Below are 71,487 nucleotides of genomic sequence, written 5' to 3' on the forward strand. Positions count from 1 at the left end.
CCGGCTGGCTAGTAGAAAGTATCTATGCACAGAGTGTGACCGCAAGTCCTCACAAGTCACTCTTTTGCCCGGGAAGAAGCTGGTTCGTTCCCGGACCAGCGCTGCTTCTGAATAAGCTATTCAGGTTGTCGACGGGGGTCCAACTGTAGGCTGCCATTGATCAAGCAGAGCATTCACGTTGGTAGAATTCTGAGTACGTACGGGATCCTCGGCCTCGCGCTTAGAACAAAGTCCAAGTCCCAGTGCAGACAACAGCAGTTGTCACGTGATTGTCTCTGAGGATGCGCGAAAATGGCCAAGGAGAGCCCCGATCTGAGCTTCCAAGTCCCAGTGCAGACAACAGCAGTTGTCACGTGATTGTCTCTGAGGATGCGCGGAAATGGCCAAGGAGAGCCCCGATCTGAGCTTGCGCTCCCTTTTTGACCAAGACACAGATGTGTGCTGATTGGTTGAGAGTTTGGCGGGCATTGGAGACCCACGTGGTGTTACCACGCCCTGCCAATCCCTGATTGGTTGATCAAGGTGAGATATGAGTCACTTACTCCTGACACTTAGGAATACAGTCCAGATGTCCATTCAGCACTCCCTAGACAGATAGGCGCCAATGGATGACCATTGATCATGATAGTTAGGCTTAGCTAAGTGCATCTCCGTTTAAGAGCTGTACCTTATCAAAAGAAAACATCTTAAATCAGCCTGCATGAATACTTTCTCAGTGACTGCACCACAGAGAGGGAGAGTGAGATGGGGCCTCATTTAGGAAAGCTCAGCAATGCTTAACTCTGTCTTATTAACAAGCATTGCCGCTACAGCTGTAAACTTATTTGGTGAGCATGGACCTCTGAGAAGGAGTCTGAATCCATCAAGAAGACAGGAATTCTAATATCGCACTGCCGTCTTGTGTACAAAATATTTGTTCAGCTCTAACGTCTGTGTGCGTTGACAAGGCATCTCAAAAGGACGTATTAAATAAGAAAATTATCCTTTCTGTTACCATTCCTGCGGTTGGAGCGTTGTTTCACCCTTTTACGTTCTACAATATTTACAGACAAGGTTTTATCACTGGAGTTGTGAACAAGTGTGCATCAGTCCATGAAAATCATCAGTACTGCTGTTTTACTATGCATAGTTTAATCAAGAGCACTTAAAAGATGCAAAAGATGGATTGTGTTCTGTGAGCACCTGCACATCTCTAAGTCACTTCCACAACCTTCTATGTCGGGGATGTTCAGATGCAGCCATTCAAAATGGGTGAGGTATTTCGCGGCATACCGCGACACGCCCACCGGGGTATCACGCGGTTCACGTGTGTCACGTGACTAACTATCCGGCGTCGCCTTGTAAAACCGCCAGGGGGAGCTTAACGTCTCATGTACAGCATTTGAGCCTTTAATTTTGAACTGTGTATTACAGCATGTTAATCATCAGTCATTAAAATGTTGGTATATTTTATGAAAGCAAGATTGCTCAGTTGGACAAAAGTACACAACCTACCTTTATCAGAAATATTTATGCATCAAAGCCTTTACTGAAGATATTACTAATAGTATTAATAATGGATGACTTTGGACAAGCTGTATACTCAAAGTATAATTTCTTTAGCACATTTGTACAAGCACTTGGAATCTGTCCAAGCCATACTTTGTCAGGCATTTTGTTTTACTTCAACGGGCATAAAAACTTCCTTGCTTTTAACAGGGCGTTTCATAATTTCTAACTACGAAAATGATTTAAAATGCGACACCTATCATGAAAAGAAAAAAATACACACCAGTATTCCATTTCTCCCTAAACATTGTAAGCTTCGAAGTCTTTAACTAACGTGATACCGGAGTCAACAAGAATACTTTTAGAATTTGATTAAAAGGGAATATAATATGGAATCGCGTATCTCAAGAATTTAATAACGGTATGATTATATCCGTGTACTGCGGCAGGGCTGTGTAGGGCTGTATCGCCTGCCTGTTCATGCAAGCTGTCTTGTAGCCTACTGGTCTAGGTGCGTGACTACCAACTAGCAGGTTGTGTGTTCGAATCCAGCTGGTGCTGGCCCTTCCAGTTTTATTTATTTATTTTTTAATCGCGTAACATAAACATATTACCGTATGCAAACTGTACTGTATACAATATGTATATGTATATTTAATGTCTTAACTGTGCCCGTTTAAGTATTGAATATTCATATCTAATTTTACCACTGAAGGGAAATCTTAACATAAACATACAGTATATGGCTGGTCTCGGTACTTTAAAGAAAAAAATACACACCAGTATTCCATTTCTCCCTAAACATTGTAAGCTTCGAAGTCTTTAACTAACGTGATACCGGAGTCAACAAGCATACTTTTAGAATTTGATTAAAAGGGAATATAATATGGAATCGCGTATCTCAAGAAATTAATAACGATATAATTATATTCATGTTGCAAAAGAACTGCAACGGACATAAAAACTCCCTTGCATGGTTTCATTACGACCAGAATCGGTCTTGAGATATTTTTAACTTGATTTACAGTATTTGAGAGGTATGTCTTAACACCGATACTACAGTGCTTAAGTACTGCTCACGTATATGTTTCTAGGTTTATATTATGCATTTCATACGGTCAAATTACTTTTGAGCAACTAATAAGAAGCGCGAAACGGTATGCGTTTTACTTTTGTTTTGTGCTGGAACCCGTGGATTGATTAGAGATATCAAGTACATACAAGTCATTTTTTAAATGTTGTAGTTCGTCTTGAAAAAATGTTACGAGTACATCATCTATCAACAATCACACAGGTTCTGTTTCCATATTGCGGATTTTGGTTAGGTATTATCAAATCCAGTGGCGCTGTGTGTTACTTTACTGAGTCCTATGTCACATGGTCTGTGATTGAAACCTGTAAAACCGGTTTAATTCGTCACAGCCAGCACTCTTCAGGTGTGAGGGTCTTCTGCTCAGAATGAAACGCTAAAATGTTTGTGTATATTCTAATGGTAGTGGGGGCAGGGTGTGTGGGAACAGGTTTGGTTGAAATTGCATTGGAGATCTATGTTCTTCACACCTGAAACATTTTCTCTGAAAGCATTTTCTTCGCAGTTTAACCGATCTTGCTACAGCATGTTACAGTTTACTATTATTAACCATATTAATTTTAAGTGCTTAATGTAAAATCTTGTGAAAATATATTTTCATTGTTCAAATATACATTAAGTCTGACTATCATATAATAAGTTAAATACAAAACTAAAGAAAAAATAGGGTTAAATATAATTCAAAATATTTTGCTAACAATGTTAACTGTTTATGAATAATAAAATGTATTAACTAAGGAGTAGGATGGCACAGTTGTTAGTATGTTTTTTGTTTTGTTTCTTTTTCATAAATACAACAGTAGTACCTGATGTCTCAGTGGCTTTCAAAATTAAATTATGCATGCAAACCTGTGAACTAGAAAGATAACTAAGATATCCATCCATTATATTCCATAATATCCATGAAATATATGGCGCCAGGGCACCTCACCGTGTCAGGCCACCAGTGTGTCACACATATTTCAGCGCCATATACGCGATTAAAAAATAAATAAATAAAACTGGAAGGTCCAGCACCAGCTGGATTTAAACACACAACCTTCAAGCTGGTAGTCACGCACCTAGACCAGTAGGCTACAAGACAGCTCGCATGAACAGGCAGGCGATACAGCCCTACACAGCCCTGCCGCAGTACACGGCTATAATCATACCGTTATTAAATTCTTGAGATACGCGATTCCATATTATATTCCCTTTTAATCAAATTCTAAAAGTATGCTTGTTGACTCCAGTATCACGTTAGTTAAAGACTTCGAAGCTTACAATGTTTAGGGAGAAATGGAATACTGGTGTGTATTTTTTTCTTTAAAGTACCAAGACCAGCCATGTACTGTATGTTTATGTTCCAAAATTAATATCGTTTATGGCCTTCACACGCGTTACAGTATGCTCCTATTCTTTTTATGCTCAGCTACTAAGATTTCCCTTCAGTGGTAAAATTCAATATCTACAACGGGCACAGTAAAGACGTTTACAGTAAGTCTTTCTACGACAGACCAACGGACCACGAGTGCCCCTGTCGGTCAACCAATCATGCACCGCGGTACCCCGTGTCATCTTTCCTGCGGTACGTGTCTGTACCGCTCACTTTGAATGGCTGCATCTGTACACACATAGACACCGCATCCACTCTTAGGTACAGATACACTATAACTAACACTAATGCAGATACTGCCAATATTACAACACTAACACTATCATCAAACCCTATCATTGTTACTAACACTGACAAAAACAACTACTAGACTAATAATATGTATAATAACAGTAATACTGTCATGAAACCTAACATGATGATGAGTGTTAATACTCTGACACTAACAGTATAATTATCACTAAATTTAACATGAAAACTAGCATTAAAACTAAATTTAAAAGTATCTATCATCACAACGTCACATGTATACTTGTATTATTAGTAAAACTACCAGATATACTCTCACTAATATTAACATGAATACTAGCATTAATACTGAAACTATCAGTAATGTCATGATCATTAATACTCTTATAGACACTACACACAGTCTATTTCCCTGCACTATTTCACTCTTGCTTCCTTCCAATAAGGACGGAGCTGCGGGAGAAAGGGCGTTATAGATGATCGCTGTGAAGAGCTGCTGCTGTGCTTTGACATCTGAGCTCTGTGGAAAACGATCTCAATACAATTCTGAAAAACGCGACTCCCAGAACGCCAGCCGAACAAGTCTCCACAGCCGAAGCTGTATCTGCTAGGCGGCGCAGTTGTCGTGCACAAAGAAGGCTTTGAAAAGCATCAAAAGCATGTCATTCCGAGTTGGTCGTTTGTGTTTTCCGTTCAGATGTGAAATACCGGGAGACAGAGAGCGATGTCTTCCTCGTTAGAGACCGTGGTTTGATTCCCCGACAGCGAGTTGCTCTCCTTCTACCTCCTTATAGAAAGGACTGCCTTTCACTTCTTTGCATTTTCTTTCACAGCGTCGTGCACCTTTTAATCACTTTCAGAGCCTGTGCACAGCACACGACTCGACATCAGGATGCGCATTGAAGTGACAGCAGGAAGCTTTGCGACATGCACTGTGCAGATCCCATAGATCCCCACACTAGGAATCCCCAAACAGTGAGCGTGGGCACTGTGTTTCCACCCGGTTTTGAACCAGCGACCTTTCGCGTGTGAGGCAAACGTGAGAACCACTACACAACGGAAACGATGGGAAACCATGCACAGTGACCCAGCGCTGAGCTTCGCCAATGCTATTCAGCTGCTTCCAGTGCCTTCGTTGGAGTGCGCTGATTGACCGTGCTCACCAGAGACCAGCATGCCTGTCATGGACGGAGCAGGAAAGGCTGCGCCACATTCTACAGCCCTCTCCACGCAATCGACGCAATCGGGCTACTGAAGTGGAGAAAATCTCCTCTCCAGAAAGTGCAAATATCATCTTGGAGAGTATAAATTCTATTGCCGAAGGTCAACACTATCTACCAGAGTCACCCCTCCCACCTCCTGCAGGTTTCCGAGCTGCAGTGATGATCACTTCGGCTCACAAGCGAGAGGTCCTCGGTTGGAAACACGCGCCCCTTCTTCTTGTACGTTTTGCACATGATCGAGTGGTTTTAGTGTGGCTCCTTCGTACACGGTGCTGATCTTTTGGAAAGCAGGAGGCAAAACTGACACATTCCCATACCGGGAAATGAACCTGGCCCGCCTGGGTGAAAACCAGGAATCCTAACCACTAGCCCATATGGGAGCATGCAGCCTTCTTCCGTGTGTCATGCAAGCAAACTGTAATTGCTGTTTGCACTTAGAGTGTCGAAGGGTCGATGTATACTGGGGCTCAGTTGAAATGCAACATCAGGACTTTTCCGACTCCTGTCACACGAAGAGAGCACAGCCTTTTCTGCCCTGCACGTGTGTATTGGTAACTCGCCGTGATTGTATAGTGGTCAGTACTTTGCGTTGTGGCTGCTACAACCCCGGTTCGAATCCGTGTCACGGCAGAATAGGGGTGTCTGCTTTTACTACTTGCACAAATGAAGGCAAAAAAAAGCCTATCGATGTGAACAAACGGCGGAGTACTGCCTGAGTGGATCGTTGATGAACGACAGAGGCCACTCTGACCTCTTCTCGGTTTTCTTCAATGACTTACTAAGGATCTTCTTCACATTTGCCCATGCAGGGGAAGCCAGTTACACCAAAGCAAATGCAGGAAAGTGCATTTCAAGCAGAGACCAGTGCATTTCAAGGAGGGACCTGTTTACACCGAGAGTGGTCGGAGTATGGAACAATGCGCCAAATGCTGTTGCTGTATACGATTCTTGATGAGATCTTGGGCTCACTAAGCAGGTAATGACAGGTACCGCTCGCTCCCAATGCTCGCTCGAAGACAGCCTTTTCCATCGGCCAGGGCCCCTGGCACTTTACTGTCATTCCCATTCCCTCCGTGCTAGCCTATCCCGATCCGTGGTTACCGTATATCCTGGATACCGATGCAAGTGACTTGGGGGTGGGCGTGGTGCTGGCACAGGAGGGGCCAGATGGGAGCGGGTAGTTGCCTACTACAGTCGGGCTTTGAATAAGGCTGAACGGAACTACTGCGTGACCCGTCGCGAGCTTCAGGCCATACCTATTCGGGACCCGATTCCTGTTGAGGACCGACCATGCGTCCCTCACCTGGCTGCTCCACTTTAAGGAGCCGGAGGCGCAGATGGTGCGATGGATAGAGGTCCTGCAGGAGTATGACTTCACTGTTGTGCACCGTGCTGGATCTCGCCATCTCAATGCCGGCATTCTCTCGCGGCACCCCTGTGAGGTTGCGGACTGCCACTACTGCGCCCGGTGGGAGCAGTGTGAGGGAGCCGTCTGCACAGTGACGGAGGCGAGCACCTCGGCCACAGCCCTGGAGGGGCTGCTGGGGGTGGGCATGTCAGACCTGGCACAGCAACAGGCAGCTGATCCTGACGTGGGGCCGGTGCTCCGCTGGAAGGCAGCAGGAGCGCGGCCTGTGCGAGAGGAGCTCCCCCAGCACCCAAAGTCCGTCAAGGCCCTCTGCGTCCTGTAGGAGGCCTTGGAGGTAAAGGACGGGGTGCTGCGCCGGGGGTGGCAGGTACCCTCCAGTGGCGAGATATGGTGGCAGCTGGTGGTGCCACAGTCGCTCCGCGTGGCTGTGCTCAGAGTGGTGCATGGCCAGCCGGGCATGGGGGATTTCGGCTGTAAAAAAACCCTGCAGCGTCTCCGAGGCCATTTTTATTGGGGTCTTTGCCACCGGGACGTGGGGCGGTATTGCCAAACGTGTGCGGTGTGCGTGGCGCAGAAAGGTCCCCTCGAGTGCTCTCGGGCCCCCCTCCAACAACACCAGGTGGGGGCTCCTATGGAGCGGGTGGGGGTGGATGTTTTGGGCCTGTTTCCGCGCACCGAGGCCAGAAACCACTATATCCTGGTAGCAATGGACTATTTCACGAAGTGGCCGGAGGCCTATGCCCTCCTGGACCAGAGTGCCCCCACGGTGGCCGATGCACTACTGGAGGGGATGTTTGCCAGGGTGGGGGTGCCGGAGGAGTTACACAGTGACCAGGGGCGTAACTTCAAGTCCCAGGTCTTCGCCAGAGTGTGCCAGCGCCTGGGGATCTCTAAGACTCAGACCATCCCGCTGCATCCCCAGAGCGACGGGTCTGTGGAGCGGTTTAATCGGACGCTCCCCACCCAGCTGGCCTCCCTGGTGTCCTGTCACCAACGGGACTGGGACCGCCACCTCCCCCTCGAGCTCTGGGCTTATCGGACCACAGTCCAGGAATCTACCGGGTGTACCCTGGCCTCACTCATGCTGGGCCGGGAAATGCAAACCCTGGTGGACCTGGTCTTCGGCCCGCCGCCCGGAGACGAGTCGGCACCACCAGCTGGACCGGACTACGACCGGACAGCTTAACCCGGACCCATCTGACTCAGGCGGGAGTCCGGCAGAAGCGGCACTACGACCTGCTCTGCAGGGGGCCTGCCTTCCTGCCCTGGGACTTGGTTTGGGTGTACAGCCCGCACCGCCGCAAAGGCCTCAGACCTAAGCTGGCGCCTTTGTGGGAGGGGGCCGCTGAGGTCCTCAGGGTGGTAGGCAAGGACTGCTACCAGGGGAGAGTGGTGGTTCTGCACCGAGACCGCCTGGTCCCCTACTGGGACCGGGAGGAGGAGCCCCGCGGGGAGGCTCCGGAGGAGCAGCCAGGGCCGGAGCCGACCGACAATGGGGTGACCGCGGGCCGCCGGCAACCACCGCTTCGTAACAGCTGCTCACGCAGAGTTCCACAGCCTTTAGCCTAGTATGAGTATAGCCTGAGGGGGGTGTTCGATGTCGGCGGGACGCCAGACGCTTCCGGTGGGGACAGTGTAACCCCCCTGGCCCGGTGGTGAGGAGGAAGTGCACCTAGGCACTCATGGTACCGTGGAGCAGGTTGGGAGTTGTAGCCGGGGAGAGTGAGGGTCAGCTCGATGACCAGCAGCTGACTCTGCATATGTGAATAGTGTTATAGTAGTTTTAGTGTCCTTTGTAGCCTTATAAGTGTATAGCCTGTTGTTAAGTAATTACCACCCTAAATATGTGAACGTGTTCCATCAGTCTCCTCATGTGTGTGTATGTCCTGTGTTTGGTTTTGTGTGGTTTCGATAAAAGAATAAAGGGAATAAAGGGTTTCCTGAGGGAACCTGAAAACAGTACAGTATTATAGCATGAACCCCTGACGATTTTCTTGATACGTTTTATGTGCTCGTTTGTATTGTATGTATTTTTGTTGTTCAAATTAAAAGTAAAAGACACAACTTTCCGGATGCGGCTGCTGTAAAAATAAAATGACATCAAGGGTGCTGTACGCAGAGGTCTGAAACCTGCTCCACAGAAGATCTTTATCCAGAGGTGTTAAAGAAGTCAAGATCTCGCCATGAGAGGGGAAGCATCTCAGAAAAAGCAGGTGCAGTCGGTTCCACTGTCATAACGCCACTAATTCGGGCGACAAGAGCAAAACCCACCTGGCTTCCTCCGGGCAAGTAATGAGACAAAGAAACAGCACACAGCGGGTAGTGTGGCTGAGCGGTCTAAGGCACTGGAGTAAAGCTCCAGTCTCTTCTGGGGGCGTGGGTTTGAATCCCACTGCTGCCAGGTGCTTCTGTCGAGACCCCCTTTCAGCTGGCTTCAGACGAAAGGGAGGGAACTGCTTTTTGGCAGTCTCTCGAGAAACTAAGCAAAGTGTTTAAAGATACTTTCTCAGCTTGACATCAAGGCACAAAACAAAAACCTTCTTACGTCCTCTCAACCCAAAAGCGCTTTGTCACTTTTTGCATTATGCAGGGAACGACGTCTGCCCAGATCACTTTTGTGTCAATGCAAATCGTAGTGTGCCCTCCGTTTTAATGTTGGCTGTGCTGGCGTGCTGCTTCTGTCTGTGAAACTTGAATGTTCTGCTTCTTCACACCAAATCATCGGCGGGGGTTGAGCTTGTTAAATCTTTGCGCATAGCGCTCCTTTGGAAGTACTTTGTCCAAGTTCAAAAGCGATCGTGGGATTTACTTCATGCGTGCCAAAAAGCATGCCTCGCACGACAGATTTAAATGGGGAATGGAGCCTGCTTCTTGCTGTTTTTCCTGTGGTTGCAGTTACAAAGTTGATCGTGCTTTCACATTCTGTTAACAGTATTCACTGGCTGAGCTTTATCAGTTGGTTCGTAAAGGAATCTCTGCTTCGGTTCCAGAAAAGTCATCTGTGGTGTGTTTTTTTCCGTGCCCATGGCAGTCTTTTAAAGCTGGTAGTAGTGGCGGCGAAGTTAATTTTTTATCCTCTTTAAAAGAATAAGGACGGGCTGGGGCGAACTCCATTTACCACTCTTTCAGCTAACCGCCGAACTCCCGAACTGATTACACTGCAGAGCCACAGGCGCCTCGCTTTTCTCCATTCTCTGGGTCAGGGTGAAAAAAAACTTGCTGGTATTAGCTGGCCTGCTGGGAGCACCTCTTCTTCACTGATAAGCAAGATTTGTGTTTCATCTTTCTCAAGCTGTATAGATTTCTTTCAAAACAAGTTGTTCCAGAAAGGAAACGAACACTTGCATTCACCTGAATTAAAAGGCATGGGATTTGCCCGTAAGGATAAATTCTGTACAGTAAGACAGGAAGAAAGGCACCACTGGGAATCGGACCCAGGATCTCCTGTTTACTAGACAGGCGCTTTAGCCAACTAAGCCACGGCGCCGGCAAAGTGCTGTCCTTTGACAGCCACATGGACACGTCTCAACTGCTCTGAGACATCTGCATTCGGTGTGCACCGAGCCTGCTCGCCTTGCAAGTTTCCTCATTTACATGCGATAGCTCCACCACTAAGAGAAAGGATGAGAAATGGCTTTTATCTGGCACTTTTCATGTCAGAGGATCTCAATCTGCTTTCCGTGTACAAGAGGATGTCCAACTCATGTAGCTAAAGACGTAGACGACAGTGCTCCACTGAAATCTTGATCTCACAACCCTCGGCATGACTCCGCTGTGTTCTGCTTTAGACAAAGGGGGGAAAAGACTTCTTTCATCACACGTTTTGCACTGTTTACGGTGTTTGCAGTGCTCTTTCTTAAATGAAAACCAGGAATCGGCACCATATGAGGTGAGACTAGATAATATTGGAACAAGTAGCCTCGCCATTCCATGCGTGACGTGAGCAAAGTGTAATTCCTGTCTTTATAGTGTGCTTGTTAGAGACATAGCTGGCACCCAGAGCGCTTTAAATCCGGGAGTCAGCAGCCCAAGACAAGAGAGTTTCCTTCGTCTATGTTTTTTGCGTGAAGGGGGAAACCACGCGTGTGCTGCAAACGATCTTAGTATCGAAGTGCCGTCCCACATAACCGATCCGAACAATCTGCTTTACAGAGGAGCACTGCCGGAGCTTATCGTTGGCAAACTGAAGACCAGGCTGACCTCTTCTGTGACTCTTGAACACTGAGTCTCAAGGTTGTGAATTCAAGCTCCACGCTGGCGGGAAATTCCATAGGTAATGATCACATTTTCTTGCATGCTAATCAAAAGAAATATTAAGAAACTTTTCCCGATACCAGTTTTTTACAAAAGTAAAGGCACACGGCACATGTGTGCCACATCACGTCCGAGTTTAGTGACAACTACCTCAGAGATTGTAAACTGGGTAGTTTCAGATCAGATCACTTTTTTTATCAAAGGTTCAAGCAAACCCGAATACTTTTGCAAGAGACATTTCAGAATCCCAGTCAAATCCAGTAAGATTGCTGGATCCTTTGAATTCGACTGAACTATAGCACAGATCTGCAGTCCACCATTAGAATACTGTGGGTGTGTTGTATAAGCCATACCACCCAAAATAGTTCTAAAACAGGAGAAGCATCCTCGTTTAGGAATGTGGTATAAAGTGAAATGGTCTGGGAAGAGTCCTACGTTTGAACAGTTCAAAATAGACGTCAAGGGGTATTTACGGACTCTTTCGAAATGTAAGAACAAGCTGTGCGGACCTTATCTTTATTTACCTTGTGTGATCGTTTTTCATAAAGTGTAATTGTATTATAGCATGTGCCCCTGACGATTTTCTTGATACGTTATATGTGCTCTTGTTTGTATTGTATGTAGTTTTGTTGTTCAAATAAAACGTAAAAGACACAACTTTCCGGATGCGGCTGCTGTAAAAATAAAATGACATCAAGGGTGCTGTACGCAGAGGTCTGAAACCTGCTCCACAGAAGATCTTTATCCAGAGGTGTTAAAGAAGTCGAGATCTCGCCATGAGAGGGGAAGCATCTCAGAAAAAGCAGGTGCAGTCGGTTCCACGGTCATAACGCCACTAAGTCGGGCGACAAGAGCAAAACCCACCCGGCTTCCTCCGGGCAAGTAATGAGACAAAGAGACAGTGCACAGCGGGTAGCGTGGTCGAGCGGTCTAAGGCGCTGGATTAAGGCTCCAGTCTCTTCGGGGGTGTGGGTTCGAATCCCACCGCAACCAGGTGCTTCTGTCGAGACCCCCTTTCAGCTGGCTTCAGACGAAAGGGAGGGAACTGCTTTTTGGCAGTCTCTCGAGAAACTAAGCAAAGTGTTTAAAGATACTTTCTCAGCTTGACATCAAGGCACAAAACAAAAACCTTCTTGCGTCCTCTCAACCCAAAAGCGCTTTGTCACTTTTTGCGTTATGCCGGGAACGATGTCTGCCCAGATCACTTTTGTGTCAATGCAAATCGTAGTGTGCCCTCCGTTTTAATGTTGGCTGTGCTGGCGTGCTGCTCCTGTCTGTGAAACTTGAATGTTCTGCTTCTTCACACCAAATCGTCTGCGGGGGTTGAGCTTGTTAAATCTTTGCGCATAGCGCTCCTTTGGAAGTACTTTGTCCAAGTTCAAAAGCAATCGTGGGATTTACTTCATGCGTGCAAAAAGCATGCCTCGCACGACAGATTTAAATGGGGAATGGAGCCTGCTTCTTGCTGTTTTTCCTGTGGTTGCAGTTACAAAGTTGATCGTGCTTTCACATTCTGTTAACAGTATTCACTGGCTGAGCTTTATCAGTTGGTTCGTAAAGGAATCTCTGCTTCGGCTCCAGAAAAGTCATCTGTAGTGTGTTTTTTTCCGTGCCCATAGCAGTCTTTTAAAGCTGGTAGTAATGGCGGCGAAGTTAATTTTTTATCCTCTTTAAAAGAATAAGGACGGGCTGGGGCGAGCTCCATTTACCACTCTTTCAGCTAACCGCCGAACTCGCGAACTGATTACACTGCAGAGCCACAGGCGCCTCGTTTTTCTCCATTCTCTGGGTTAGGGTGAAAAAAAACTTTGCTGGTATTAGCTGGCCTGCTGGGAGTACCTCTTCTTCACTGATAAGCAAGATTTGTGTTTCATCTTTCGCAAGCTGTATAGATTTCTTTCAAAACAAGTTGTTACAGAAAGGAAACGGACACTTGCATTCACCTGAATTAAAAGGCATGGGATTTGCCCATAAGGATAAATTCTGTACAGTAAGACAGGAAGAAAGGCACCGCTGGGAATCGGACCAAGGATCTCCTGTTTACTAGACAGGCGCTTTAGCCAACTAAGCCACGGCGCCAGCAAAGTGCTGTCCTTTGACAGCCACTTGGACACGTCTCTACTGCTCTGAGACATCTGCGTTCGGTGTGCACCGAGCCTGCTCGCCTTGCAAGTTGCCTCATTTACATGCGATAGTTCCACCACTAAGAGAAAGGATGAGAAATGGCTTTTATCTGTCACTTTTCATGTCAGAGGATCTCAATCTGCTTTCCCTGTACAAGAGGACTTCCAACTCATGTAGCTAAAGACGTAGACGACAGTGTTCCACTGAAATCTTGATCTCACAACCCTCGGCATGACTCCGCTGTGTTCCGCTTTAGACAAAGGGGGGAAAAGACTTCTTTCATCACACGTTTTGCACTGTTTACGGTGTTTGCAGTGCTCTTTCTTAAATGAAAACCAGGAATCGGCACCATATGAGGTGAGACTAGATAATATTGGAACAAGTAGCCTCGCCATTCCATGCGTGACGTGAGCAAAGTGTAATTCCTGTCTTTATAGTGTGCTTGTTAGAGACATAGCTGGCACCCAGAGCGCTTTAAATCCGGGAGTCAGCAGCCCAAGACAAGAGAGTTTCCTTCGTCTATGTTTTTTGCGTGAAGGGGGAACATGCGTGTGCTGCAAACGATCTTAGTTTCGAAGTGCCGTCCCACATAACCGATCCGAACAATCTGCTTTACAGAGGAGCACTGCCGGAGCTTATCGTTGGCAAACTGAAGACCAGGCTGACCTCTTCTGTGACTCTTGAACACTGAGTCTCAAGGTTGTGAATTCAAGCTCCACGCTGGCGGGAAATTCCATAGGTAATGATCACATTTTCTTGCATGCTTCTGTAGGGTTTGGGCATTTACTTGGACAATTATTAATTGTAGCAGTAAATCACAAAATTGATTCTTTTGATGGCTTTAGAATCCAACCATGCAATATAACTCAAACAACGCACACACACAGGTACTAATACACGAGGATACATTTATTAATACATAGAATATGCATATAAACAGATCTTATCGAGAGGGTTATCAGAATACAAAAGATATATATTCAGTCAGTTACAAAGAGTTACATATATCAAGAGGACATACATTCAGTATATCATTCATTTAGACCGTTTCGTAATTGAACTTGGTTATAACTTCTACATTAGATACTCAAAACAAGTACATAACTCTTGTTGGGATAACAATTGAATTCTCGAGCAGTAATGCAGTGAAGTTGAATACTCATCCAATCTCTGGGGATTCAGATCTCCTGCGGGCACAAAGAAACAGTTGCAGGCTGTTGCTGTCCAATCTGCGCTCTCTGGCTCGGTGCCAGGCTGTGCTGTGCGGCTTGTGACGGTGCGCTGCTGATGCTCTCTGAATACTGGCTAGTTAGTTTTGGCTGAAACTAGCGAAGTTTGTGCACAGGAGAAAAGATGACTGTGAGTCCCAGCAGGTCAGGAAGAAGACCAGTTCGTTCCTGATGAAGCGCTAGTTCTGAATAGTAATTCAGCTGTCCACAGTTCTGACCTTTTCACCAGGCCTGCTGCTGGTGCTAACCTCGGGTGGATCCTCTGGTTACTCTCTGGCAACCTCCGCTCTCGACTCTTAGAACAAAGGAAAGTTCTGGCACTCGGACACACTGGCCGTTCCGTGGTTGTCCGGGCTGAGTCTCAGGATGGTCAGGAGGCGCGCTGCGAGAATGTCCTGCCCTTGGGAGCCTTCTGCTCCTGGGCCGTCCTGCCCTGGAATTCTCCTTTGAATTCCCTTTAGAAAAGTCCACAGAATTCTACACTTAAGGCTCTCTGTGTTGCCTGTTTTTACCTGGAAGAACTTCAGCTCGTTGATTGGCTGAAAGTTCCATGGGCATCAGAGTCCCACGTGGGTTACTCGGCCCTACCAGTCCCTGATTGGTTGATCAAGGTGAGATATGAGTCACTTACTCCTGACACTTAGGAATGCAATCCAGATGTCCATCTGGCACTCCCTAGACAGATAGGCGCCAATGGATGCCTATTGATCATGATAGCCAGGCTTAGCTAAGTGCACCCCCCTTTGGGAGCTGTCCCTTATCAAAAGAAAACATCTTTAAATCAGCCTGCATGAATAGCTTCTCTGTGGCTGCACCACAGAGATGAACAGAGAGATGAAGCCTCATTTGGGAAAGCACTGAAACACTTAATTCTGTCTTATTAACAAGCATTGCCGCTACACTGGGATAGGACATTCCACACTGGAGTATTATTATTGAGAGACAGGATCACTGTCTGTTCCCCAGGCTGGGGCAGGAGATCCCACACTGTATCATTATTATTGAGAGACAGGCTCACTGTCTCTTCCTAAGGCTGGGAAAGGAGGTCTCACGCTGTATTATTATTATTATTATTATTGAGAGACAGGTTCACCGTCTGTTCCTCAGGCTGGGACAGGAGATCACACACTGTATTACTATTTCTGAGAGACAGGCTCACTGTCTGTTCTTCAGGCTGGGGCAGGAGATCACATTGTATTATTATTTTTGAGAGACAAGCTCACTGTTCCTCAGGCTGGAACAGGAGATGACACACTGTATTATTATTATTGAGAGACAGCCTCAGTGCCCCCCAGGCTGGGTCAGGAGATCACACACTGATCTATTATTATTGAGAGACAAGCACACTTTTTGTTCCTCAGACTGGGACAGGACATCCCACACTGGATTATTATTATTGAGAGACAGGATCACTGTCTGTTCCTCAGGCTAAGAAAGGAGCTCACACACTGGATTATTATTATTGAGAGATAGGTTTACTCTCTGTTCCCCAGGCTGGGACAGGAGATCACACACTGTATTATTAATATTGAGAGGCAGGCTCACTGTCTCTTCCTCAGGCTGGGACAGGAGGTAACACACTGTATTATTATTATTACTGAGATACAGGCTCACTGTCTGTTCCTCAGACTGGGACACGAGATCACACACTGTATTTTTATTATTGAGAGACAAGCTCACTTTTCCTCAGGCTGGGACTGGAGATCACACACTGTTCTATTATTAGTGAGAGACATGCTCACTGTTTGTTCCCCAGACTGGGACAGGACATTCCACACTGGATTATTATTATTGAGAGATAGGTTTACTGTCTGTTCCCCAGGCTGGGACAGGAGATCACACACTGTATTATTATTATTGAGAGACAGGTTCACTGTCTGTTCCTCAGGCTGGGACAGGAGATCACACACTGTATTATTATTATTGAGAGACAAGCTCACTGTTCCTCAGGCTGGGACAGGAGATCACATTGTATTATTATTATTGACAGATAAACTCACTGTTCCTCACTGTTGTTATTATTGAGAGTCTGGCTCCCTGTTCCCCAAGCTGGGACAGGAGGTCACACACTGTATTATTATTATTATTGAGAGACAGGCTCGCTGTCTGTTCCTCAGGCTGGGACAGGAGATCACACACTGTACTATTATTATTGAGAGACAGGCTCAGTGTTTGTTCCTCAGGCTGGGACTGGAGATCACACACTGTTCTATTATTATTGAGAAACAGGCTCGCTGTCTGCTCCTCAGGCTGAGACAGGAGATCACACACTGTATTATTATTATTGAGAGACAGGGTCACTGTCTGTTCTTCAGGCTGGGATAGGAGATCACGCACTGTATTATTATAATTGAGAGACAGGCTCGGTGTCTGTCCCTCATGCTGGGAGAGGAGATCACACACTGTATTATTATTATTGAGAGACAGGTTCGGTGTCTGCTCCTCAGGCTGGGACAGGAGATCACACACTGTTGTAGTGTGCTCTCACGAGGCACCAGTTCTGTAGGGGTTTGTGCATTTACTGGGACAATTATTAATTGTGGCAGTTAATCACAAAATTGATTCTTTTAATGGTCTCAGAATCCAACCATGCGAGATAACTCAAACAACGCACACACAGGTACTAATACACGAGGATACATTCATTAATATATATAATATGCATGTAAACCAAACAGATCTTATCGTAAGGGTTATCAGAATACAAAAGATATATATTCATTCAGTTACAAAGAGTTACACATATCAAGAGGACATACGTTCGGTATATCATTCATTTAGACCGTTTCGTAATTTAACTTGGTTACAACTTCTGCATTAGATACTCAAAACAAGTACATAACTCTTAGGAATTACATTGATATCAACTGGTTGGGATAACAATAGAATTCTGGAGCAGTAATGCAGTGAAGTTGAATACTCTTCCGATCTCTGGGGATTCAGATCTCCTGCGGGCACAAAGAAACAGTTGCAGGCTGTTGCTGTCCAATCCACACTCTCTGGCTCCGTGCCAGGCTGTGCTGTGCGGCTTGTGACGGTGCGCTGCTGATGCTCTCTGAATACTGGCTAGTTAGTTTTGGCTGAAACTAGCGAAGTTTGTGCACAGGAGAAAAGATGACTGTGAGTCCCAGCAGGTCAGGAAGAAGACCAGTTCGTTCCTGATGAAGCGCTAGTTCTGAATAGTAATTCAGCTGTCCACAGTTCTGACCTTTTCACCAGGCCTGCTGCTGGTGCTAACCTCGGGTGGATCCTCTGGTTACTCTCTGGCAACCTCCGCTCTCGACTCTTAGAACAAAGGAAAGTTCTGGCACTCGGACACACTGGCCGTTCCGTGGTGGTCCAGGCTGAGTCTCAGGATGGTCAGGAGGCGCGCTGCGAGAATGTTCTGCCCTTGGGAGCCTTTCTGCTCCTGGGCCGTCCCGCCCTGGAATTATCTCACAGCCCTGGAATTCTCCTTTGAATTCCCTTTAGAATAGTCTTGGAGCTCTGTGTTGCCTGTTTTTACCTGGAGGAACTTCAGCTCGTTCATTGGATGAAAGTTTCATGGGCATCAGAGACCCACGTGGGTTACTCTGCCCTACCAGTCCCTGATTGGTTGATCAAGGTGAGATATGAGTCACTTACTCCTGACACTTAGGAATGCAGTCCAGATGTCCATCTGGCACTCCCTAGACAGATAGGCGCCAATGGATGCCCATTGATCATGATAGCCAGGCTTAGCTAAATGCATCCCCATTTGGGAGCTGTCCCTTATCAAAAGAAAACATCTTTAAATCAGCCTGCCTGAATAGCTTCTCTGTGGCTGCACCACAGAGATGAAGAGAGAGATGGGGCCTCATTTGGGAAAGCACAGCAACACTTAATTCTGTCTTATTGACAAGCATTGCCGCTACAATTAGTAGGAAGTAAGATCCAATGTTTTGAAAATGTAATATGTTTTAAAGGATTAAAGGGAAAAGAAATACTTTATATAAACTAATTCAACTGAGCTCCTCTAAAAAATATAGCCTGAAGAATTGCCAAAGCACAATGTATCAATTTGGGTGACACTGGGGAAAAAGGATCACAACATTGAAAACCACTAGGCTTATTTTCAACAGCAAAATTTGTGCTTGATAATATTTGACAAAAAAAGGAATATTACACCCACGGAAATCAATATTTACCACTAGGGTAGAATGCAGCATAGAACAGTTGGATAGAAGGTTAGTGTAACTCTATAGTGCATCACAGAGGTCAGTCTCTTCCCCCTCATTATTCAGGCTGACTTGTTCACAGTGAACTGTCCTCCAGCGATAGTCAGCTGTAACCACTGACGCAGACATGATTTTAATACTCTGACAGCATCTTGGCTGATTTGGTTAAAGTTTTTTTCCTATTAAACAGGAGATTCTGCGCTCAAATCCCACCAGTGTCTTTCTTCCTGTCTTGTCTTACAAAATGTTTCACTATGGATGATTACATGCAGCTTGATTTTGTTTAATGCAAGTTTTCATTCCCTTTCTGATGGCTCTCTACAGTAATTTTTAAAAGTACTAATCGGGATGGATTACTGTACATATCCTCAGTTAAGGGGAATATATAAGTAGTGACTATCCAAATTGCATTTTTGTGTGAAACGCATTTCAGAAAATCGAAAACCAATTTTCAAAACTCACAATAACAAGACAAAGGCAAAACATAAGTTCACTTGCACTTTATGCATATTTACCACAACCTTGCCTTCTGATCATAAAAAGTCTTAATTTTAATATAGCAGTTTTAAATGGGACATTCAGAACATGGCATATGAGAATATATGGTTAACCGAGGATGAGCAAAGGATGATCGCACTTTCTGCTTATTGCTATGAACCTACCCCTGGTTATAAAAATGTCTCAAAATTCTGACACTGAGGTGTGAGACACAATGTAACAGGCTATCATATTCCCGAAATACAAGAAATTTTACTGTAGCGTTTTATAAATTTGACCCTGTGAACATTGCATGTCCCTCCTTCCTCATTACCAAAACATCTCAATGTCCCGACGCTATGTACATTTGTAATTACGACACTTCATTGTTTCATTTATGAGTTGTGACATGAACATGGCATGTTAAAGTATATAGAAAATCTAGATCAGAAAAGGCTAAATACAATTCCTAGTGATTTATCATTTTCTTACTTTCTAAATTAAAAAAATATTTTTTCAGTGATTATGACACTTCAGTATGACATAAAATATGCTTCAATGACAGAATAAATAATAATAATAAATAATCATGGAAAAAATACCCAAAGTGGACATTCATAGTTGTGATTATAGAATGTTAGATATCGGGTGGGTAGCTGCGTCAGCATGCGTAGGCTGCAAAGGAACAAGTAAAGGACTATTCCTGGTGAAAAGAGAAGAAAAGAATCACAATGTTTCGGCTGTGGAGCCTTCCAGGCTTCCCCTGCATGGGCGAATGTGAAGAAGATCCTTAGTAAGTCATTGAAGAAAACCGAGAAGAGGTTGGAGTGGCCTCTGTCCTTCATCAACGATCCAGTCAGGCAGTACTCCTCTGTAAAGCGCCGTTCGTTCACATCGATTGGCTTTTTTTTGCCTTCATTCGTGCGAGTAGTAAAAGCAGACGCCCCTATTCTGCCGTGACCCAGATTCGAACCGGGGTTGTTGCGGCCACAACGCAAAGTACTGACCACTATACGATCACAGCGAGTTACCGAGACACACGCGGCAGGGCGGAAAGGGCTGTGCTCTCTTCGTGTGACATAATTCGGAAAAGTCCTGACGTTGCATTTTAACTGAGCCCCAGTATACATCGACCCTTCGTCACTCTGAGTGACAACTCTCTTGCGTGTTTTCTCATATTTATGTAGTTTGCTTGCATGATGCCGGGAACAGCATGGTTGTTCGCTGCCATATAGTCTAGCGGTTAGGGTTCCTGGTTTTCACCCAGGCGGTTCGACTCGGTTTTGCCTCCTGCTTTCCAAAAGATCAGCACCGTGTACGAAAGAGCCGCATTAAAACTACTCGAACGTGCAAAACGTGCGAGAAGAGGGGGCGCTTGTTTCCAACCGAAACTTCTCGCGTGTGAGACGAGCTGATCATCGCTGTGGGAGGGTTACTCTGGTAGACAGGGCTGACCTTCGGTAACTCGCTGTGATCGTATAGTGGTCAGTACTTTGCGTTGTGGCCGCAACAACCCCGGTTCGAATCCGGGTCACGGCAGAATAGGGGCGTCTGCTTTTACTACTCGCACGAATGAAGGCAAAAAAAAGCCAATCGACGTGAACGAACGGCGCTTTACAGAGGAGTACTGCCTGACTGGATCGTTGATGAACGACAGAGGCCACTCCGACCTCTTCTCGGTTTTCTTCAATGACTTACTAAGGATCTTCTTCACATTCGCCCATGCAGGGGAAGTCAGTTACACCAAAGCAAACGCAGGAAAGTGCATTTCAAGCAGAGACCAGGAGGGACTTGTTTACACCGAGAGTGGGCGGAGAATGGAACAATGCGCCCAGCCCTGTTGCTGGAGCCGATTCTTGATGAGCTCTTGGGCTCACTAAGAGGCCCCCGCTGGATGCTAATCTTTCTGTTGTTCTTGCAGGTCCTGCGCTGCTTTTGAGCCGACAGAGCTCGACCTGGTCTGTCGGCACAGCCCAATTGCAAATGATCGGCTCCGCGTACAGAAGGAACGTGCGTTTGGTACAAGAGTGCACGAAGGCACCGGAAATACATTGGGAACAAATGACCGGTCGCTCAAGACCTCTGTGAAGTACAGGAGCGTGCAAAACGAGGCTGTTTCCGCCCGGTCTCGAACCGGGGACCTTTCGCGTGTTAGGTGAACGTGATAGCCGCTACACTACGGAAACCTGTAGGGACTGCTGCTGGTGTCTCGCTTGCGTTTCGGGCTGAGAAAGGGACGCGTCACTTTAGGCAGGTGGCGCTGGAGAGAGGAACAAAGGGCGCGATGAAACAAAATGCCGAAACCCGGGATCGAACCAGGGACCTTTAGATCTTCAGTCTAACGCTCTCCCAACTGAGCTATTTCGGCAGTGCGCAAAGACCACAGCCACCTGCTCCAGCCTTCCTGTGTTGTGGCATGAGCGCACCAAGAGTAGCGGGAGAGTGTTGCAGGAACGTCACTCAGAAGGAAAGCCACCCAGCTGCGCCCTCTGAGCTCTGTCCAGCGCATCTTCCTCGCATGGACTCCTGCCTGCGACGGGCAGGAAACAATTAGCAAGAACAGAACGACACCCCATGGGTGTCTCATGACCGCACCTTAGGTTGTGACACGTGCAGGTGTGAGGGGTTGCCGGGCTACTTTGGAGCAGAGCTTGGGCGGAGGGGGGGCGGGAAAGCAGACAAAGAGGTGACACCTCAAGGTCTGCACGATCACAGCTCTCCGCCGCCCCAGGCTTCCGCTCGATAAGCTACTGGACACACCCGCCCCTCCTCACACAGACCGTGGAAAAGCCCCCGAGTGGGAGGGCTCTCTCTTCCTCCCAGGAGCTCTTGGACACGACGCACAGACAGGGCGCGGGGAGCCGCCGCCTGCAAACACGGCTCCAGGCAGGACTCCGTTCCGCAGGAGCCGCAGAGCAGAGGAGATGAGGGCATCTTAGCTCCTGTGCAGAGACCTGAGCTGTTGTTGCTGCGGATGCTGTCTTTTCTGCACTCGGGGTAGGAGTGAATGTTGAGTTGCACTTAGAAATGAAGCAGAGCACTTCAACGGCACGGGTGTGTGTGTGTGTGCGCCCTGGTGATTCTGGGAGACAGATCGAACCTGGGCTAAAAGAGAGGGGGCTTAGCCCTCTTCCATTTGCTAGTTCAAAGTTGTACAACCCCTTTGTATCTGCTAGGCGGCGCAGTCGTCGTGCACAAAGAACACTTTGAAAAGCGTCAAAGGCAAGTCATTCCGAGTTGGTCGTTTGTGTTTTCCGTTCAGACGCGAAATGCTGACATGATCTCTCGGCTCCTCGGTTGTCATTTCTGCTCCGTAAAGGAATCACAGCACGCGTCGGCTTCCAGCACGGTGGGTCGGGACACGATGCCGGGGGTCGGAGAGAGCGATGTCTTCCTCGTTAGTATAGGACCTGTCACCTGTCCCCACCTGTCACGCGGGAGACTGGGGTACATCAGGACGCGCCTTGAAGTGAAAGCAGGATGCGCTGTGACATGCACTGTGCAGATCCCGCCACACTAAGAGGTGGGTCCAGTGGGTCTGTTCGATCACAGCGCTAGGCGAATCCCCAATCCCCTTTTGTGCCTGGCGACAAAAGATGTCTGTTTCCGCCCGGTTTCGAACCGGGGACCTTTCGCGTGTGAGGCGAACGTGATAACCACTACACTACGGAAACGGTGGTAAGACGTGCCCAGCGGCCCAGTGCTGAGCTTGGCCAATGCGATTCAGCTGCTTCCAGTGCCTTTATTGGAGTGCGCTGATGGACCGTGCTCTCTCTCCAGAGACCAGCACGCCTGTCATGGACGGAGCAGGAAAGGCGGCGCCACATTCTACAGCCCTCTCCACGCAATCGACGAAATCGGGCTACTGAAGTGGAGAAAATCGCCTCTCCAGAAAGTGCAAATATCATCTTGGAGACTATAAATCCTATTGCCGAAGGTCAGCCCTGTCTACCAGAGTAACCTTCCCACAGCGATGATCAGCTCGTCTCACACGCGAGAAGTTTCGGTTGGAAACAAGCGCCCCCTCTTCTCACACGTTTTGCACGTTCGAGTAGTTTTAATGCGGCTCTTTCGTACACGGTGCTGATCTTTTGGAAAGCAGGAGGCAAAACCGAGTCGAACCGCCTGGGTGAAAACCAGGAACCCTAACCGCTAGACCATATGGGAGCACACAACCCTGCTGTTCCGGGCATCATGCAAGCAAACTACATAAATATGAGAACACGCAAGAGAGTTGTCACTCAGAGTGTCGAAGGGTCGATGTATACTGGGGCTCAGTTGAAATGCAACGTCAGGACTTTTCCGAATTCTGTCACACGAAGAGAGCACAGCCTTTTCCGCCCTGCTCCATGTGTATCGGTAACTTGCCGTGATCGTATAGTGGTCAGTACTTTGCGTTGTGGCCGCAACAACCCCGGTTTGAATCCGGGTCACGGCAGAATAGGGGCGTCTGCTTTTACTACTTGCACGAATGAAAGCAAGAAAAAGCCAATCGATGTGAACGAACGTCGCTTTACAGAGGAGTACTGCCTGACTGATCGTTGATGAACGACAGAGGCCACTCCGACCTCTTCTCGGTTTTCTTCAATGACTTACTAAGGATCTTCTTCACATTCGCCCATGCAGGGGAAGCCACTTACACCAAAGCAAACGCAGGAAAGTGCATTTCAAGCAGAGACCAGGAGGGACTTGTTTACACCGAGAGTGGGCGGAGAATGGAACAATGCGCCCAGCCCTGTTGCTGGAGCCGATTCTTGATGAGATCTTGGGCTCACTAAGAGGCCCCCGCTGGATGCTAATCTTTCTCTTGTACTTGCAGGTCCTGCGCTGCTTTTGAGCCGACAGAGCTCGTCCTGGTCTGTCGGCACAGCCCAATTGCAAATGATCGGCTCCGGTTACAGAAGAAACGTGCGTTTGGTACTGTTGTAACAGAAGGAATAAGGTTCTTGATCCCAAGATGAAGTAAAACAGATGAGTTTATTGCATGCAAGGAACAATAAAGCTGAAGTCTTGTTTCCCGCACGAAACAACAAAACCGAAGTATTGTTCGATGTGCCGGTACAAACTTTTAGGTTATATAGTCCTTGCTTGCTGCTTCAGACGTCATTCAATGTTATGGTAAGGGGGGGAGGGTCATGGTATTTGGCCAGTTAAGAGGCCCAAATGGTCAGTTTAAGATTATGCCCCCAGGGGGTTCCTTGTTCGCATCTGGAATCCTTATCAGTTAACCCCCTTTCCTGCCATAAACCCCTGTTGCTTAGAAGTCTAATTTTCAGGCAGAACTGACTTAAGTTAACCCTTTTTACATCTTATCTCTTACTTCATTCCCCCCTTATAAAATATGGCATACGTCAGGACTGCCTATTTTTACACATACAATGTCAGGGCAGATCTTTCCTTTTTAGATGTACAGGCATGCATTACCATGACATTGTGTGTTCCACAGTTACAACAAGATGTTATTGATGTTTTTGTACAAGTGATAGTTACAATTATACATATAAAACAACCCTAATCCTACAAATACATAAAGTCCTACTCCAGGACCCAAACGCAGACCTCAGCCATGTGGAGATCTATCGTCAGGATCTTGGAACAGCAATACTGACCCAACTCCGATTATAATTTTTTGGCTTATAGATATGCCAACACCCGGAATGTGTTGATACCATATCCCCAGAAATGCTCCTCAGGCCTAACAAGCACACTGTTGGTCTTAGGAAACATCAGACACAGAAACGGTAACAACATCCTTCTTTCTGTTCACTCAGTCTCTGGTGCCGTGGGTCGGTGAAAGTGCGATACGCGGATCCAGCGATCTCATCCTGTCACTCAGATGGCACAGTCAGTAGTTGGTGGCTCTTGATATGGTCCCTCCCAGCAGGATTGCAACGTCTGGCAGGGTATCTCTTCTTCACCTACACCCACTCGCCAGGTATCCGGTCGTGTCTCCCCTCTACTGGAGGTCCCCAAGCGTCCGGCACGTGTTCACGAGCCCTGTGCACTGCTTCAGTTAACAAACCTAAAATACTTTAATAGAGAGTTAGTTAATTCATCAGTGCGTTAGCCAAACTTGGCCTCCAGGGAGTTTCTTTGGCTGCCCGTGATGATCTCAAATGGGCTCAGTCTCACAGTTCTGTTTGCTCCAGCCCGCAAACCGCACAGGACTGCAGGTAGAGCATCTACCCACGGTGTTCCTTCAGTTGATATTTCCTTAGTTGGTCTTTCAGACTGTGGGTGATGGGGGCAATGTGACTTCTAACTTACCCCTAGTGAGGCAATTACAGCCTGGCACACCTTCCCAGTGTAGTATGCCCCTAGATCAGTATCCAAGGGGAAGGGCAGTCCGTACCACGGGATCATCTTTGTCATACACTTGGGTATGTGCCAGCCCACATCCCATCATTATACAACCCCACATTTTTACACATTTGTTCTAACCACTATTAAACATCTATTAAAGCCCTCAACCTGAATTCTCCCCTTTCCCCAATAGAGGTTTCACAGGGGTCTCAGACTCCCGCTCTCCCAGTGCCGCTCGTCTGGCATCTGCATCTGCATGGTTGTTACCTTGAGTTACTGGAATTCTTTATTTATTGTGTTATTTACACCTTACTCAAGCTGCTTCTGTCGGCAGCTGTAAAACTACAAATCAGTTCAGAGACAAGCCCAGTATTCTTAACTGGAGTCCCTGCCGTTGTGAGAGAATCCTATTTCTCCATAGCCATCCAGAATTGTGGCCTACATGCAACAAATACATACATTATATACATATACAGTAACCCTTTGTCCACACTTACATATAAAGGAATGGTTGATCCATCTGAGGAAACCCCAGTCTCAGCACCTGTAAGAGAGCTTGTTTCAAATTATTACAGGCAGCTTTTGCTGCTGGAACCAAGGCAATCTTGTCCTTGTACTGCACTCCCCCCTTAAGCAGATCTGTTAAAAGTTGTGCTCACCCCGTAAAAACATTGCACCCTGGCCCTGTTAAAATTCCACAATGCTCGACACAAAAGGGCCTTATTATAACTGCTTAATATTAGACACTCTAAAGCTGAAGCAACTCAGACTTGTGGGTTTCCTCGTCAGGGGAAGCACTCAGAATACCATCAACATACTGAGTGATCACAGTCAGTTGAAGCCACGTGATACCCTGTTCTGGATAGTCATTCTTTGTAATGCATAATATTCCAACCCAATAGATCTGGGATAAAACCACCCATTAAAATCTGGTACTCGGTAAGTAAAACTTGCTGCCCCAATACTCCTGTGGCTTCCTGCCATCTCCCCATATACATTACTCTATAGCACACTGTTGAACAGAGGAGTGAAACAAGCATGACAGTAGTGCTCCAGTATCCCCTAACAGAGAAACCAACACTCCATTAACAATACATTTTTATCCACTGGACTGGGACAGACTTAGGGAGGCTACAAGGGATTTACAGGATCTAATCGTTAGGTAAACAGATCTTCTCACAAGATGTTATTCTCCCCAGTCTCGATTCTAAACCTACAGCGTTTCAGCATGTCTGGTTTCGAGACATTCGAAAAAATCCAAATTGTTTCCACTATTGCAACTAATTGTATAAAAATACAAAAACTGTTTATCTAACTACTTTTACGTCCACCTGTACTGTACTTATACGTTTCAGACGCTCTTATATTTTCCAATCTCCTTACAGATGCAGCCATTCAAAGTGCGCGGTACAGACACGTACCGGAGGTAATTGGCTACAGCGTCGTGCATCGTGACGCGCGATGACGCAAAATACCGCGGTGCGTGATTGGTTGACCGACAGGGGCACTCGTGGTCCGTTGGTCTGTCGTAGAAAGACTTACTGTAAACGTCTTTACTGTGCCCGTTGTAGATATTGAATTTTACCACTGAAGGGAAATCTTAGTAGCTGAGCATAAAAAGAATAGGAGCATACTGTAACGCGTGTGAAGGCCATAAACGATATTAATTTTGGAACATAAACATACAGTATATAGCTGGTCTTGGTACTTTAAAGAAAAAAATACACACCAGTATTCCATTTCTCCCTAAACATTGTAAGCTTCGAAGTCTTTAACTAACGTGATACCGGAGTCAACAAGCATACTTTTAGAATTTGATTAAAAGGGAATATAATATGGAATCGCGTATCTCAAGAATTTAATAACGGTATGATTATATCCATGTACTGCGACAGGGCTCTGTAGGGCTGTTTCGCCTGCCTGTTCATGCGAGCTGTCTTGTAGCCTACTGGTCTAGGTGCATGACTACCAACTGGCAGGTTGTGTGTTCAAATCCAGCTGGTGCTGGACTCCTCATTTTTATTTATTTATTTTTTAATCGCGTAACATAAACATATTACCGTATGCAAACTGTACTGTATACAGTATGTATATGTATATTTAATGTCTTAACTGTGCCCATTTAAGTATTGAATATTCATATCTAATTTTACCACTGAAGGGAAATCTTAGTAGCTGAGCATAAAAAGAATAGGAGCATACTGTAACGCGTGTGAAGGCCATAAACTATATTAATTTTGGAACATAAACATACAGTATATGGCTGGTCTCGGTACTTTAAAGAAAAAAATACACACCAGTATTCCATTTCTCCCTAAACATTGTAAGCTTCGAAGTCTTTAACTAACGTGATACCGTAGTCAACAAGCATACTTTTAGAATTTTATTAAAAGGTAATATAATATGGAATCGAGTATCTCAAGAAATTAATAACAATATAATTAAATTCATGTTGCAAAAGAACTGCAACGGACATAAACACTTCCTTGCTTTTAACAGAGCGTTCCATAATTTCTAACTACGAAAATGCCAGGTGAAAGGATTTGTAAACATATTTTGTTAAAGCAAGTCAGTTTTTTCCGCAACACATAAAAGACATTTTTCCAAGAAAGTTTAGCCTTTGTCACTAATGAAACCACTAAATAAAGACATAAATATAGAAATCTTAAGATTTGTTTTATTTAATGTTGGTAGCAGGATGAACTGTCAGAGTGTATGTTTTGTTGCAGAGTTGCTGCAAGATGTTAACAGTGAAAAAGGTATTTAGAAATGAGTTATTTCAAGATGAAAAAGAAAACATACACGAAACATGGTTTCATTATGACCAGAATCGGTCTTGAGATATTTTTAACTTGATTTACAGTATTTGAAAGGTATGTCTTAACACCGATACTACAGTGCTTAAGTACTGCTCACGTATATGTTTCTAGGTTTATATTATGCATTTCATACGGTCAAATTACTTTTGAGCAACTAATAAGAAGCGCGAAACGGTATGTGTTTTAGTTTCGTTTTGTGCGGGGACTCTGCTTTTAACAATGTCCCCGTGGATTGATTAGAGATATCAAGTACATACAAGTCATTTTTTAAATGTTGTATTTCGTCTTGAAAAAATGTTACGTGTACATCATCTATCAACAATTACACAGGTTCTGTTTCCATATTGCGGATTTTGGTTACGTAATATTATTTTCTAGATTTCACGTTGTGAATATATGATTTGGGCAAACAGAGCCGCAAAGAAGTTAATTATTGGTTGTTGTTTTTTTTTTTGCAGTTTTATCTAGAACAAGCGATGCTTAAACCTTTGTCTGATTCTTGTGAAACTATCCACACGACAGTTACAGTACCTAGGAGTTGACTTCAGTGATGTCACTGATGGGATGTTTCAAAAATCCATCCTCTGTAAAACGTCTTCTCTAGTTGTCCTGCATATGTATTCGCTAATGAAGCTGTGTGTTCTGAGCCTGGATCTCTACATTTCTGTATGAACCAGCTTAGAGGGCTAAAGACAGCTTGTGTTTAAATTGAGTGTAAGGCAATTTATGCTTCTAAAGTCATGGTCAGCATTTCTTTTTGTACTGTGCTGTAAACTTGTTCTGTGCCAAGTCACATTATTTTATAGCGTTTTTATAGCGTTATCAAATCCAGTGGCGCTGTGTGTTAGTTTCCTGACTCCCATGTCACATGGTCTGTGATTGAAACCTGTAAAACTGGTTTAATTCGTCACAGCCAGCACTCTTCAGGTGTGAGGGTCTTCTGCTCAGAATGAAACGCTAAAATGTTTGTGTATATTCTAATGGTAGTGGGGGCAGGGTGTGTGGGAACAGGTTTGGTTGAAATTGCATTGGAGATCTATGTTCTTCACACCTGAAACATTTTCTCTGAAAGCATTTTCTTCGCAGTTTAACCGATCTTGTTACAGAATGTTACAGTTTACTATTATTATCCATATTAATTTTAAGTGCTTAATGTAAAATCTTGTAAAAATATATTTTCATTGTTCCAATATACATTAAGTCTGACTATCATATAATAAGTTAAATACAAAACTAAAGAAAAAATAGGGTTAAATATAATTCAAAATATTTTGCTAACAATGTTAACTGTTTATGAATAATAAAATGTATTAACTAAGGAGTAGGATGGCACAGTTGTTAGTATGTTTTTTGTTTTGTTTTTTTTTCATAAATACAACAGTAGTACCTGATGTCTCAGTGGCTTTCAAAATTAAATTATGCATTCAAACCTGTGAACTAGAAAGATAACTAAGATATCCATCCATTATATTCCATAATATCCATAAAATATATCGTGCTGAAATATGTGTGACACAGTGGTGGCCTGACACGGTGAGGTGCCCTGGCAGCTGTATGATGCAGTGGTGGTCGGGTATGTAGAGGTGTTGTGCGAGGCATGCTTTTTGCACGCATGCAGTAAATCCCATGATCGCTTTTGAACTTGGACAAAGTACTTCCAAAGGAGCGCTATGCGCAAAGATTTAACAAGCTCAACCCCCCCCGATGATTTGGTGTGAAGAAGCAGAACATTCAAGTTTCACAGACAGAAGCAGCACGCCAGCACAGCCAACATTAAAACGGAGGGCACACTACGATTTGCATTGACACAAAAGTGATCTGGGCAGACGTCGTTCCCTGCATAACGCAAAAAGTGGCAAAGCGCTTTTGGGTTGAGAGGACGCAAGAAGGTTTTTGTTTTGTGCCTTGATGTCAAGCTGAGAAAGTATCTTTAAACACTTTGCTTAGTTTCTCGAGAGACTGCCAAAAAGCAGTTCCCTCCCTTTCGTCTGAAGCCAGCTGAAAGGGGGTCTCGACAGAAGCACCTGGCAGCAGTGGGATTCGAACCCACGCCCCCAAAGAGACTGGAGCCTTAATCCAGCACCTTAGACCGCTCGGCCACACTACCCGCTGTGTGTTGTCTCTTTGTCTCATTACTTGCCCGGAGGAAGCCGGGTGGGTTTTGCTCTTGTCGCCCGACTTAGTGGCGTTATGACCGTGGAACCGACTGCACCTGCTTTTTCTGAGATGCTTCCCCTCTCATGGCGAGATCTCGACTTCTTTAACACCTCTGGATAAAGATCTTCTGTGGAGCAGGTTTCAGACCTCTGCGTACAGCACCCTTGATGTCATTTTATTTTTACAGCAGCCGCATCCGGAAAGTTGTGTCTTTTACGTTTTATTTGAACAACAAAACTACATACAATACAAACAAGAGCACATATAACGTATCAAGAAAATCGTCAGGGGCACATGCTATAATACAATTACACTTTATGAAAAACGATTACACAAGGTAAATAAAGATAAGGTCCGCACAGCTTGTTCTTACATTTCGAAAGAGTCCGTAAATACCCCTTGACGTCTATTTTGAACTGTTCAAATGTAGGACTCTTCCAAGACCATTTCACTTTATACCACATTCCTAAACGAGGATGCTTCTCCTGTTTTAGAACTATTTTGGGCGGTATGGCTTATACAGCACACCCACAGTATTCTAATGGTGGACTGCAGATCTGTGCTATAGTTCAGTCGAATTCAAAGGATCCAGCAATCGTACTGGATTTGACTGGGATTCTGAAATGTCTCTTGCAAAAGTATTCGGGTTTGCTTGAACCTTTGATACAAAAAGTGATCTGATCTGAAACTACCCAGCTTACAATCTCTGAGGTAGTTGTCACTAAACTCTGACGTGATGTGGCACACATGTGCCATGTGCCTTTACTTTTGTAAAAAACTGGTATCGGGAAAAGTTTCTTAATATTTCTTTTGATTAGCATGCAAGAAAATGTGATCATTACCTATGGAATTTCCCGCCAGCGTGGAGCTTGAATTCACAACCTTGAGACTCAGTGTTCAAGAGTCACAGAAGAGGTCAGCCTGGTCTTCAGTTTGCCAACGATAAGCTCCGGCAGTGCTCCTCTGTAAAGCAGATTGTTCGGATCGGTTATGTGGGACGGCACTTCGATACTAAGATCGTTTGCAGCACACGCATGGTTTCCCCCATCACGCAAAAAACATAGACGAAGGAAGCTCTATTGTCTTGGGCTGCTGACTCCCGGATTTAAAGCGCTCTGGGTGCCAGCTAAGTCTCTAACAAGCACACTATAAAGACAGGAATTACACTTTGCGCACGTCACGCATGGAATGGCGAGGCTACTTGATCCAATATTATCTAGTCTCACCTCATATGGTGCCGATTCCTGGTTTTCATTTAAGAAAGAGCACTGCGAACACCGTAAACAGTGCAAAACGTGTGATGAAAGAAGTCTTTTCCCCCCTTTGTCTAAAGCAGAACACAGCGGAGTCATGCCGAGGGTTGTGAGATCAAGATTTCAGTGGAGCACTGTCGTCTACGTCTTTAGCTACATGAGTTGGACATCCTCTTGTACACGGAAAGCAGATTGAGATCCTCTGACATGAAAAGTGCCAGATAAAAGCCATTTCTCATCCTTTCTCTTAGTGGTGGAGCTATCGCATGTAAATGAGGAAACTTGCAAGGCGAGCAGGCTCGGTGCACACCGAATGCAGATGTCTCAGAGCAGTTGAGACGTGTCCATGTGGCTGTCAAAGGACAGCACTTTGCCGGCGCCGTGGCTTAGTTGGCTAAAGCGCCTGTCTAGTAAACAGGAGATCCTGGGTCCGATTCCCAGCGGTGCCTTTCTTCCTGTCTTACTGTACAGAATTTATCCTTACGGGCAAATCCCATGCCTTTTAATTCAGGTGAATGCAAGTGTTCGTTTCCTTTCTGGAACAACTTGTTTTGAAAGAAATCTATACAGCTTGAGAAAGATGAAACACAAATCTTGCTTATCAGTGAAGAAGAGGTGCTCCCAGCAGGCCAGCTAATACCAGCAAGTTTTTTTTCACCCTGACCCAGAGAATGGAGAAAAGCGAGGCGCCTGTGGCTCTGCAGTGTAATCAGTTCGGGAGTTCGGCGGTTAGCTGAAAGAGTGGTAAATGGAGCTCGCCCCAGCCCGTCCTTATTCTTTTAAAGAGGATAAAAAATTAACTTCGCCGCCACTACTACCAGCTTTAAAAGACTGCCATGGGCACGGAAAAAAACACACCACAGATGACTTTTCTGGAACCGAAGCAGAGATTCCTTTACGAACCAACTGATAAAGCTCAGCCAGTGAATACTGTTAACAGAATGTGAAAGCACGATCAACTTTGTAACTGCAACCACAGGAAAAACAGCAAGAAGCAGGCTCCATTCCCCATTTAAATCTGTCGTGCGAGGCATGCTTTTTGGCACGCATGAAGTAAATCCCACGATCGCTTTTGAACTTGGACAAAGTACTTCCAAAGGAGCGCTATGCGCAAAGATTTAACAAGCTCAACCCCCGCCGACGATTTGGTGTGAAGAAGCAGAACATTCAAGTTTCACAGACAGAAGCAGCACGCCAGCACAGCCAACATTAAAACGGAGGGCACACTACGATTTGCATTGACACAAAAGTGATCTGGGCAGACGTCGTTCCCTGCATAACGCAAAAAGTGGCAAAGCGCTTTTGGGTTGAGAGGACGCAAGAAGGTTTTTGTTTTGTGCCTTGATGTCAAGCTGAGAAAGTATCTTTAAACACTTTGCTTAGTTTCTCGAGAGACTGCCAAAAAGCAGTTCCCTCCCTTTCGTCTGAAGCCAGCTGAAAGGGGGTCTCGACAGAAGCACCTGGCAGCGGTGGGATCCGAACCCACGCCCCCGAAGAGAATGGAGCCTTAATCCAGCGCCTTAGACCGCTCGGCCACGCTACCCACTGTGTGTTGTTTCTTTGTCTCATTACTTGCCCGGAGGAAGCCGGGTGGGTTTTGCTCTTGTCGCCCGACTTAGTGGCGTTATGACCGTGGAACCGACTGCACCTGCTTTTTCTGAGATGCTTCCCCTCTCATGGCGAGATCTCGACTTCTTTAACACCTCTGGATAAAGATCTTCTGTGGAGCAGGTTTCAGACCTCTGCGTACAGCACCCTTGATGTCATTTTATTTTTACAGCAGCCGCATCCGGAAAGTTGTGTCTTTTACGTTTTATTTGAACAACAAAACTACATACAATACAAACAAGAGCACATATAACGTATCAAGAAAATCGTCAGGGGCACATGCTATAATACAATTACACTTTATGAAAAACGATTACACAAGGTAAATAAAGATAAGGTCCGCACAGCTTGTTCTTACATTTCGAAAGAGTCCGTAAATACCCCTTGACGTCTATTTTGAACTGTTCAAACGTAGGACTCTTCCCAGACCATTTCACTTTATACCACATTCCTAAACGAGGATGCTTCTCCTGTTTTAGAACTATTTTGGGCGGTATGGCTTATACAGCACACCCACAGTATTCTAATGGTGGACTGCAGATCTGTGCTATAGTTCAGTCGAATTCAAAGGATCCAGCAATCGTACTGGATTTGACTGGGATTCTGAAATGTCTCTTGCAAAAGTATTCGGGTTTGCTTGAACCTTTGATACAAAAAGTGATCTGATCTGAAACTACCCAGCTTACAATCTCTGAGGTAGTTGTCACTAAACTCGGACGTGATGTGGCACACATGTGCCGTGTGCCTTTACTTTTGTAAAAAACTGGTATCGGGAAAAGTTTCTTAATATTTCTTTTGATTAGCATGCAAGAAAATGTGATCATTACCTATGGAATTTCCCGCCAGCGTGGAGCTTGAATTCACAACCTTGAGACTCAGTGTTCAAGAGTCACAGAAGAGGTCAGCCTGGTCTTCAGTTTGCCAACGATAAGCTCCGGCAGTGCTCCTCTGTAAAGCAGATTGTTCGGATCGGTTATGTGGGACGGCACTTCGATACTAAGATCGTTTGCAGCACACGCATGGTTTCCCCCTTCACGCAAAAAACATAGACGAAGGAAGCTCTATTGTCTTGGGCTGCTGACTCCCGGATTTAAAGCGCTCTGGGTGCCAGCTAAGTCTAAAACAAGCACACTATAAAGACAGGAATTACACTTTGCGCACGTCACGCATGGAATGGCGAGGCTACTTGATCTAATATTATCTAGTCTCACCTCATATGGTGCCGATTCCTGGTTTTCATTTAAGAAAGAGCACTGCAAACACCGTAAACAGTGCAAAACGTGTGATGAAAGAAGTCTTTTCCCCCCTTTGTCTAAAGCAGAACACAGAGGAGTCATGCCGAGGGTTGTGAGATCAAGATTTCAGTGGAGCACTGTCGTCTACGTCTTTAGCTACATGAGTTGGACATCCTCTTGTACACGGAAAGCAGATTGAGATCCTCTGACATGAAAAGTGCCAGATAAAAGCCATTTCTCATCCTTTCTCTTAGTGGTGGAGCTATCGCATGTAAATGAGGAAACTTGCAAGGCGAGCAGGCTCGGTGCACACCGAATGCAGATGTCTCAGAGCAGTTGAGACGTGTCCATGTGGCTGTCAAAGGACAGCACTTTGCCGGCGCCGTGGCTTAGTTGGCTAAAGCGCCTGTCTAGTAAACAGGAGATCCTGGGTCCGATTCCCAGCGGTGCCTTTCTTCCTGTCTTACTGTACAGAATGTATCCTTACGGGCAAATCCCATGCCTTTTAATTCAGGTGAATGCAAGTGTTCGTTTCCTTTCTGGAACAACTTGTTTTGAAAGAAATCTATACAGCTTGAGAAAGATGAAACACAAATCTTGCTTATCAGTGAAGAAGAGGTGCTCCCAGCAGGCCAGCTAATACCAGCAAGTTTTTTTTCACCCTGACCCAGAGAATGGAGAAAAGCGAGGCGCCTGTGGCTCTGCAGTGTAATCAGTTCGGGAGTTCGGCGGTTAGCTGAAAGAGTGGTAAATGGAGCTCGCCCCAGCCCGTCCTTATTCTTTTAAAGAGGATAAAAAATTAACTTCGCCGCCACTACTACCAGCTTTAAAAGACTGCCATGGGCACGGAAAAAAACACACCACAGATGACTTTTCTGGAACCGAAGCAGAGATTCCTTTACGAACCAACTGATAAAGCTCAGCCAGTGAATACTGTTAACAGAATGTGAAAGCACGATCAACTTTGTAACTGCAACCACAGGAAAAACAGCAAGAAGCAGGCTCCATTCCCCATTTAAATCTGTCGTGCGAGGCATGCTTTTTGGCACGCATGAAGTAAATCCCACGATCGCTTTTGAACTTGGACAAAGTACTTCCAAAGGAGCGCTATGCGCAAAGATTTAACATGCTCAACCCCCGCCGATGATTTGGTGTGAAGAAGCAGAACATTCAAGTTTCACAGACAGAAGCAGCACGCCAGCACAGCCAACATTAAAACGGAGGGCACACTACGATTTGCATTGACACAAAAGTGATCTGGGCAGACGTCGTTCCCTGCATAACGCAAAAAGTGGCAAAGCGCTTTTGGGTTGAGAGGACGCAAGAAGGTTTTTGTTTTGTGCCTTGAAGTCAAGCTGAGAAAGTATCTTTAAACACTTTGCTTAGTTTCTCGAGAGACTGCCAAAAAGCAGTTCCCTCCCTTTCGTCTGAAGCCAGCTGAAAGGGGGTCTCGACAGACGTACCTGGCAGCGGTGGGATTCGAACCCACGCCCCCAAAGAGACTGGAGCCTTAATCCAGCGCCTTAGACCGCTCGGCCACGCTACCCACTGTGCACTGTCTCTTTGTCTCATTACTTGCCCGGAGGAAGCCGGGTGGGTTTTGCTCTTGTCGCCCGACTTAGTGGCGTTATGATCGTGGAACCGACTGCACCTGCTTTTTCTGAGATGCTTCCCCTCTCATGGCGAGATCTCGACTTCTTTAACACCTCTGGATAAAGATCTTCTGTGGAGCAGGTTTCAGACCTCTGCGTACAGCACCCTTGATGTCATTTTATTTTTAAAGCAGCCGCATCCGGAAAGTTGTGTCTTTTACGTTTTATTTGAACAACAAAACTACATACAATACAAACAAGAGCACATATAACGTATCAAGAAAATCGTCAGGGGCACATGCTATAATACAATTACACTTTATGAAAAACGATTACACAAGGTAAATAAAGATAAGGTCCGCACAGCTTGTTCTTACATTTCGAAAGAGTCCGTAAATACCCCTTGACGTCTATTTTGAACTGTTCAAACGTAGGACTCTTCCCAGACCATTTCACTTTATACCACATTCCTAAACGAGGATGCTTCTCCTGTTTTAGAACTATTTTGGGCGGTATGGCTTATACAGCACACCCACAGTATTCTAATGGTGGACTGCAGATCTGTGCTATAGTTCAGTCGAATTCAAAGGATCCAGCAATCGTACTGGATTTGACTGGGATTCTGAAATGTCTCTTGCAAAAGTATTCGGGTTTGCTTGAACCTTTGATACAAAAAGTGATCTGATCTGAAACTACCCAGCTTACAATCTCTGAGGTAGTTGTCACTAAACTCGGACGTGATGTGGCACACATGTGCCGTGTGCCTTTACTTTTGTAAAAAACTGGTATCGGGAAAAGTTTCTTAATATTTCTTTTGATTAGCATGCAAGAAAATGTGATCATTACCTATGGAATTTCCCGCCAGCGTGGAGCTTGAATTCCCAACCTTGAGACTCAGTGTTCAAGAGTCACAGAAGAGGTCAGCCTGGTCTTCAGTTTGCCAACGATAAGCTCCGGCAGTGCTCCTCTGTAAAGCAGATTGTTCGGATCGGTTATGTGGGACGGCACTTCGATACTAAGATCGTTTGCAGCACACGCATGGTTTCCCCCATCACGCAAAAAACATAGACGAAGGAAGCTCTATTGTCTTGGGCTGCTGACTCCCGGATTTAAAGCGCTCTGGGTGCCAGCTAAGTCTCTAACAAGCACACTATAAAGACAGGAATTACACTTTGCGCACGTCACGCATGGAATGGCGAGGCTACTTGATCCAATATTATCTAGTCTCACCTCATATGGTGCCGATTCCTGGTTTTCATTTAAGAAAGAGCACTGCGAACACCGTAAACAGTGCAAAACGTGTGATGAAAGAAGTCTTTTCCCCCCTTTGTCTAAAGCAGAACACAGCGGAGTCATGCCGAGGGTTGTGAGATCAAGATTTCAGTGGAGCACTGTCGTCTACGTCTTTAGCTACATGAGTTGGACATCCTCTTGTACACGGAAAGCAGATTGAGATCCTCTGACATGAAAAGTGCCAGATAAAAGCCATTTCTCATCCTTTCTCTTAGTGGTGGAGCTATCGCATGTAAATGAGGAAACTTGCAAGGCGAGCAGGCTCGGTGCACACCGAATGCAGATGTCTCAGAGCAGTTGAGACGTGTCCATGTGGCTGTCAAAGGACAGCGCTTTGCCGGCGCCGTGGCTTAGTTGGCTAAAGCGCCTGTCTAGTAAACAGGAGATCCTGGGTCCGATTCCCAGCGGTGCCTTTCTTCCTGTCTTACTGTACAGAATGTATCCTTACGGGCAAATCCCATGCCTTTTAATTCAGGTGAATGCAAGTGTTCGTTTCCTTTCTGGAACAACTTGTTTTGAAAGAAATCTATACAGCTTGAGAAAGATGAAACACAAATCTTGCTTATCAGTGAAGAAGAGGTGCTCCCAGCAGGCCAGCTAATACCAGCAAGTTTTTTTTCACCCTGACCCAGAGAATGGAGAAAAGCGAGGCGCCTGTGGCTCTGCAGTGTAATCAGTTCGGGAGTTCGGCGGTTAGCTGAAAGAGTGGTAAATGGAGCTCGCCCCAGCCCGTCCTTATTCTTTTAAAGAGGATAAAAAATTAACTTCGCCGCCACTACTACCAGCTTTAAAAGACTGCCATGGGCACGGAAAAAAACACACCACAGATGACTTTTCTGGAACCGAAGCAGAGATTCCTTTACGAACCAACTGATAAAGCTCAGCCAGTGAATACTGTTAACAGAATGTGAAAGCACGATCAACTTTGTAACTGCAACCACAGGAAAAGCAGCAAGAAGCAGGCTCCATTCCCCATTTAAATCTGTCGTGCGAGGCATGCTTTTTGGCACGCATGAAGTAAATCCCACGATCGCTTTTGAACTTGGACAAAGTACTTCCAAAGGAGCGCTATGCGCAAAGATTTAACAAGCTCAACCCCCACCGATGATTTGGTGTGAAGAAGCAGAACATTCAAGTTTCACAGACAGAAGCAGCACGCCAGCACAGCCAACATTAAAACGGTGGGCACACTACGATTTGCATTGACACAAAAGTGATCTGGGCAGACGTCGTTCCCTGCATAACGCAAAAAGTGGCAAAGCGCTTTTGGGTTGAGAAGACGCAAGAAGGTTTTTGTTTTGTGCCTTGATGTCAAGCTGAGAAAGTATCTTTAAACACTTTGCTTAGTTTCTCGAGAGACTGCCAAAAAGCAGTTCCCTCCCTTTCGTCTGAAGCCAGCTGAAAGGGGGTCTTGACAGAAGCACCTGGCAGCAGTGGGATTTGAACCCACACCCCCGAAGAGACTGGAGCCTTAATCCAGCGCCTTAGACTGCTTGGCCACGCTACCCGCTGTGTGTTGTTTCTTTGTCTCATTACTTGCCCGGAGGAAGCCGGGTGGGTTTTGCTCTTGTCGCCCGACTTAGTGGCGTTATGACCGTGGAACCGACTGCACCTGCTTTTTCTGAGATGCTTCCCCTCTCATGGCGAGATCTCGACTTCTTTAACACCTCTGGATAAAGATCTTCTGTGGAGCAGGTTTCAGACCTCTGCGTACAGCACCCTTGATGTCATTTTATTTTTACAGCAGCCGCATCCGGAAAGTTGTGTCTTTTACGTTTTATTTGAACAACAAAACTACATACAATACAAACAAGAGCACATATAACGTATCAAGAAAATCGTCAGGGGCACATGCTATAATACAATTACACTTTATGAAAAACGATTACACAAGGTAAATAAAGATAAGGTCCGCACAGCTTGTTCTTACATTTCGAAAGAGTCCGTAAATACCCCTTGACGTCTATTTTGAACTGTTCAAACGTAGGACTCTTCCCAGACCATTTCACTTTATACCACATTCCTAAACGAGGATGCTTCTCCTGTTTTAGAACTATTTTGGGCGGTATGGCTTATACAGCACACCCACAGTATTCTAATGGTGGACTGCAGATCTGTGCTATAGTTCAGTCGAATTCAAAGGATCCAGCAATCGTACTGGATTTGACTGGGATTCTGAAATGTCTCTTGCAAAAGTATTCGGGTTTGCTTGAACCTTTGATACAAAAAGTGATCTGATCTGAAACTACCCAGCTTACAATCTCTGAGGTAGTTGTCACTAAACTCGGACGTGATGTGCCACACATGTACCGTGTGCCTTTACTTTTGTAAAAAACTGGTATCGGGAAAATTAAGGTCGAAACCCAAAACAGTAACATATTTAAGAGTAAATGCCTCCTAATAGCTAGCAAACGCTCCTAGTTAGTAAAGTTGTTTGTGTCCCTGCCTGTCATGCGGGAAACCGGGGTTTGATTACCGACGGGGAGACAGCTAGTTTTTTTATGATCAGATTCCAGTCTTTAATGCTGTGTGTGAGAGTTTATGTAACTTTCCTTTTCTCACATTTTCTGACGACTATTCCTAAGGAGCGCCCTGTCAACTCCTAATACTTTTCAAAAATCTGCCTGCATGTTTGATTAGTTTTGTTTTACTTAGAAAAAGTTCAATATCGATCATAACTAAAGAAAATTATGATCAGAAACAAAAACAAAATGTTGAAGATGCAACTCGATCTTGAATCAGAGATGGGTGACATGGGCTTCTGTTCTGATATTGTTGTACGAGAAACAGGAGGAATCTCTTCTCTCCTATGGAGCATGAGCTGAATCAGGAATGAGACATGTCATATATCAACGCATGACCTACATCGTAAAACTAAAACTAAAATAAAAACTAACATTAAGTTATCAGAGACATCCATTTATATACAAACAAGAGACAGACAAAGCAATAATTCTACATGAACTTGTCCTGCACTGATCAGACTAATTGAAATGGTCTGATTCAGAGCCTGTGCAGCTTGTGCTAATACAACAACGCCAGTATTGAACCCTCAGCACCATACTGACTACTGAGCACAAGTTCAGCTGCTCTCCAGCTTTGTTACGCATGTTTTTTTATTGCAAATGGAGCTGATCTCCAGACAGTACAGTGTTAGTCAGCAGCCTCTACTAGTAATACATCGCCCCTGTCCAAAATCTCTAGGTAAAAAAAAACACATTTTATACATTTGTCTGTTTAAAGATATAATCTCTTTAAAAAAGACAAAGGGTTTGTGTGTCAATTGTTTCGAATTAATTTTTAACGCAAAGAAAAGTAGTTTTCTTCCAAGAAATCACACATTTGTCGCAACCTCCATACTATACTTCTCTCTTGTAGTATTAAAGCATTTTGATTTAAACTGAACAATATATTAAATGTTTCATCTATACACTTACGATTAACATAGGCAGCCTTGAACGGATTGCGGAAATCAAATATACAGATGGATTCAGAGTGTGCTTTCCAACTTTTGTGTAACATTTTCCTTTGATAGGGCGGAGTTGTTTTTAAAATCTGGATTAAATAAAAAGGAGTGACGTCAGTGTAAAACAGCTTTCCTTCATGGGGAACAACAGTTGTGTTCCATATTTCTAATTATTTTGGTTTCAAGATAGCAATTTAGTATGAAACATAAAAGCCAGCTGGATAAATCTGTTACACGTCATTTACAATGGTCTTTCAACTAATAGCCCGTGCAGGGATCAAACCCCAACTGTTGTTGTGAGTTGCATAAGGCTCTGCAACATGCAGATGAGAAACTAACCTCTGCTTCTTCATTATATACAAAGTGAGCTATATTTGCGAGCCTACTGCCCCCTGCGGGCTCTGTATTTGATTGCGGTACAAGACCGGCCGTGGAGGTAAAGTGAGACGGGTGTGTACATTAAAAGGCTCATAGCGTCCCTGGGAAGGCTCAAACCACCACCCTTTTTGTTAACAACCGAGCCACAAAGACTCATGTACAGCTTAACACTCCTCGGTCTCAGTGAAAGTGATACACTGGAGTGAAAGTGAAAGTGATACATTTCTGGAGAATCATTTGTCAGTTTCCCTACGGGACTAATAAAGTATTATCTATCTCTCTTAAAGGAAAATCGCCAACAGTGGCCGATATCTATTGGAGTTTTTTTCATTCTATACTGCAATTTCTGAAGGGTACAGGCTTGGGGAATTGGACCTTATGGTGAAGGCTGCGGGCTCGGCAGCAGCAGAACCTGATCAGTATCGGTTGACTCCGATATACTTTGACAACTTAACTTCTGGATTTAGAGACATTTACCTTAGTGTCGGTATACTAAGATGTTTTGGTATCGAGGAAGGAGGGACAAAGCAAATTGGCAGAATGTGTGCTACTTTGTTGACTACAAGTCCTCACATGCCAGAGTGTCAATATTAAAAAAAAAACGTAACAGTATAATCTCTTGTACTTCAAAATTTAATAGTGTCTGTTACATTGTGTCTCACACCTAAGTCTCAGAATTGTGAGACGAGTTTGTAATCAGGAGGGAGGGCAATAGCAATTCAGCAGAAATTGCATTCACCTTTTCCCAATGCATTCTCACATGCCATTTTCTCACATGCCATGCTCAGAGGGTCATATTTTTAAAATGGTATCATAAAATGTCCTGAAGTTCAGGATTTTGACAGTCTGTTATATTGTGTCTCACACCTTGATGTCAGAAATATGAGATGATTTTAAAATCAAGAGGGAGGGTCCTAGAAATATAGCAAACATTGCATTTACCATTTGACAATGTATTCTCTCGTGCCATGTTCAGAGGGTCGTATTTAAAAAAACGGTACAGTACAATGTCCTGAAGTTCAGGATTTTGATAGTCTTTTCCATTGTCTATCACACATCTGTGTCAGAATTTTTAGACATTTTTATAACCAGGAGGTAGGTTCGATCACCCTCTGCTCATCCTCAGTTAACCATATAGTCTCATATGCCATGTTCTAAATGTCCCATTTAAAACTGCTATATTAAAATTTCTTGTAAAATGCAAGAGTTTGAGACTTTTTATGATCAGAAGGCAAGGTCGTGGAAAATATGCAGGAAGTGCCAGTGAATTTACGTTTTGCCTTTGTCTTATTTACTCGTGGTATAACATGCCAGTTTGTTTTATTGTGAGTTGTGTTTCTGAAATGTGTTTCATACAAAAATGCAATTTGGACAGTCTCTACTTACATATTCCCCTTTACTGAGGAAATGTACAATAATACATCCGGATAAGTATTTTTAAAAATGACTGTAGAGAGCCATCTACAGGCGAAAGACGACATAACATGACACCAGTAGCATTTAAGATGGAACGAAAAACACAAAGCAGCAGCTGGCGAATAAGAAGCCAACTTCAGCCTCGTTAATGCAATAGCATTAGGTGAGGTGGAAAAATATTTCTTGCTCTGAATCGTAACATTTTTATAGGAGGTGTTCTAGGACCTCTTGCCTCAGAAAAAAAACTGCCAGTACATCAGTTATTTCTATTCCATCAATAGCAGCAGTGTTATCAGTACTGAGCCCTAAATGTAGGTCCTATCATCATATAAAAAGTCGAAAGTATCGACTGCATTCAACTGATAAAATGTATCTTCTATGAGAGTTATATCTTTATCCAAAATACATCAGAAACAAATTTGCACGTTTTTTGGGGGGGATCCTGAAGACTGAGACTCAAAACTTTTTTTTCCTTCTCTCCAGGAGGAAGGATTATTCAGATGCAAACATTGTCCCAAAATCGATGTACTCTTCAATGATATTCAAATCCTCAAATTCTTCATCTGAAGGTCGATATTGAAATATGATATCGTACAAATTGTGGTTTTCTTTTTAAAGCAAATTTTATGCTTTAAATTAAATAAATTGTATTTATTATGAATGTGCCGGAATTTTTTCAGTACTTTAGAGGGTTCTGCCATTTTAGATGTTATGCTGTTCCTGTCTGATTTATCAAATGTGTCATTTAAATCTCCCGTCATTTCTATATCAGCCTGAAGGCCTTGAAGTAAAGATTGCAATTCATCCAAAAATGCAATTCATCCAAAAAAAGTTTCCCACTGGTGATACATACAAGGAAATGAATGTACATTTTCCCCCCAAATCAACAAATTTAAAATCAAATACCTCCCTCATCTGCAGGTGGAGAGAATAATGTCAGAATAAATACAGGTTTAAAAGTCAGGAGCATTGATAGTCCTATTTTAAAATGACACTAAAATGCTCACAATATATTAAAAAGCTCTGTAAAATAATAAAAAAATTAAAAAAGGTAAAAAGAAATAATACACAGTTATAAAGCTCAGGAATTATCAATGGGAACTTACAATGGGTTGATATGATTTAAAAAATAAAATATTTGAAAAAATCCACTTACAATATGCTAAAAATGGCAAGAATACTTAAAACAGGTTTTGAAATTTTAAAAAAATAAAACAAGTTAAAAATAAATACTAAATGGGTTTAAAATTCAGGAATGTGATTGGTCAGATGCTTACAATGAGTGTTGCTGGTGTTTCGTGTGATTTACTGAAATGAAAAAATATTCAATTTAAAAAAGGCAAGAGCTCGTATGAAAAAAAAGTTCTTAAGTATCTTTGTTGTAAGAGCTGCACCAGAACTAGTGTATTCATATACATCAGAAAAGTAGCTGAACTTGACTGGTTTCTATTCAGTTATATGCATTAGGGATGAAAAGGAGACTTACATGGATTTTATTAGGTTTTAGGAATCAGAACATTTATTTTTACACATTTATGCCTATGAGGAGAAATAACTTCCTGCTTTCAGCGCTTTTATTGTTTCTGCTTGTAACCTCGAACAGAGAAACCTAGTACTGACTCACAGAAACGCCCTGGAGTTTCTGTGTTTCTGGGATTTAAGAGGGATGTACTGTATGAAGACAGTAAAGGGAGTTTTTTTTTCCCGCTGTAGAGTATGAAGGCGGTTTGATGAGTCTGGAGGGAGGAGACGCGCATTCCGCACGGGGAGCACAGAACAACGAGTTTCACCTGCAGCTCACCGAGTCCTGTCCTATATAACCGCTGAGCCTGGGACACACTGAGTCTCTAACCAGTGTTCGAGATGTAAAGGGTTAAACCCAGAAGTCGAGAGTGGAGTTTTTGTATAAGTGTAAGATTAAGGGAATAGGGTTTTGGTGGGTTTGGTGCACAGCAGAGGTTTCGGTTTAGGTTTAGTTTGCTTTTGACACATTTGTAACGGCCATGGCGGCCTGTAGGGTCGGCATGCACCGTTACATTTGTTCACTTTTGGTGTATAAGGGTGGTGAGGGTTTGGCTCACTCGGGTGATATTTCACGGTTGGACTTTTCAAGGAAGGTGTTAGAGAAAGGATTAAGGCATTAGATGTCAAATGCTTAATCACTTTGCTGAAGGGAATTGGTTTTGACATTAGTTTCAATCGGCGAAGTTACTGGAACAATTTTGGATAAAAATAGAGTAGAAAAAAAGATGTGGGCCTGATTAGAATGTTTGAATGGCAGAAGCTGATGGATCTTTGTAATGTGGTGTGAGCCTGGTCAGTACCTGGATGGGAGACCTCCTGGGAAAAACCAAGGTTGCTGCTGGAAGAGGTGTTAGTGGGGCCAGCAGGGGGCACTCACCCTGTGGTCTGTGTGGGTCCTAATGCCCCAGTATAGTGACGGGGACACTGGACTGTAAACAGGCGCCGTCCTTCGGATGAGATGTAAAACCGAGGTCCTGACTCGCTGTGGTCATTAAAAATCCCAGGGCGTTTCTCGAAAAGAGTAGGGGTGTAACCCCGGTGTCCTGGCCAAATTTCCAATTGGCCCTCACCAATCATGGCCTCCTAATAATCCCCCCCTATGAATTGGCTACATTACTCTGCTTTCCTCCCCACTGATAGCTGATGTGTGGTGAGCGTTCTGGCGCACTATGGCTGCCGTCGCATCATCCAGGTGGATGCTGCACATTGGTGGTGGTGGAGGGGAGTCCCCATTACCTGTAAAGCGCTTTGAGTGGAGTGTCCAGAAAAGCACTGTATAAGTGTAAGCAATTATTATTAATTAATAGGACTGTGATTGTTCGCATGTTTAATGAGATGGTGATGAAGGAAGATGTTTTGACATGGTTGTCTAAGTATTGTTTAGTGAAAGGTGAGCTTCAGAAAGTCTTGGATGATGATGGCATCTGGAACTGTGCATGGAGAGTACCTGTTTCATTGCATGAAGACAAAAAATGGTTATGGTGGATTTAAACACATTCCTTCTTTGATTGGATTAGGTGAAAATAGAGGCCTTGTGTTCTACCAACGGCAGCCAAAACCGTGCAGGAGATGTGGGGAGCTGGGTCACTTTGTGGATGCCTGTACAAAGGTGGTGTGTGTTAAGTGCAAGGAAATTGGACATGCATATACTGAATGTACAAGCGCGAGGAAATGTAATCTCTGTGAGTGTGAAGGTCATGTGTTTAAAGACTGTCCAAATTCCTTTGCAAATAGAACAAAACTGGGAAGACCATTGCTCTTCCAATAGCCTGCCACCTGTGGAGACTGAAAGTGCTCAAATGAAATGTACAGAACAGAGGGTGCAGTCTAAAAGAGACATTGGATTTAGAAAATGATTTAACTCCGAGCAGAAGAGTGAGGGAAGATCATTTTCCGAGTCCTCAGGTAGGTTCTCCCATGGGTTTAGATGTCTCTAATATATGTGATCTTACTGACCAAGCTTTAGAACCAAAGACTCAAGGAGGGCAGGTGGTGAAATATCCTATGGATTGTGGGGGTGGTGGAGGAGGAGACAATTAAAGCAAAAGGGGGGGGAGGCCTGTTGGGTAGGTGTCACCTACTGAATGATTGTAGCCAGAGCTTTTATTCTCCCCTGGTCCTACTTTAAGTTTGGCTCTTAATATTGTGTCAATAAATGTGAGAAGCATTCGCTCCAAGTTAAGGGCAAGGACTATACTATCATTTGTGAGGAAGGTAAATGCTGATATTGTGTTGTTACAGGAGTGTGGGTTACCCTTTAAAAACTGCTATAAGGATATGGAAGAACTGTGGACATTGGGCCCATCAATCTGGAGTGGGTCCAAAGAAAATAAATCTGACGGTATAGCTGTTCTAATTTAAAATAAGATGGTAGAGGTACGTCAGCACCCTGTAATGAAACCAGGGAGAGCACTGGTGGTGTATCTGGGTTTCATGAATGTCTAATTTAAACTCTTAAATATATATTGTCTGAGTTGCTCACATGACAGATATGTCCTAATTCAGGAACTGAGTATATTGATTGGGATGGGATTTTAATTATCTTTTAGAAAGAGAAGGCAGAATGAGGGGCGAGAGATGGGTCCAATTTGATAAATCATCAATATTATTGCAAACATTATGTAAAGATTTTAAACTGAAAGATGGCTTCAAACTTCATAGTCAGGGGAGGGCAGGTTTCACATGGCACTAGTCTAATGGGACCCAAGCCTCACGCATTTTGTTTTGATACGTGATTTTACTTGCAAGACCACAGGCCTAACCCCTGTTTTTTTTTCTCTGACCATTGTCTGCTGTCATGTACAATTTTTATTGTGTGGAAGCTCGATATTTTGCTTCTGGAAGGTGAGGAAGTGACACACAGGTTCAGGGAAAGATATAAGGAATGGCAGTCTTTGTATGACCTGTTTGGCACAAGAGCACAGTGGCTGACCCGCTCTGACCCCCAGCTTCTCTCCCTGTCTGTGTGTCTCATGGAGTTAGAAAGACTACAAGCTGTGCAAACTTCCAAATCTGTAACATCATTTCAAGGGTGTATGATAGATCGTTCACAAGATCAAATGGCTATTTATTATTGTAAGAACTGTAGTTCACTACTGTTCTTTTGACTCTTGAGCTTGCATTATACAGCCGTTGAGTGCATTTTGAACCTAAGAGATATCCAACTGATTCAACCTGTCTGATGAATGTTAAATGGGTTGTGACTTTTGGCAAAGTTTTTTGCAACATTATTTGTTTCATGAATACCATTCATCTCTATAACAATTTTCCTGTACCTTGAACATATGTTTTAAATTGCTTGATCCCATTTGGTGCAACCTTTCCGTTGTACTCTTAATGTGTTGTTTGCATTAGGAGTGTGTTAAATAAGCAGAAAAGAAGCCAGTTTCTTCTACTGCTTCTGATCTTATATAGTGGTCAGAATCTCTCATCCAAAAGCTGATGAGTGGGAGGGGGGGGAAATTAGTGCAATTAAATTAGATCAATTAAAGGACAACAACCAGAAACACTGGTTCTCACACTGAACACATTCTCCTTCAATAATCTTTTTTACCAACAGGTGAGTGGAGTTGCCATGGGCACCAGAATGGGACCCAGCTATGTCAATATCTTTGTTGGCTGGGTAGAAGAACGCTTCTTCACTTCCTACACTGGCTATGTCCCTGACCTCTACAAGCGATATATTGATGACTGCGTCAGTGCCGCCACATGCTCCAACGATCAGCTTAAGTGCTTCCTGCACCATTTCACCAACTTCCACCTGTCCCTCAAATATATAGTTAACATATCTTCCACTACTCTTCCGTTTCTCGACATCAACTTCTCCATCAACTACCCCAGACTCTCCACTTCTGTTCATTACAAACCCACGGATTCACACAGCTATCTCTTGTATAGCTCATTTCACCCCAAACATACTAAAAATTCTCTCCCTTTTTCACAGTTCCTTCGGCTACAACAAATATGTAGTGACGACATCGACTTCCAGAACCAAACCCTCAAAATGTACTCCTTTTTCATCAACAGAGGATACCCCAGCAGTGTTATTGACAATGCCCTTGCCCGAGCCAAAAACACCCCTCGGACCATCAACCCAATCAGGAACTCCCACCGTAACAACCGCATTACTTTGGTGCTTCCCTAACACACTTCCTATCCCCAGGACTGTTAACGACAACTTTTTCATCCTACAGGATGATCCCTCCATTGGGGCCCTCTTTTCTGACCGCCCCATCATCTCATATCGACAATCACCTAATCTGCGCAACCTTCGTGTTCACAGCTCCCTTGACCGCTCTCAGCAACCATCCACACCAGGTACTTTACCCTGCAACAGAGCTCGCTGTATCGCCTGCAAGTACACATCCAACACCACACTCATTCAAGGGACCTCAGGACAATTCTGGATCACCCAGATGGCATCTTGTACCTCCAGCAACCTTATTTACTGTATCACTTGCAGTAAATGCCCAGTTTCTCTCTATATTGGAGAAACAGGAAGGAGACTTGGAGACCGCTTCAGAGAACATGTCAGGGCTGTGAAGATTAAAGATCTCTCCAAAAAACATTGTTTCTCATTTCACCTCTGATGGCCATGACCACTCTAATCTCTACGTCTGTGTTCTCAAAGATGGTTTTCTGAACTCATACATTAGTATGACTACTGAAACCAAATTTATCCTGCAGTTAGGATCACAAGTTTTTCTCCATTCATTGGAAGTTTCATTTCACACCTCTCAAAACCTATTCTGACTGCACACCTCTTGATTGGCCTCTCTTTCTGTCCCCTGGTACCGCGTCTCACACCTCCTCCCTCCCAGCCTTTGTTCTCCCACTACCGATGCAGCCATTCAAAATGGGTGAGGTATTTCGCAGCATACCCCGGTGGGCGTGTCACGGTATCACGCGGTATCACGCATTTCACGTGTGTCACGTGACTAACTATCCGGCGTCGCCTTGTAAAACCGCCAGGGGGAGCTTAACCTCTCATGTACAGCATTTGAGCCTTTAATTTTGAACTGTGTATTACAGCATGTTAATCATCAGTCATTAAAATGTTGGTATATTTTATGAAAGCAAGATTGCTCAGTTGAACAAAAGTACACAACCTACCTTTATCAGAAATATTTATGCATCAAAGCCTTTACTGAAGATATTACTAATAGTATTAATAATGGATGACTTTGGACAAGCTGTATACTCAAAGTATAATTTCTTTAGCACATTTGTACAAGCACTTGGAATCTGTCCAAGCCATACTTTGTCAGGCATTCTGTTTTACTTCAACGGGCATAAAAACTTCCTTGCTTTTAACAGGGCATTTCATAATTTCTAGCTACGAAAATGATTTAAAATGCGACACCTATCATTTAACTAGAGCTTAAAATATCACAAGGAAAAATACACACCGGTTTTCCATTTCTCCCTAAACATTGTAAGCTTAGAAGTCTTTAACTAACGTGATACCAGAGTCAACAAGCATACTTTTAGAATTTGATTAAAAGGGAATATAATATGGAATCGCGTATCTAAAGAATTTAATAACGGTATGATTATATCCGTGTACTGCGGCAGGGCTGTGTAGGGCTGTTTCGCCTACCTGATCATGCGAGCTGTCTTGTAGCCTACTGGTCTAGGTGTGTGACTACCAACTGGCAGGTTGTGTGTTCGAATCTAGCTGGTGCTGGACTTTTCATTTTTATTTATTTATTTTTTAATCGCGTAACATAAACATATTACCGTATGCAAACTGTACTGTATACAGTATGTATATGTATATTTAATGTCTTAACTGTGCCCGTTTAATTGAATTAAAAAAAATTATTTAACACGAACATTAAGCTGTTTACATCTTCCGCCTGAGAACAGTCACCCGTTGCTACCCAACGCAGAATGGTGATTGGCTGACACTATCTGACACCCCTCTGATTGGAGAAAAAAGACGTGCTGGTTTGCTATACATACTGTACCAGGAAGAGGATTTCTTTCTATTCAAAACGTGTATTTTAAAAAATTAAGAAGTAAAAACCTTACAGCGTACACAGATTTCTAAACTGATCAGGATCGTTATCTTTGTCTTATGCATAATAATGTTCACCGCTCTGTCCAGCAAATTAATAATAAACTTTATTTTATATAGCGTTTTAAACGAATAAGTAATTAGATTGCTCATAAACCTAATCACTTGCTTTTTCTTTTTATTTAGGCTCAGATTTCAACTATAGATCGTATTATTAATAACCATAATAACAACCAACCAACAAAAACAACCATATAAACATAATGGTGGTGCTGGACCTTCCAGTTTTATTTATTTATTTTTTAATCGCGTAACATAAACATACAGTGCCTTGCGAAAGTATTCGGCCCCCTTGAACTTTTCAACCTTTTGCCACATTTCAGGCTTCAAACATAAAGATATAAATTTTTTATTTTATGTGAAGAAACACCAACAAGTGGGACACAATTGTGAAGTGGAACGAAATCTATTGGATTTTTGAAACTTTTTTAACTAATAAAAAAATGAAAAGTGGGGCGTGCAAAATTATTCGGCCCCTTTACTTTCAGTGCAGCAAACTCACTCCAGAAGTTCAGCGAGGATCTCTGAATGATCCAATGTTGTCCTAAATGACTGATGGTGATAAATAGAATCCATCTGTGTGTAATCAAGTCTCTGTATAAATGCACCTGCTCTGTGATAGTCTCAAGGTTCTGTTGAAAGCGCAGAGAGCATCATGAAGACCAAGGAACACACCAGGCAGGTCCGTAATACTGTTGTGGAGAAGTTTAAAGCTGGATTTGGCTACAAAAAGATTTCCCAAGCTTCAAACATCCCAAGGAGCACTGTGCAAGCGATCATCTTGAAATGGAAGGAGTATCAGACCACTGCAAATCTACCAAGACCTGGCCGTCCCTCTAAACTTTCAGCTCAGACAAGGAGAAGACTGATCAGAGATGCAGCCAAGAGGCCCATGATCACTCTGGATGAACTGCAGAGAACTACAGCTGAGGTGGGAGAGTCTGTCCATAGGACAACAATCAGTCTTACACTGCACAAATCTGGCCTTTATGGAAGAGTGGCAAGAAGAAAGCCATTTCTCAAAGATATCCATAAAAAGTCTCGTCTAAAGTTTGCCACAAGCCACCTGGGAGACACCCCAAACATGTGGAAGAAGGTGCTCTGGTCAGATGAAACCAAAATCGAACTTTTTGGCCACAATGCAAAACGATATGTTTGGCGTAAAAGCAACACAGCTCATCACCCTCAACACACCATCCCCACTGTCAAACATGGTGGTGGCAGCATCATGGTTTGGGCCTGCTTTTCTTCAGCAGGGACAGGGAAGATGGATGCAGCCAAATACAGGACCATTCTGGATGAAAACCTGTTGGAGTCTGCAAAAGACCTGAAACTGGGACGGAGATTTATCTTCCAACAAGACAATGATCCCAAACATACAGCAAAATCTACAAAGGAATGGTTCACAAATAAACGTATCCAGGTGTTTGAATGGCCAAGTCAAAGTCCAGACCTGAATCCAATCGAGAACCTGTGGAAAGAGCTGACAACTGCTGTTCACAAACGCTCTCCATCCAACCTCACTGAGCTCGAGCTGTTTTGCAAGGAAGAATGGGCAAGAATTTCAGTCTCTCGATGTGCAAAACTGATAGAGACATACCCCAAGCGACTTGCAGCTGTAATCGCAGCAAAAGGTGGCTCTACAAAGTATTAACGCAGGGGGGCCGAATAATTTTGCACGCCCCACTTTTCATTTTTTTATTAGTTAAAAAAGTTTCAAAAATCCAATAGATTTCGTTCCACTTCACAATTGTGTCCCACTTGTTGGTGATTCTTCACATAAAATAAAAAATTTATATCTTTATGTTTGAAGCCTGAAATGTGGCAAAAGGTTGAAAAGTTCAAGGGGGCCGAATACTTTCGCAAGGCACTGTATTACCGTATGCAAACTGTACTGTATACAATATGTATATGTATATTTAATGTCTTAACTGTGCCCGTTTAAGTATTGAATATTCATATCTAATTTTACCACTGAAGGGAAATCTTAACATAAACATACAGTATATGGCTGGTCTCGGTACTTTAAAGAAAAAAATACACACCGGTATTCCATTTCTTCCTAAACATTGTAAGCTTCGAAGTCTTTAACGTGATACCGGAGTCAACAAGCATACTTTTAGAATTTGATTAAAAGGGAATATAATATGGAATCGTGTATCTCAAGAAATTAATAACGATATTGTAGCGTATTGCAGGTTCTTTCTCAGAACTAAAGAACAGTGGAGACGCGATTAACCAAGCACTGGCTTTATTTTACAACCACACCAAAACCAAACACAGGATCTACACACACATGAGGAGACTGACGAACACGTACACACATTTAGGGTGGTAATTACCTAACAACACACTCTACTTTTACAGGACTACACAGGGCACTAGAATTACTAGGACATTATTTACACAGGCAGGGTCAGCCGCTGGTCATCGTGCTGACCCTCAGACTCTTCCCGGCTACCACTCCCAGCATGCCCAGCGGTACTACGAGCGCCTAGGGGCGCTTCCTCCTCACCACCAGGCGAGGGCGTTACACTGCCCCCACCTGAAGCGTCTGGCGTCTCGCCGACGTCGAACACCCCCCTCAGGCTGTACTCGTATTCGGCCAACTGCTGCGGAACCCTGCGTGAGCGGCCGCTGCGCCGCGGTGACGGCTGGCGATCCACGGACGCCCCACTATCGGCCGGCTCCGGCCCCGGCTGCTCCTCTGGAGCCTCCCCACACGGCTCCTCCTCCTGGGCCCGGTAGGGGGCCAGGCGGTCTCGGTGCAGGACCACCACTCTCCCCCGTGTTCGCAACCGGACACGGTAGCAGACCTCGCCCACCACCCCGAGTACCTCAGCGGGCCCCTCCCACGACGGCGCCAGCTTAGGACTGAGGCCTTTGCGGCGCCGCGGGTTGTACACCCAAACCGAGTCCCCGGGCTGGAAGGCAGGCCCCCTGCAGCGCAGGTCGTAGTACCGCTTCTGCCGGACCCCCGCCTGTGTCAGGTGGGTCCGTGCAAAGCTGTGCACCCTCTGCATCCGCTGCCGCAGGTCCCACTCGTAGTCCGGTCCAGCCGGCGGTGCCGACCCGTCTCCGGGCGGCGGGCCGAAGACCAGGTCCACCGGTGTTCGCATTTCCCGGCCCAGCATGAGCGAGGCCGGGGTGCACCCGGTGGATTCCTGGACCGCGGTCCGATACGCCCAGAGCGCAAGGGGGAGGTGGCGGTCCCAGTCCCGTTGGTGCCGGGACACCAGGGTGGCCAGCTGGGTGGCGAGCGTCCGATTAAACCGCTCTACCAACCCGTCGCTCTGGGGATGCAGCGGGGTGGTCCGCGTCTTAGTAATCCCCAGGCGCTGGCACACTCTGGCGAAGACCTGGGACTCGAAGTTACGCCCCTGGTCACTGTGTAACTCCTCCGGCACCCCCAGCCTGGCAAACATCCCCTCCAGCAGTGCATCGGCCACCATGGGGGCACTCTGGTCCGGGAGGGCGTAGGCCTCCGGCCACTTCATAAAGTAATCCATAGCCACCAAGACGTAGCGGTTCCCGGCCTCGGTGCGCGGAAACGGGCCCAAAACGTCCACTCCCACCCGCTCCATAGGAGCCCCCACCTGGTGTTGTTGGAGGGGGGCCCGAGAGCGCTCGGGGGGACCCTTCTGCGCCACGCACACCGCACACGTTCGGCAGTACCGCTCCACGTCCCGGTGGCAAAGACCCCAATAAAAATGGCCTCGGAGACGCTGCAGGGTTTTTTTACCGCCGAAGTGCCCCACACCCGGTTGGCCGTGCACCGCTCGGAGCACCGCCCCGCGGAGCGACCGAGGCACCACCAGCTGCCACCGTACCTCGCCACTGGAGGGTACCCGCCACCCCCGGCGCAGCACCCCGTCCTTTACCTCCAAGGCCTCCCACAGGGCGCAGAGGGCCTTGACGGACTTCGGGTGCGGGGCGAGCTCCTCTCGTGTAGGCCGCACTCCTGCTGCCCTCCAGCGGAGCACCGGGCCCACGTCAGGATCAGCTGCCTGACGCTGCGCCAGGTCTGGCAGGCCCACCCCCAGCGGCCCCTCCCGGGCCGTGGCCGCGGCGGTCACCCCCGCCACGGTGCGGACAGCCTCCTCACGCTGCTCCCGCCGGGCGCAGTGATGGCAGTCCGCGGCCTCGCAGGGGCGCCGCGAGAGAGCGTCGGCATTGAGATGGCGAGACCCCGCACGGTGCACGACAGTGAAGTCGTACTCCTGCAGGATCTCTATCCATCGCGCCATCTGTCCCTCTGGCTCCTTAAAGTGGAGCAGCCAGGTGAGGGACGCATGGTCGGTCCTCAACCGGAACCGGGTCCCGAACAGGTACGGCCTGAAATGGTGGACCGCCGCCATCACCGCCAGCAGCTCGCGACGGGTCACGCAGTAGTTCCGCTCAGGCCTAGTCAGAGCCCGACTGTAGTAAGCCACTACGCGCTCCCCATCCGGCCCCTCCTGCGCCAACACCGCCCCCACCCCCGAGTCACTCGCGTCGGTGTCGAGAATATACGGCAACCGCGGGTCGGGGTAGGCCAGCACGGGGGCCCCCACCAGAGCTTCGCGCAACCGGCCAAAGGCAGTCTCACAGCCCGAGTCCCAGTCAAAACGGCGGCCCTTGTCGGTGAGGCGGTGCAGCGGGGCGGCGATGCTGGCAAAGTCCCGGACGAACCTCCGATAGTACGAGGCCAACCCCAGAAAGCTGCGGAGCTCCGCGACGGTGCGTGGAGTCGGCCAGCCCCTCACTGCGGCGACCTTACCTGGGTCCGTAGCCACCCCTCGCGGTCCAACAACATGTCCCAGGAAGGTCACCTCCCGCCGCAGGAGCTCGCACTTGCGGGGGTTGAGCCTCAGGCCAGCACGGCGGATGCAGGCCAGCACCGCCTGGAGGTTCGTCAAGGCCTGGTCAAAACTCCGTGCATGAACCAGCAGATCGTCCAGATATAACACGCACTGGTTCCGCGGGACCGATGCCAGCACCCTCTCCATCAGCCTCTCGAACGTCGCCGGGGCATTGCACAGGCCAAAAGGCATGACAGTAAACTGCCAGAGGCCCTGGCCGATGGAAAAGGCCGTCTTCGGGCGAGCATCGGGAGCAAGCGGTACCTGCCAGTAGCCGCAGCGGAGGTCCAGGGAGCTGAACCAGGTCGACCCGGTGATATAGTCCAGGGCGTCATCTATCCTCGGCAGGGGGTAGGAATCTTTCCGGGTGACCTCATTCAGCTTGCGGTAGTTGACGCAGAACCTCCACGAGCCGTCTTTTTTTTTAACCAGTACGGCTGGCGCCGACCACGGGCTCGCGGAGGGCTCAATCACCCCCGCTGCGGCCATCTCCCGGATCTTTTCCTCGGCGGCGGTCCGCTTGGCGTGGACCATGCGTCCTGGTGGGATGCGGATGGGCCGAGCGTCGCCGGTGTTGATCTCGTGTTGGACCAGGGCAGTGCGGGTGCAGTCCTCATCCCTCGCCGCAAAGAGGTCTTCGTTCTGGGCGAGTAGCTGCTGGAGCCGCTGCCGCTGGTCCTGATCGAGGCCCTCGCAGCTCCGCTGGAAGAGGTCCTCAACGGCACGCTTCGCTTCCACGCAACGCTCGGCCCCCGCCGCCGCCTTGTCTGGCCCCCCGGCCGACTCAGGGGCAGGATCCGGCACGCTCGCTCCCCGGCTCGCAGGCCTGGTCTGCCCCGGCGACTGATGCCGCCGCCGCCGCCGCTGCCTCTTGTTCCCCCGGCTCCGGCAAGCCCGCGTCCCTCGGCCTTCGCCGGACCTGCCCTCCACCAGGTGCAGTCGCTCCCCCTGCCACACCAACTCCTGCCGGTCCAAGTCCAACCTGGCCCCCACTCGCTGCAGTAGGTCCAGCCCCAGAATGCAGTCCTCCTGGATGGGTGCAAGGTAGCAGGGGTGGCGCACCGTCGCTGCACCCAGACGGAAGGCAAGCACCCGTTTCCCCCGGACTGCAGCGAGCTGTCCCGTCACGGTCCTCAGCCGCAGGCTGGAGGCCTCCCATCCTGGGGGGTTGGTGCCCTCGGTGTCGGGGAGGACGCCCGGCCGAAGTAGGGTCACTGATGAACCGGTGTCGAGTAGGGCCAGGCAGGGTTGGTCCTCAATCCGGCAGTGGAGGTACAGGCCCCGGCTACAGCCGACTCGCCCCACGGTGGCGTGAGGGGCGCCGGTTTTTACAGCGCTCTCCGGAGCGGGGGTTGAGGTGTTCAAGGGCGGCCTTCCCCGCGCTGAGCCGCCCCGTTCCCGTTTCCCGACGCCGATCGGGGAGAGCGAGGTTCGGGTGCCCGGCAGACCCGGGCTCGGTGTCCTCTTTTCCCGCAGCGGTCGCAAATCAGCGTGCGGGGCTGTTCCGCGGCGGTCGCTGCACGGGCTGGCTCCTCTTCCCCCTCGCTGGATTCCTCCGTCGCCGCCTCGGTCAGCCGGCAGGGCGCACTGCGTCTGCTGGCGCTGCCAGTCACCCCGAACACTACCTCAGCCCGTGTAGCAAGGGCCAAGGCCTGCTCCAGCGATGTTGGCGCGGCCAGCTGCACGTGGCGCCGCAGCTCCTCGGGCGAGAGGGCCTTGAGAAAGGCCTGGAGAGCCATCTCCCGCTGCGCCTCCCGGGGGAAAGTTGGGTATCCTCGGCGGGCGAGGAACATGACATCCGCGGCGACCGGGCCCAGTCGCTCTCCTGGTCGGCGCCGCCGCAGGGCCAGCCTCTCCCGCATCAAGTCCGGCGCCTCCTCTACACCGAAGCGCAGCTGGAGGGCTGCTGCCAGCGCCGTGTATTCGCCTCTGTCCTCCTCCGGGACGTCCAGGAGCACCTGGCAGGCCGCTCCTTCCAGCGCCGCCGCCAGGTGGCCGGCCATCTCCACCTGTCATCAGCCATTCGTCTGGGCCGCAAGCTTGAACTGCTCCTTGTAGGTTTCCCAAGGCGCTTCCCTGTCGTAGCGACCGGGTTGCACCCGCGCTGATGGGTGTGGGAATCGCTGATCGGCTCCGGAGGGAGGGTATCTTCTCTTTGGGGCATCCACTGGGTGGGAGTAGAGGGCAGTCGCCATAATTCTACCAGCAGGACCACTACTGGATAGCCCTGGTAAGGGCTGTGGCCACCTGTCGCACCCAGGAGTTGCTCAGACTCTCTATGTGCGCTGCCGATGGGTTCTGTCTCTTTTAGAGTCAGCCAGCACTTGACAGATTTGGCTAATGTCTGCCAAGATTTGTCCATCCTTCCTGCTTCTGACACCAATGTAGTGTTTACAGGTTCTTCTCAGAACAAAGGACCAGTGGAGACGCGATTAACAAACCAAGCAATAGCTTTATTCTTTAACAACCACAAAACCAAACACAGGATATACACCCACATGAGGAGACTGACAGAACACGTACACATCTTTAGGGTGGTAATTACTTAACAACACGCTATACACTTATAAGACTACACAGGGCACTAGAACTACTAGGACATTATTTACACAGGTAGGGTCAGCCGCTGGAAAGCAGGGATATTAAGGAAATGGGTGGCACCCAAGCACATGTTAAAGAAAAAAACTTGGCTTCTTAAAAGTGATTATGATAGCCACAGGACAGAAGAGACAGTGCACTGTGGTCCAATAATGACTGTGTTGAAACAGCCAGAGAGTGCTGCATGCCATGGAGATGGAAAAGGTAGCTCATCCCAGTCAATCGCAAGGTTGTGTAGGACTGCACATGACCTGATGATGATGGTGCTGGCTCTTGATGGACTGGTATACAAACCAAATGACAGCCAAGCAAAGCGTTAGTTGTTTTACAATTCCGAAAGATTGTTCAAAGTGGCTTCTTGCATTTTTATGACTCCTGTTATAGTGCTTCTCTTGTAATGTTGTAGGATTGTGCACAGGTGTCAGAAGATATAGTCATAAAGAATAACCACAGGCAAAACAACATGCCAGCTTGCTCTTCCCTACTTTGAAAGAAAGATATTGGAACTGATTAAAGAACTTAACTTGAAATGTAAGCTCCTACTGACACAGGAGAGAGAGTTCTGAAAAGTAAGCACAAGGCACACTGTGGATAAATAAATGTATTAATTTAAAAAAAGAAATACTGAGAAGGTCAGAGGAACAATAATTGTTGTATTTATTTGCTCAGGTAGTTTTATAAGTTTAACTTTCAGTAAAGTTCTGTTAAAAATAAAACTGGTCATTAGTTGGCGTCTTTTGTAATGATTTAGCAATAGTGACATGTCGGCTTGTTCGACTGGAGTGTTAAACAAAATTAATACAGTAGCGTCCTGTCTCAAGTGTACAGCTGCAGTTCTCGTTTGTTTCGTGACTAATTGCAATTGCATTAGTCTGTGTAAAAAAAGACTTCTGCAGCTCCAGTGGTGCGATCGAACTCATGCTGAGATTGAGTTCAAGCCTCACCTGGAGCAGTGTGGCCTATATCTTCAAATATTTAAACTAACTGACCAGTTTAGGTCCTGTTAAGTATTAGCTGGAGATCAGGTCTAAATTAACATGAAAGGAACAAGTAAAGGTTTGTTCCTTGTCAGACCTGAAGAAGGCTCCAGAGCTCAAACGTTGTTTGCTTCTCTTTTCAGCATGGAATAAAATTTTACTTGTTCCTATGCAGTCCACACATGCTGACACAGCTCCCTACTTAAATTATCATCAGCAATGGACCTCCAGCAGACCTATACACAAATATATGAGAGAGGTCTACTGAAACGAGAGGAGCACGATGGAGTACCGAAGACTTGAAAAAGCACTCACTTTTCTGTGTTTTTGTTGTTACCCAGATTTGTTTTTAATGTTCTTTTTCTCTTTGTTTTGAAGTTGTTCAGTTTTTTTTTTATTTTTTGTAGGTGTTAGACTACTACAGGGATTTACCTAGGTTCTATTAAGACTTCTTTTATCAAAACATATTTTATTAATAAAAGCGTGATTTCTTAATAATCAACTTTAATGTTATCTTTATTAGTAGCTGTATTACAGGTAATGCATGCACAGCCTTTATTATGCTATAGCGAATTTTCAGGTATGCCATGGAGGGAAGAGAACTGAAATTAAGGAAATACTTATTTAAAGGGGTCTTAAAGTCTTAAAAGTGTTCTGTCACATCTGGGTGTTAATTGAATAGATTTGTTGTATTATTTCATATGATTTGACTCTACACTTGTGTTTCTCAGGAGACAGCAGTAATATTGGGGATTTGCGGGTACAGATAATAAATTATACTATACAAGTGAAGAGGTTTGATGGGTTTACTGAGACAATTATTAATTGTAGCAGTAATCACGAGGTTGTTCGTTGTGGTTTTTAGAAAATCAATCGTCAGAACAACTAACAACGCACACACACGGGTTCAATACACGAGATACATTTATTCATATAAATTGTGCACCAAACATATACTAGTCTGCATGGATACGAGCAGCAGACCTTACTGTGAGGGTTATCAATATACAAAGTATATACTCTCGAAGAGATGCAAACACAAAGAGATACACAACAGAGAATATATGTCAATATATATCGTTCGGTTACCAAATTGCTAATCAGTGTTATTACCCACTGTTACTCTAAACTCGGAAGTAAATACATTACTCATGAATTAAATTGATAACAACTTGTGTTGAGGTACAATTGAATTCTCGAGACACAATGTAGAACATGGGGTTTACTTATCCACTGTGTATGGATTTGGAATTTCCCGGCACGAACACCAAACCAGCTGCCAGGCTCTGTTGCAGCCTCGGTCCCAGCGGTTGTCCAATGGGCATTGTCCCGGCGTCCTCTGGCTACCGGCCAACCAGTCGAGGTGCAGCTCGGAGTAGGACGGGCGGAGGAATCTGACTGCGGCGCGCAGGGCAGTCGTTGCTCCGAGGGGATCTACCAGCAGTCCGGCTGGCTAGTAGAAAGTCTCTATGCACTATGCACTCTATACAGTGTGACGGCTAGTCCTCACAAGTCACTCTTTTGCCCAGGAAGAATCTGGTTTGTTCCCGGTCCAGCGCTGCTTCTGAATAAGCTATTCAGGTTGTCGAAAAGGGTCCAACTGTGGGCTGCCGTTGATCAAGCGGAGCGTTCACGTTGGTAGAATTCTGAGTACGTACGGGATCCTCGGCCCCGCGCTTAGAACAAAGTCCAAGTCCCTTTGCAGACAACAGCCTTTGTCACGTGATTGTCTCTGAGGATGCGCGAAAATGGCCAAGGAGAGCCCTGATCTGAGCTTGCGCTCCCTTTTTGACCAAGACACAGATGTGTTCCAATTGGTTGAGAGTTTGGCGGGCATTGGAGACCCACATGGTGTTACCACACCCTGCCAGTCTCTGATTGGTTGATCAAGGTGAGATACGAGTCACTTACTCCTGACACTTAGGAATGCAGTCCAGATGTCCATTTGGCACTCCCTAGACAGATAGGCGCCAATGGATGACCATTGATCATGATAGCCAGGCTTATCTAAGTGCATCCCCGTTTGGGAGCTGCCCCTCATCAAAAGAAAACATCTTAAATCAGCCTGCATGAATACTTTCTCTGTGGCTGCACCACAGAGATGGAGAGTGAGATGGGGCCTCATTAAGGAAAGCACAGCAACGCTTAATTCTGTCTTATTACCAAGCATTGCTGCTACAACTGCTTAAATTCAAACTAAACAGGACTATGGGAATGAGATTTGATTTCGAACTGGGTTTTAAATAAATAGGACCGCTGCACTACATTGTGCTTTATGTAAGACAAAAGGTGGGCTTCCTGTGTTTTCGATAACTCAGTTATAAGAGCGGAGGAATATAGTGGAAACAGCTGGGAACTCTTTGTTCTCTGGTTTGAATCTGGCTGGAAGAAAGGTGTTTTTTATGTTCTTTAATCAAAAAGTGAAAATTTATCTTTCACTTAGTTGTCTTATTTTCTAGGCTTGTAAACTCCTCACTCTTCCTAAAAGAAAGTGCTGCAGATAAAGATACAGTAGTTGTCAGAAGTTTAGTTCAGTGGTAGAGCACATACAGTACAGGCTGTATGTGGTTGTTTTCAATCGCCGGCGTCTCCACTCTGGATTTCTTCCTGGGCGCGATATCTTTCCTTACTTGTGTGTGAATTTCAGCGCGACACATAAACCCTTTGTCTGTTTTATAAAGATTATATTTTAAATCAGTTAAAACAAAAAAGTACCAATTACATACATGTAGAAAACACATGTATCTAATTTGAAAATTTGGGCAATGTATTACTAGTAGTGGAGCTGAGCTCACAGAAGAGCAGTTGATATCGTTAAACCACGTATTATTTTTAAATGACGCTACTAAGCACTGGCACGGTGTTTGTGCAGTCCTACCCAAGCTTTCTATCGACTGGATGAGTCTCCTGTTCCATCTCCAATTCTTTCCGCACATTTCGCCTGTTTCACCACCATTATCATTAGACTATAGCCACTAATACGAGAATACTGTTCTGAAAGACTGTCTTAAATAATAATGTTGAAAAGGGTAATGATAAGAGTTTTTTTCATTAAGGTAACCATACATTTGCCTGTATAGTACAACTTATTATCTGTATCCGCAAATCCCCAATATTAATGCTGTCTCCTGAGAAACACAAGTGTAGAGTCAAATAATATTACAACAAATCTATTCAATTAACACCCCTATGTGACAGAACACATTTAAGACTTACACCCCTTTTAAATATGTATTTCCTTCATTTCAGTTCTCTCCCCGGGATACCTGAAAATTCATTATAGTATAATAAAGTCTGTGCATGCATTACCTGTAATACAGCTACTGATATAGATAACATTAAACTTCATTATTAAGATATTACACTTTTATTAATAAAATATGTATTGATAAAATTCCTTGTGAATAATTGTAGTGTCTGGAAAGCAATTGTTCATTACTTAATGACGATATTATTTCCACTACATTCAGGACAGTTCCAATGTAATCTATTGTTCCACTTCGTCTGCTTAGTCTCCTACTTTAGTAACATCTAATGGGGAGCAGCTGTTATTTTAGGTTTGTTGCAATTGAGAACAGGTTTGCTACAGAGCTGCTGACAAATTTCAGCAGCCAGTTTGTTGCAACTGACCCGTTGTAGCTACCAATCAGAAAAAAAACCAAACGCAACAACTTCAAAAGAGAAAGAACATTAAAAACAAATCTGGGGAACAACATAAACACAGAATCTAATGCGAGAGCTTTATCAAGTCTTTAGTGCTCCTCTTGTCTCAGTAGACCTCTCTCATATATTTGTGTACAGGTCAACTGGAGGTACACAGCTGATAGTAATTTAAGTAGGGAGCTGCATCACAGCATGCGTGGGCTGCAAATGGAAAAGTATAGGTTTATTCCATGCTGAAAATAGAAGTAAACACAACGTTTCAGCTGTGGAGCCTTCTTTGATTGTGACTCGAAATAAATCTTTACTTGTTCGTTTGATGTTAATTTATCTCCATCAAATACCTAACAGTATCTAAACTCGACAGTTGCTCTCAGTAGCTAAAGACACTGCTCCAGGTGAGGCTTGAACTCACAACCTCAGCATGACTCCGCTGTGCACTGCTGTATAAGTACCGCGCACCGACCAATTGCGCCACTGGAGCTGTGCAAGTTGTGCTCCTCATACAGACTGACGCTGCAGAAACACAGGGTGAAAACGGTTTCAGTTGTGGATCCATCTATACATGGGGAACACTAAAATAGCAAGGAAAATACAAGAAAAGAAACTGAAAGAATTGTGCTAACAGCAAAGGGGAACTGAGGTGGTCAGACAAGTAAATCAGCCTGGCAGATTATTTGTATCGACATTTTTTGAGTCAGTCAGCAAACAGATTTCTCTTCATGTGCCTTAAACTGTGCAGTTTGTATCTTCGCTGTAGATAGGTTTCTTCAGAAGTCCAGTAAACTGACAATAATGGAGAACTAGCTGACGCACCCCGTCGTGAAGACCCTCTGTAAGGTGATTACACGTTTCAATTTCAAGTCGCCTCCCTTACACTCAATTGCAGCCCCGAAACTGAGAGAAAGCATGAGAAATGGCTTCAATTTCAATGTGAAAGTGCAGTACAGGCTCGATGGCTTCACATCTCCCATCAATCAAATAAAATTGCAGTAAAGTGATCTAAATATGACTCTTAAGTACTTGGAAAGATGATTATTTTGAGCGTGCCTCCAAGGGTCTGCTACGAGGCTTAAGTTGGCTTCTGATTCGCCAGCTTCTTATGCGTGTTTTTCGTTCCACCTTAAATGGTGCTGCTGTGATGTTATGTCGCCTTTCGCCTGTAGATGGCTCTCTTCGATCAGTACTAATCCGGCTGGAATACTGTAGACATCTTCACTGAAAAGGAATATCCAAATAAATAGCGACTGTCCAAATTATATTTTTGTATGGAATATATTTCAGAAAATCGCAAACCAATTTTAAAAACTCACCACAACACGGATTTACACTGGGAAAAGGTGACTGCACTTTCTGCTTATTGCTACGGCCTTCCCCCCGATTATGAAAATGTCTCACAGTTCTAACACCGACGTGTGAAAGACAATGTAACAGACTATCAAAATCCTGAAGTACAAGAAATTTTAATGCACCAGTTTTTTAAATATGACCCTCTGATCCTGGCATGTCAGTATACATTTCGAAAAAGTATGGCACCAATCGCACGAATTGCAATGGCACAAATTGTTGAGAATATCACTGACCTTGCCGATATTTGCAGGGGATACGAATGTTTTGCACATGTTGAACTACAACACGTAAAAATTGAGCTTCTTAGTCAATATCACCGGGAATGTCCAATAATGACGAACATCAGTAGCTTCAAGGAAACTTTGACTCGCACATGGAGTTTTATCTTCAAATGGAGGGTGGGAGAATTTATTTGTACTCTCGTTGCTCATTAGCTAAACTATTTTAAAAACAGATTTGTTCGAGAAACTTGTAATCGCCTTAAAGAGAGTCTTCTTGAAGATGTGCACCAGCTAGCTCTCCACTGTCAATTGACAGGACTTTAGGGGAAACTGTTCTCATACAACCAACATACAAATTACACATCTTAAGGAACATGAAGAGAAATCCGTGTACTAAATAACATAAAATTGTCGCTGCAAATTATCACCAAGCTGTTTTATGTGTGTGACCACCTCTTTCCTACTTTGCAGCGAGCACAAATCTTTCTGTTTCTTCATCGCAATTTTACTGTCTCTTTCCCCCATGTGGAGATAGATCCACAGCTGAAACTTTAGGTCAGTCCCTGTTACTCTGTCCGATTGAAAGAGCTGTATTAAAGGCACTCCCATCTCTGCAGGAAAGTTATTGCTGCTCTCAACACAATATACTGCAGCCAAATATAGCGATACTGTCACTGCCTGTGGGCCACGTGTTCCTGCTGGCAGTCTATTATGTCATGTTCATCCACACCCAGAAACATTACTTCATCGCTATTTTACTGTCCCCCATGTGGAGATGGATCCACAGCCGAAACTTTAGGTCAGTTACTGTTACTCTGTCCGATTGAAAGAGCTGTATTAAAGGCACTCCCATCTCTGCAGGAAAGTTAATGCTGCTCTCAACACAATAGACTGCAGCCAAATATAGCGATACTGTCACTGCCTGTGGGCCACGTGTTCCTGCTGTCAGTCTATAATGTCATGTTCATCCACACCCAGAAACATTACTGCTGGAGCACAAGAGTTATATAGGCGCAGTCCATAGAGCAAGAATCTCTTAATCTCAGAACTGTGGGTTCAGCCCCCACATTGGGTCCCTCTGTGTCAATTTCATCCACCCAATCCTCCTAGCATGACCTGATGGCGTAACAGTGATACCCAGTACCCAGCGTAATTCAGCTTTCTTTCCACTTGATTCAGATTTTGATCTGAAATCATCGGCCGAACAAGAGTTTGTCTAAATCGAGGGAGATCTGCTCACAAGCAAGTATTAAACACTTCAGCATTTACTGTTCGATAACCACACTTTGTCAAAACACTGCCGCTTCTTAAGCTAATAAGTAACGGTTTTCGAGCACGCATTGTATTGTTAATGCTTATATTAAAAAAGCATAAATTGACATAATGGAATTTGGACTGAACATAGTACTCCAGCCCCTTTACAACATTACATACCCACTGATTAAAGCTTAAAACTACAGCAGCAGGAGTAACAATAATGGCAACAACATGTTTGGAGTTGGCATTTCATGTATTCTGCGGAAACATCGTATCGGAATGAACTGCCCGAGATAAAAGAGTAATTGCGGCTTCAGATCGTTTTTACAGAGCATTGCGTTGTTCTGTTCATGCTGACTACACACTTTACATTTGTCATTTACTGCAAGCGTTGCTTTTCCAGGTTTTTCTGAAATTCCTCGCATTTGAGCCAGCACTAAAATATTTCATTCCCGTCGCTGAATACATCGTGGAAACGGTATTTGCAACGGAATGCTGTCACACATGAAACCTCTTTGTTATTCGGTTCTGAAGTTTGAAAATGAAAATAAAACGGGGGTCACTTCATAGGCTTGAAAGAAGTCCAAGCAGCATAAAAACCCACAAATTCTCACAAATTGCATTGTGTTGCACCTTTCTTCTGCTGCTGTTATAAATAAGCCTTAAACATTTGAATGCATACCCTACTGATGCTAATCACATTCACGTGTTTACGAAGCTTTTTTCTGTCCGTTATGTTTTTGCTAAGTAGTTTCTCCGTTTTCCTCGTACTGTGATTGTCAGCGAGCACAACAAGACTGAAACAGTGTAAAGGGAGGTAAAGAAGACAGGGTAAAACACCTGACTGTCGGGAGTAGGATTTGAACCTGCGCCTCTATTTGGAGAGCGAAACACAAAGCTTAAAAGACACGAAGCTGTGAATTTGCTGTTTTAAACTGCTCGACTATCCTGAAAAAAATGTGTGCTGATTGCTTCTTTCTTACCAAAAACCCAAACACACATTGAACATTTACCTCTACCATACATGTCAAAAGCTCACTCACCATCATTTCTATCCCTTTATTTAATTCTTTTGATGCATGTTTTTGCACATAACCTGTTACCTTTTTGTTGTTTTGCACACTGCCTGTTGTTGTTTTTTGCACATCGGCTGTTGTCTCTGTCTTTCTTTTGTTATACAATTGTATTGTTGTTGTGTTCTTTTTCTTTGTACTACTTCTACTTGTATGTCCGAGAGCTAGCTAGCATTTCGTTATACCATATACCTGCGTATGAGTATAATGACAATAAACTTGAACTTGAACTTGACGTAGTCTTGCAGGCAGTATATTATTTTATCGTTTACTCGTTTAAAAAAACACGGTCTTCTAGTTCCTAAGTCAGATTTTTAGTGCTTTCGAACGTTACTTCCAACCTGGACTGACAGCTCACCCGATCTGTTTGTGATCAGACCATGGAGTCGGGGGCTGTACCAAGCGCACGTTCTTTCCCAATGCTGAGGCGATTATTCGGAAGATGGGTGTGAAGAGAGACAAACTTTGTCGACTAAAAAACAAGGCAGGATATGCACGAATACTTATCACTGGCAACAGTTATGTTCTCTTACTATTGAGACTCCTACATTGCGAGTTTTTTGAAGACTTTGAAACTAAAGGAAACGGGTGACAAATGAAACAGGCATGGGTGGGGTTTGAAACCACAATCTTTGCTTTACAAAACCAACACTTAACCACTTGGCCAATGCGCCTTTGAGGAAACATAGGAATAATGTTGTTCAAATTATTGTTTTCTGAATCTGGTTTACATCGCCTGGAGGCAGCAACAACAATAAAAGGGATACTTAACAAGGAGATACGCCGTAGCAGTGTGACTCCAACAGATGCTCCTGAAGAGGCTGGAGGTTTAAGCCAGCTCTTTAGAGCGCTCGGCTGCGTTACTATCAACAGCGGCTCTTCAGCTCTTGTTGTTTGACCTAGTGGTTTTATAACGCGTGGAAACGACCGCAACTTCGTTTTCTGAGATGCTTTCTCTCACGTGGTGAAATCTCGACCTCTTTGGCATCTCTGGCTATAGTTCTTCTGTAGAGCACCTCTGCTTATAGTGCCCTTGAAGTCATTTTATTTTTACAGGAAGATGCATTCCCTAACGATCTCTCCTGTTTTAGAAATGCTTCATAAGGCGTGTCTGATTCAACGGACAAACAGTATACTAATTGTACAATGCAGATCTATGCGGCATTCGTACTGGATTTGACTGGGATTCTGAAATACTTCTTGAAAAGGTATTCAGATTTTCTTGAACCTATAATAAAAACACAGACCTGAAACTCCCTAGCTTCCAATCTCTGATGTTGCTGTCCTTAAACTCGGACGTGATGTTCTGCAGACGTGTGCATAATGTCCTGTTTTCTTACAATGTAGACATTTTGCTGTTCACGCTCCGCATTCATCTGCTTTGTGCATTGTTAGTCCGCACCTGTAACATGTAATGTCAGCTGTCCCCTGTTCATCTATTTCTCTAGCATGACTGCGCCATGCTGCTCGGCTTTTGTTTGTAAAGTTTGAGCGAGCGCCCCGTTCAGTGTCACTTTGTCACTGTGGTCAGAAAGCATTCTTGAATTTGCTTGAGCTGCTTCATGAATTCTAGCGACTGTAAGAGCTCTTTCTATAGTCAGCCCTTCCTCCTGCAGCAATTTATAGTCTCTTATGTGCACATTTTTCCACAAGTTGATCTCTTAACATGTCAGTTTCCAATACTCCAAAGTCACACGATTTAGCCAGTTCTCTTAGTGCAGTCACAAAAGCATCAACAGATTCGTCCTGAGCCTTAGTTCTCTGCCTAAATTTATGCTGTTCCAAAACAACATTTCTCCGCGGTGTAAAGGAAGCGTCTGAGGCAGCTACAGTCTGTTCATATGTACTTTTTACTCCAGGGAGGTTGGCGAAAATCCGCTGCATGGAAGCCCCGATAGAGTGCAGTAATGTGTAGCCCGTCTCACGGCATCCTGAGCTTCTGTAGATCCACTGGCTATTTAAAATAATCTGTACGACTCCATCCATATCTTGTATTCCGTATACAAATCCGGGGCTCCGAGGTTCAGTGGAAGCGGTGGAAAAAGCTGGGCATAAGCAAACCTTCTCGGCGCGGCTGCCATATCTTCCATGGCCAAGCTAAACGAAAAGTCCGAAAATTCAGAAGTTCGTTTCTACCAGCAAGAGAACTAAAATCTGCAGTGTTCTGCTCGCTTTGAGTCCGTCAACCACTCATCTCTCGTCGCCATAAATGTTGTGTATCTTAATAAAGAGACGTTTTTATATTATTTTAACTATTTTGTTAACTACACAGATCACGCCCTTACACCATATATTCCCGCCTTTTACTCTCTCGTTCTGTTGTCTCGCGATGTCTACTCACTATACTACATTTAGCATGACTTCTTGATGCAATTGAGCTCAAAGCTGGAGATGATCTCCATATTCTACCGCCGTAACTAGTCCGAAACGTAGTACACAGTACACACTTTTTAAGTGAACTCAGGTTGTTAAAAAATTAAACCAGCGACCTGTCACAGAAACGTACCCCGGTCTCCCGCGCAACAAGCGGGGGTACTCAGCACTATACTAAAGAGGAGCGCTTGTCTGCAGCTGAGCGTCAGCTCTGTTTACTGTCAGCAGTCATTTCCTCATTTCCAAAGACTTTTTCACCTGCTCTCAGCTTTTAAAGACGGTCATAAACGCTCAAGAAGTAATTAATGTCAGTTGGAAGTCTGTTTCTGTTGTCTCAGCTCTTGATAAAGAAAAGCCGTGCGTGGGAGACTCCCTCTCTGAAGAAGTTTGCCGTCACTCTGCGAGGGAGAAGAGCCATCAACCACCGAGGCAACCACTGAGACAGTTAACATTAAACACGTGAAATGCGAGATGTTGTGATTTTTTTCCCGCTTGAGGCTTCTATCGTTTCTACTCTAACGAGAAAGACCTCTTTATTAGACGTGAGATTTTAAGATCTACTCACACCGTGTTGCCATTAAGGCTACCTAGTTAAAAAAAACTTATCGTCATCTTTTTGAACGTGATTATTAGACACCCGTTAAATCTCCACCGAGGTTTCTTGAGAGATCGTTCAGCGAGCGAGTATTTAAAAACTAGGTCGCTTCCAACCTCTGCTGTCACTGTAAACTCGGGCGTGATGATGTGCAGTGTGCCTTTCCTCTTGTCGTATTCAAGAGTACTCACTGTGTGAGCGCCTCACTGCGTGTTCTGTACTCTACTGTGATTTAATTTAGATGAGTACGTGGAGTAGAGTGACAAGATCTACTTGAACATTTTCGGTTTGTGAAATGAAACACTAAATACACTACTGTAAATACAAGTAATAGACATTTAAAATAACTACAGTAAAGCTAGAAGAGTGAAAGATAAAAGACTATTTAGAATGACATTCACAATAGAATTAAAAACGGCACAGCCGCCCGAAAAGGGACTTGAACGCTGGGACCTCAGATTAAAAGGCTGATGCTTTACCGAATGAGCTATCCGGGCTCCGAAAGAACGCCGACACTGTCGGGATCCTCGCAAGTCACGTGTCTCTTGTGCCGAAGAGCAGTCATACCTGACCCGTCTGGAATGACCACTGACAGACTTTATCCAGAAGCGACGGCACCACTCCCAGTAGAATGAGTGAGAAATACAGCATGACATGGGTAGTTAAGGGGCTCCCACAATCCATCTTTCCTCACATTACTGATTTTTTTCAATAGCATTTTGACCTTTTTTCACATTCAGATTTTTTTCACATTTAATAAAATCTTTTAATCAACAACATTAAAAAGAAAACAAATGGAACATTTTTTGGAACAATAATTAAAAAAAAAAACTTTCAATGCCTTGGTTGTATGCGTTTATAAAGGGAGTTGCAACAGTGCTGAAATGTAAAGAGCATTTCTGTAGAGAAAACAGCATTTTTTCTGCCTTGATGTTAAGCTTAGGGAGAATGTCTTTTAGAAATTCTATTTTATAACACCTTGCACAGCCTCCCGGCAGACTAACAAATATTTTTTTGAGAAATTGGCTAACACACCGGAAGACACTAACGTTTATTTACGTTAGAGTATGTAAAACTCAGGCTTTAACAGATGTTCATGATGTTTCACACGGGGTGTTACCTGTTGTAGTGTTTCAAAAGATGTGTTAGCGGACCACAAATTATCTTGAAAAGATTTGGGTTTTCAAACCCGACTTAATTATTTGGAAGGCGCCTGTACCACCAACGCACTTCCGAGAAGCACCTGCAAATTATCACAATCCTCTCTCTCACCTACAAAGTTATGGAGACACAGACGTCCAGTGAAAACTACTATTCACTCAAGTCTCCACTCTTTTGTTGTGATGTCATTTTAATTAATATTAGCTCTGATAAGGTGTCGTTTTTGCCTCTTAAAGTTAAAGTCTGCTCCTTTCTTCCTGGTATAGAAATAACATGTTCCATCTTTGTTTAAAAACACCACTAAAAGTACATTATTCAGCTCTAACGCCTGTGTGCATTGACAAGACATCTCAAAAGGACTTATCAAATAAGAACACGATCCTTCCTGTTACCGTTCCTTTGGTTGGGGCGTTGTTTCACCCTTTTATTTTCTTCTACAATATTTGCAGACAGGGTTTTATCACTCGAGTTGTACAGAATAAGTGTGCATCGGTCCATGAAAATCATCAGTAGTGCTGTTTTTCTATGCATAGTTTAATCAAGAGCACTTAAAAGATGCAAAAAGCTTTCAAATAAAACAGAATTGAAAGACAGTCGAGTAATTAGGTAGAAAAAAAGCACTTCCCCGTCTGGGAATTAACCACAGTCGCACGTGTGACTGGATACAAAAATAATAGATTAATTTGTGCCCAGTCTCTTGAAGCTTCAATGCGATTATTTTTCCTTCCTTATTTCTTCATTCCCATGAATTTACTCTGTAGTAGAGGAAACGCGAAAGTGGGAAACTGCAGGCATTCTTCGTGAGTGGTGGATTGTGATCAGTGAGCATCTGCACATCTCTAAGTCTGTTCCTTGACGGTTTTCATTGGGGATGTAGCTCAGTGGTAGAGCGCATGCTTCGCATGTATGAGTTCCCGGGTTCAATCCCTGGCATCTCCAGGTGCTTTATATTACAGTACTCACATTGCAATCTTCTGTTGAGTGAGAACTCTTTCCTTGTGTTCAGAGAGAGCCAGGTTTACACAACTAAATGCAGGCACACTCGACATGCTGCAGAGTTGCGCTGCTGTTTTAAATGTACCTCATTTAGTTCTGTTAAATCCTAAATTATTTGAACTAACCCTAACCCTAATAATTTAGTTCAAATTCAGGAAATCCAGAGATTGCTTCACACTTGCCGTGGC

At 45.0% G+C, this 71,487-nt stretch overlaps 15 non-coding genes across 15 annotated transcripts; 7 read left to right on the top strand and 8 right to left on the bottom strand.

Moving 5' to 3' along the window:
• Window positions 1–10,207: 10,207 nt before the first annotated feature.
• On the bottom strand, window positions 10,208–10,281 carry trnat-agu (transfer RNA threonine (anticodon AGU)). Its single transcript has one exon. It is a non-coding gene; the product is annotated as a tRNA-Thr (tRNA).
• A 1,678-nt stretch (window positions 10,282–11,959) lies between these two features.
• Window positions 11,960–12,041, top strand: trnal-aag (transfer RNA leucine (anticodon AAG)). The gene has a single exon. It is a non-coding gene; the product is annotated as a tRNA-Leu (tRNA).
• An 8,500-nt stretch (window positions 12,042–20,541) lies between these two features.
• Window positions 20,542–20,613, top strand: trnah-gug (transfer RNA histidin (anticodon GUG)). Its single transcript has one exon. It is a non-coding gene; the product is annotated as a tRNA-His (tRNA).
• A 574-nt stretch (window positions 20,614–21,187) lies between these two features.
• On the bottom strand, window positions 21,188–21,260 carry trnav-aac (transfer RNA valine (anticodon AAC)). Its single transcript has one exon. It is a non-coding gene; the product is annotated as a tRNA-Val (tRNA).
• A 109-nt stretch (window positions 21,261–21,369) lies between these two features.
• On the bottom strand, window positions 21,370–21,442 carry trnaf-gaa (transfer RNA phenylalanine (anticodon GAA)). Its single transcript has one exon. It is a non-coding gene; the product is annotated as a tRNA-Phe (tRNA).
• A 1,233-nt stretch (window positions 21,443–22,675) lies between these two features.
• Window positions 22,676–22,748, bottom strand: trnav-cac (transfer RNA valine (anticodon CAC)). Its single transcript has one exon. It is a non-coding gene; the product is annotated as a tRNA-Val (tRNA).
• Window positions 22,749–23,440: 692 nt separating this feature from the next.
• trnah-gug (transfer RNA histidin (anticodon GUG)) lies at window positions 23,441–23,512 on the top strand. Its single transcript has one exon. It is a non-coding gene; the product is annotated as a tRNA-His (tRNA).
• A 6,709-nt stretch (window positions 23,513–30,221) lies between these two features.
• On the bottom strand, window positions 30,222–30,303 carry trnal-aag (transfer RNA leucine (anticodon AAG)). Its single transcript has one exon. It is a non-coding gene; the product is annotated as a tRNA-Leu (tRNA).
• Window positions 30,304–31,981: 1,678 nt separating this feature from the next.
• On the top strand, window positions 31,982–32,055 carry trnat-agu (transfer RNA threonine (anticodon AGU)). The gene has a single exon. It is a non-coding gene; the product is annotated as a tRNA-Thr (tRNA).
• A 1,012-nt stretch (window positions 32,056–33,067) lies between these two features.
• trnal-aag (transfer RNA leucine (anticodon AAG)) lies at window positions 33,068–33,149 on the bottom strand. Its single transcript has one exon. It is a non-coding gene; the product is annotated as a tRNA-Leu (tRNA).
• Window positions 33,150–34,827: 1,678 nt separating this feature from the next.
• On the top strand, window positions 34,828–34,901 carry trnat-agu (transfer RNA threonine (anticodon AGU)). The gene has a single exon. It is a non-coding gene; the product is annotated as a tRNA-Thr (tRNA).
• Window positions 34,902–35,913: 1,012 nt separating this feature from the next.
• Window positions 35,914–35,995, bottom strand: trnal-aag (transfer RNA leucine (anticodon AAG)). The gene has a single exon. It is a non-coding gene; the product is annotated as a tRNA-Leu (tRNA).
• A 1,678-nt stretch (window positions 35,996–37,673) lies between these two features.
• trnat-agu (transfer RNA threonine (anticodon AGU)) lies at window positions 37,674–37,747 on the top strand. The gene has a single exon. It is a non-coding gene; the product is annotated as a tRNA-Thr (tRNA).
• Window positions 37,748–38,759: 1,012 nt separating this feature from the next.
• trnal-aag (transfer RNA leucine (anticodon AAG)) lies at window positions 38,760–38,841 on the bottom strand. Its single transcript has one exon. It is a non-coding gene; the product is annotated as a tRNA-Leu (tRNA).
• A 32,329-nt stretch (window positions 38,842–71,170) lies between these two features.
• On the top strand, window positions 71,171–71,242 carry trnaa-cgc (transfer RNA alanine (anticodon CGC)). Its single transcript has one exon. It is a non-coding gene; the product is annotated as a tRNA-Ala (tRNA).
• Window positions 71,243–71,487: the final 245 nt, after the last annotated feature.

The sequence above is a fragment of the Lepisosteus oculatus genome, chromosome 14 (genome assembly GCF_040954835.1).
Source record: "Lepisosteus oculatus isolate fLepOcu1 chromosome 14, fLepOcu1.hap2, whole genome shotgun sequence".
Classification (NCBI taxonomy): domain Eukaryota; kingdom Metazoa; phylum Chordata; class Actinopteri; order Semionotiformes; family Lepisosteidae; genus Lepisosteus; species Lepisosteus oculatus.